Raw genomic sequence first — 71,356 nt, 5'->3', positions numbered from 1 at the left:
GTAGGCCACATATAAGAACTGTCTGTCCATAGACTGTTCCAATAACAGCCATGAAAATAAATTAAACAATAGCTCAGACTCAGAGAAACAGACCGTGGGGAGTGAAGACACTTAAAAAGTCACTGTCATATGTCTCCTGACTATTAATAATTATTAGTGGGGTGACGACCCAGCAATGCAATTAAGAAGGCTTATGAAGCTCACATTGTTGCCAAAATATAAAGCAGACAGAGTTAGAGGCCCACTTCAAATCCTTTATTCCACACAGTTTCAAAGGTTTCACATGGATTTTATGAAATACAAGAATTGTTTGTCAGGAAGGCTGTGCTAACATGAAATTGAATAAATCTTGATATCAAGGAGAAAATTAGTTTTATATCGCTTTTTTCTGTGTTGCTGACAGTCCATGACTTTCATACGTCTCTGCCCAAGTTATTTAGCTGTAACTGAAAAGGGAAGAAGGAGGAGGAGGAGGGGTTATACAGAGAGGAAAGTAATTTAATGGAAAGAAACAGGCACACAAAAGAGTGCAAATCTGTCAGGGTTAAAAAACTAAAAAAGGGAATGGGAGTATTTTATCAATCAAAAACTCTATCTGAAGTTATGTTCATGATGCCTGGCCAGGAAGGAAAACAGGGCTATGACCCACTTCTTACCACTGTTGGTATCTTCTTCCTCTAATCCAATACTATCTATGATATTCTTTTAAATTATTTCCAGCTAAGTAATTCTCAGTAAGAGACATGAGAAGAAACATTGCCCATTCATACCAAGGCACATTACCCCAGATATGAAACCAAAAGCCAACTTTTGTCTTTATCCAGTGTTTGGAAACAATACATGCCAAGTACTTTATGTTCTTTGGTGCACTGAAAACTGCCCACATCCATCCATCCATACATCCATGTCTACATCGATAACATGTGGGAATTCCACAGTGCCTCCGTTATAAGCTAAAACCATATTCAGTAAACAGGCTGTTCTGACAGATTTAAGTGCAACCTGTTGAGAAACATCCAAGTGGTGTCTAGTCAGGCATAGGTGGACTTTTGTTTGGAATATTATTTGTTGCTTCTTTTGTTGATTCTGAAAAGCAGCAGATGTGAGCCATTACTGGTATAATGGCCCTTTCCATCTCAGATGAACCAATATGGTTGGTCAAGTAGGGCAGCTTCACAGATTGGTACACACTTGATAAAATAAAACTGCTCCTCTGAAATGTAGAGGTTACAAATATGATTTGCAAAATAAAATCCAAATTTCCAATCTACAAAACAAAAACAACTAGCGTACAGACTGCAACCATTGAATGTGAAGGCACATTTGCATGCATGAAGTTTTACTCCCACAGATGATCCCTTCATCTTTTCCACTCAATAGCCCTGCAAGTCCCCAAACCCTTCAGCAGTGTTTAGTTTCGATTTGTTGGGATAGAAAAAAGGAGCGGCTTGGCTTGTTCTGAGGAAACACTGTAAACCTTGTACCTTCACAACACACTGGTGACCCCTCCATGTTCGCTGGAATGTCTTTGATATGTTGTATTTCCATGAAAGAGACTAGGCCTCTCATACTCAGAACCACCACCCAAGAGGAAATTAGACTCCACAAGACAGGAAAGAGAGGGAAAGAAGGAAAGAGAGGTAGAGAAGGAAAAGAAAAGATGGAAAATTAAGGAGGTGATAGCTGATGGATGAGCTGTAATGTTGCTTTTCCTGGTCATACTCCTTAACTGCAGACGATGCTGAGTATGGACACTTGTGTGAATCTCACAGCAACAGTAGAAAGCCAGTCATAGTTTGGAAGAGAAGACACACTTGAGAACTGATACTGCTGATGCTGCTGTTAAAGTCATCAGCAGCTCTTACTGAGGTCAGCAAGGATACAGTACCTGGTTATGCCGTCAGACACAACGGCTGCTGGAAAAACACACGACCACGAAAATGGATAATGTCTCTGGATAATCATGCACACCCAGTATTCAATCATACAGATGGACACACAAGCTTATGAATACCAGCAAAGGTGAACATACACCCTACAGTTCGGCAGTACTAGCTGTAATCCTGTCCCTTCTCCACATTGTTCCAAGTGATAGAATTGCCAGAATTTCTGAGGCGCTACAATGGCGTCATGTGGGAGACATACAGCGACTGAGGTTCAGGTTGGAGGTAGGACTTAATGATGTGGCACTGAGAAAAGACTGACTGTGAAGAGTGATGGAGTGGATCAGGAGGACTACACAATCCTGGCCTTGTGCAGGCCCTAGCAGAGGTTTTAAACAGAGCAGTGTGTACATCTGTGTGAGTTTTTTTGTGCTGGTGCAGTGATGAGAAACAGAACTAGAATCAGCAGGGATAAGAAAGGTGAGGGAGTGCCAAGAGTCTCCCCTCAAATTAGACAAGGCTGAAGACAACTCTGCACACACGGTTTTCTTGACTTTGTCTCACACCCCTGTAGTGACTATATGTGCGTCTTGGTGTTTGTAAAGTCTTTCAAGTGAAACATAAATACTACCTCCTACTAAACATTCCTTTTGGATCTATGGAGCCATGTGGAGCTTTGAACACACAGCAGTAAGCACTTTCAACCTGTGTCACAAGAAATGGCATTGGAATTAGGGGTCAATGTGTTTTACTGAGGAGGGCACTGTCCAAGTATGTATACTGTATAAGTAACACTCTTGTATGGAACAGTAAGGTCAGATCCCTCAGCAGGAAGGGAGGTCTTGAACCCTCTCAGAGGCCATTTTGACAAAATACTTAGAACTAAGGAGCCCCAGAACCTAAACTCAGGAAATAAATCAGAAGCTTAAAGTTCCTTAAGCAATTTCAGTTTGCATTTTCATTGCATCCAAAAAGGTGTGAAGATTAGGCATATCACAAATTAAACAGTAGTGACGGCTCATTATGTAATTTTGCATGCTGATAGAATCAATGTGGGAAAGAAGATGAAGAGGTGTAAAGGGAGACTAAAAACAATACACAATACAATTGTGGCAGAAACAATACGCCCATTTCAAAAATACTGGAGAGAGTGTATTTGGTTTTAGTATGTAATTCCACTAAAACGGAGTGATAAAGTTTCTCTCTTTTAATCAGACTCATTTTAGACCCCTCACTTAATTTTAATGCTAGTAAAAAAACTGCTGTTTGAACGGCTAAACAGTGCATCAATAGCTCAGCTTGTGTCTGCTCAATCAGCTATTTAGCGCTGCAAATCACTTACTGGGTGATTAGTGATGACCAACTCAAGAGCAGTGACTGTTGAGGGGATGGGAACTACAGTATGATCTAAAAACCAAAACTAGAACTAGTTTCCTGTAGTCAACGGTCAGAAAAGTTCCTGGATTCATAAACAGCGTTTTAGGAATATTTCCTCAAGAAAGGCCATTAGGGCGCATACTATACATGACAGGAGGGTGGGAGTTTGATAGAGAATAAAACCGTCATTCTTAGACTAAAAAAAGATACCAAAGATAAAGCACAGCCAGCCGCCACGTATTAGACCTCTTAAAGAGGGGAAACCAGCACGGCCTCAGAAAAAAGGGATGTCAGTCAGTGGGGGAACTAACTGAGATGAAAAGCAGACCTCGTGCTTCTGGCTGGTCAGAAAATGTGTTCTCTCTTGCAGTCTTTCCACAAAAACATTATGTGGAACAATGCCCTGACATCTCTGCTACTGCACACTGAGTGAACGCTTCTCTAAACAATTACTGACTATCTTTGGATATTTGCAAAAGTGTCAAATACCTTTTCATTAAAATTGTATGGCAGTATTTCCTCTGCTCTTGAAAAGTATACAATCAACACCGTTGCTATTTATATTCTCTTTGTTAGCCTTTGTAGACAAAGAAGCGGCTGTTTCCAACTCTTAACTCCTAAGGTCTTGTATTCTTGCAGGAAGGCCTGGAGGGACTTGGAGGGAGCACCAGTAGCTGTCCATCTATCCATCTAATCAGCCAGCAACAATGCAGGGGCTGATGTGGAGCCTGTGCGCCATGCTCTGCCTCTCCCTTTGGGAGGAAAGTTACTGCAGGAGTTCCAGGGAAGCCCGGAGGACCAAAGAGGCCTCTCTCCACAGGAGTAAAAGAGCTACCCAGGATCCTGATGCCAAAAAATGTTCCTACACCTTCCTTGTTCCTGAGCAGAAAATCACAGGTTCATATGATAACTTATTTTAGCAATAAACCTTCAGTTATTCACCACACAGTTGTATTCAACCCCCCCCCCAACCATTTTGGTAATAAATAATAAAAATAATTAAAATCTGTCAACAGGTCCAATCTGTGCCACTACCTCAGGCCCCGAACAAGACAAGGACAGAGTGACCCGTATGGACATTGTAGATGTGCGGGAGGTGCTCAACAAACAGCGACGTGAGATTGACACACTGCAGCTGGTGGTTGATGTGGATGGTAACTTGGTGAATGAAATGAAGCTGCTGCGGAAAGAGAGCAGGAACATGAACTCCAGGGTAACCCAACTCTATATGCAGCTGTTGCATGAGATCATCAGGAAAAGAGACAACTCTCTGGAGCTGGTCCAGCTGGAGAATCGCGTCCTCAATGTGACCTCTGAGATGATGCGACTGGCTTCCAGGTACAAGGAGCTGGAGGCCCGGTTCGCCATAATGGCTGGGGTGGTCAACAACCAGTCCATTCTCATCTCTGCACTGGAAGAACAGTGTCTGAGGACGCTGGGACGCAGTGAGCTGCCTGCAGTTCCTCCACTGGTACAGGTGGTACCACAGAATATACCAGTTAATAATCGTTTCACCAATGAGATACAGAGGGACAATAACAACCAGGCCTTTCCTCGAGGATCACACATGGACTCCCCAACTGCAAGCCCCTTTGGGATCGACCCTCCACCACCACAGGGAACACTTACATCAGATGGTATGTACCATCCAGGGGATGATGGAGGAATATGTGAAAGAACACTGTAAAATAATCAGGGACCCAATGAGTTTTTAGGAGAAGGAAGCTGAGCAAAAATATATGTACTTTAAAGCAGTAGTCAATTACAATGGCAATTGTCCTAATTAACTGTACATCACAATTACCTATGGAGTGCAATTCAAAACGTAATTTCTCACAACAGTTGGTATTGCTGAGGCACAGTTGGCTCATCCTTGGCAAGCTACAGAGGTAATGAAATCATACATTCCATGAATCCTACTTGGCCGCCTGTTGTGGCTGTAATGCACTGACCATATGCCATAAATTAGTAGGATGTGGATTAGGCTTTCTTTGAAAAGCATAAAAACATTTCAATTGAACGAGAATATATATCTACTGCAAGGCTTGAGGTCAGATCTATATATAATTCTACCTATTCTATGCAAGAAATAAAGGGGCGAGTTGTACTGAAAACAAAGCACAGATTTAATGAACTGGTCCATCAAGTCAAGACCCCTACACAAAACCATCAAGTCAGTCCTCTAAGATAGATAAGTCTCCTATTTATGTTTATCACAGAGACTGACTAATTCTGACATCTGAGAGAGATCATTTTTCAAAAATGAAACCAATTAGCAAGTTTAGAACGCTACTTGGAAGTAGCTCCTAAAAATTGGTCAAGGCTGCTGTATTTTGACTAGTGATTAGAGTATGGCAGTTAATGCTGAAAGGGGTTATAGAACCAGATGGCGAAATGGATGAAATCATCTATAACATCCCTGAGACAAAAAGGGAATAAAAGAAGGTCTGTTTGAATACCGACAGGGGAGTCACATAGTAAAGTGACATAATATGATTCACAGAAGACTGTTGAGGCAAAGAATATTTTCTTTGTTATCTGATTAAATCAGATACTAAAATTTTACTGAATACATAGTAATGGGAAGTGTGAATTTAATCCAAAGTGTCCAAAGACAAGTGTTCTGTCATGAGGTTGTCCAGAGTCAATTCTTGATCCTCCTGAAACTAGTCTGAGTAGAAAACCTCTCTTCTCAGAACACCAATCTTATAACACCTTCAGGGCCCATTTACAGCACCAGTAATGATAGGCCTATTTCAAGCTCAATAAGCAGAGAATCAAATGGGCCATATTTAAAAAGCCTCCATGGAGGAAAAACCTTAAGAAACACAAAGAGGAGAAGAGAAGAGAAGAAAGAGAGTTGAGGAAGTGGTTGGGGAGGTAAAGTGGCAGGGACTATATTATACTAATTCTAGATGACAAAAAGGACTGTACTTTATTGTGGCTATGTCTAGCTGTGCATAATAATACTCCACTTACCTTGCCAAGTCCTTGCTGAACTGTAATTACAGTGTTGTATTAGTTAATTATGGCTCATTAGAACTGAGTGCTGTAATGCAATAATCCTCCAATAGCAAAGGCCTCATCCATACTATGGACGAAATGTTCAGTGTTAAGCTGCTGTTCTTACAAAGTGCCAAAATCTATTTTTTGTCTATCACTGAAACAAAGCTTTCAATCTGGAGACCCCGAGTTTATTTACAACAAAGAAAAATAACAGAAAGCCAGGGATGGATCATTTTTGCTGGGACAGCCAACACATCATCCTTCACCACTTAATTTTCACGAAAAGAAAAACATGGTGTATATTGCCATACTTCTGACTCTTGTATCCATAAAACCATTTAAACCATTCCTTTAATAAGGATGGGTACTTAATTTCACTAATTTCCTTTTATTATCCATTTGATTGCCACTGTTAATTATCCATAGATGAACGTACCCTTTTCAACAGACAGCGTGTATCTAAATCAGGAAGCATAATAGGTAGAACTTCAAACCCAAAGCTAAGTTGCCAAAGAGTACTAATGGGCTCTCTTCCATACAGGTTCACTAATACCGTAAACAGACATTGCCTGACCCCCTTTACTGACAGGTCTGATAGAGACATATCATTACTAGATAAACATAAGCTTGTTCTAGGGCGTTTTAGGTATATTTACCAGGGCATTACACTGGGCCCCTATGCGCTTCCACACTCAGCTGAGAAAACCATCTTCCATAGGCTTTTAGGCCCTGGAGGCCCCCACACAATGCCTGTGTTCATACTGGTTTAATACATATTCGCACAGGGGGAAAAAAGAGGAAATATGCTGGGGTTAGGTTCAGCTGCTTCAGCTTTGGGTGCAGTGCTACCACATGGCTTCATGTAAAGATAAACTCTAGGTGAATATTGATATAAAAATTTAAGTGAGCATATGCATGTTTGTGAAATTTCAGACTGCAGGATGTTTGGAGCAAAAGAAGATATTTTCCAAAAAATGTGGCCACGATACATCCCCTCGAATCATGGGGTCTATCAAACGTATCCTCCCAACTGTCTCCCTTTTTTCTCGTCTGCTCTCTACAGCCCCCAGAGTGATGATGATGACTTTTGCATATGCAATAAAAAAAGAAGACGTCTTGTACACTTCAAGGCACTCAGTATGGTTTTTTTGCTCGGGAGGATTAAACTGTCTGTGATTCAGGCATTGGATGGTTTTAGTAGGAATCAAGATTCATCTACAAAAGATATATATATAGAATCTATAATGTCTTTAAGTTACATGTTAATTTGGATTTATGGCTTTTTTATAAAAAAATAAAAATAAAAACAAAAAAAACCCCAATTTCAACATTTTATTGCAGCAAGGGCCAATATAGGAGCTTTTGTTTTGGTCAGGTGAAGTGATAAGCATGATCAACCACTAAACCCATGCACGTGGGATATTAATAATATTATTGATATGCAAATTACAATATTGTAACGGTTAATAATCGTGGCCCATGGTGATGCTGTATTAGGGATCTCTTTAGATAAACAATTTAAATCTGAGCCACTAGCACAATTTCTATTCAACCAATCTTTTTGTCTTCCACTTTTTCTACAACCATCTTTCCAACCCCAGGTCCCTTCAGGGACTGTTACCAGGTGCGAAAGGCAGGCCACAGCACCAGTGGGATGTACCTGCTTAAGACAGACGGCAGCGACCGGTTGATCCAAGCCTGGTGTGAACATGGCCTCGACAATGGAGGATGGACCGTGTTGCAAAGGAGGAGAGATGGCTCTGTTAATTTCTTTCGGAATTGGGAGAACTACAAGGTAGGTTTATTGAAAAAGGAACATTAGGTTTAAGAGGTTTAAAGGCAGGGTTTATTTATCTCATCAAGAATTTAAATCTGATTCTTTCCTCCTCTCTCCTACTCTCTGTGCTCACATATATAGTAATTTAATACAGTCGAATTCCCAATAAAACTGTTTTCATTTACATGTTTTTCTTTTTCTGCTGTCTGACAACGGAACAAGTATGAAATGGTGACTGAAACATGGCCCATTAAGACTGCATGTTAACCAGCAGTCACTTCCAAGCCATTTCCAAACTCATGCTCTGCTCTGCTCAATTCCTGATTTTATAACCACTACAAAATCACAATACACATTAATTAAGATAATGTCTGTACTGTGATTTCAGCTATATTTAAAATGATCAATAAACGAGAAAGTTAGAAGCTCATTCATGTCTATGTCAGCTGCTGTGAGAGAGGTGTGCCTGTGGAGAGAAAGCCCAACCTCATGCTGGCGGGCTAATAATGGTGATTCTCCTCTATGGAAAGTAGCTAAGGTTTGTCCAAAAAGTCACTAGATTTGTCGCTAGGTGCGTTTTTGAAGAAAAGTTTGTAAAGGGGTGTTTAAAGTTGGTAAATTAAGCGACAAAGGTGCTAAGTTGACATAACTGCCTGTAAACGCCCTCCTGATGACGTATACAAAACTGTTTGCGCCAATTCATTTTGAAAGAGCAATGGCCAATTGGGAAACTCCAACACTCAGCCAGCCGACCAATTGGCTGACCAGTGGTGTAATTTCATCACTCAGTCAGTCAGTCAGAGTTAGACATCTGCATTTAAAGGGCTGACCTCTTTTTTTGGCTGGACAGGCAACAGTTTTCCCATCAGTCACAAAATTAGATTTAAAAATCAATACTTAAATACTGTTTGGATGAGGGACAGAAATGTGTCTATGCATCTCTGCATTTGCTGTATTCAACTCTCCATCCATCTGAAGCTAAATCACCACTGCCCCTGCCATTCATCCAATTTGTCTCAAGTGAGAAACCACAGATCACAACCTGAACATATTATCGGCTCAACAGGATGAAAATTTGATTTCATTTTACTTGATTGCAGAGGCCAGACTCCTTAAAACTCAGCAATCGGCAAAGAAATCTTATTAACCTCACTCTGCTCTACTGTTTGTGTTTTTTGGACATGATTTCACTAACCACAGAATAAAAAGAGATAAATTCTTTCAACAGTTGGCTAACCCACAGTGTCGAGTAACTCAATGTAATACTTCACTTTGTTGGTGTGCTAAACATTGCAATGAGTTTTAACACAGACCACATCTGAAAATGGGTAACTCAGAGCATTCTGCGGTGCTTGTCCCCCCACAGAGAGGCTTTGGCAACATAGACGGTGAACACTGGCTTGGACTGGACAATATCTACAACCTGGGGAAACAGGGTGACTATAAGCTGATGATAGAGTTGGAGGACTGGACAGGGAAGAAGGTGTATGCCGAGTACAGCAGCTTCCACCTGGAGTCAGAGAGCGAGGGTTATAGGCTGAGGCTCGGTACCTACCAGGGCAACGCCGGGGATTCCTTCAGCAGTCACAACGGCAAACAGTTCACCACACTCGATCGTGACAAGGATGCATTTCCTGGTAGGGTGGATGCTACAGGAGTTCCAAATGCTTTTGATTTCTTATTAGTTGAAGTGTAAAGAAACAACAGAGGGTAAGCTCCTTCTTTGTCGGTCCATCACACTCATCTTGTTTTCTGATGTTCTGTCCCTGTCCACTAGGCAACTGCGCCCACTTTCATAAGGGTGGCTGGTGGTACAACACCTGTGGGCAGACCAACTTGAATGGTGTATGGTACAGCGGGGGAGTTTACCGCAGCAAATTTCAGGATGGTATCTTCTGGGCAGACTATGGAGGAGGTTTCTACTCCCTCAAGTCAGTACGCCTCATGATCCGACCGATAGACTGATACCTAAGACTTGGGTTCCCTTCAAATGCACCTCAGTTTCCTTCCTTTTCTCTATCTACCCATACAAAATACTGTAAAAGCAGGACCAGGAATTCCTGCTGACGTTCTGTGCCTTGTAAAAGACAGTGGAGGAAAAGACAGTGGCATGTGTTTATAGCCAGACGATAATGACTCCAACAGTCTGTGCAGTGGCTAACTCCAAAGTTGACTCTAACACAGAGATGAAGAGCGATGCCATTGCCTTCTATAAGTAACTGCTCTCATCCACCTTTCAGTCTGGAAAGTAATGGTCCATCAAACTCCCTGGGATCATTCAGTATTACTCTCAAATGTCCTATTTTACTCACTCTTGTTGAAACTCAGTCTGTAATAAAGGGAAATGGTCATGTACTAAAGACATGGGATTTCTTCTGAGCAGCTAATGGTGACTTATTGAAGTTAGTGTTGCCCATACCAAGGGCTACTGGATGTTCTGGAATGTTAAACCTTAGTAGCACGAATAATAACGCAATATAAGTTGTGTTGCCAGTTAGAATACCTGACAAACAAATGGTTAGAGGACAGGCCTTGATGAACCTACTGTCTACTCATTTCTGTGATCTGTCTGGACTTGTGGGGTTTCTTTTGACCTCTTTATGAAAAAAAAACAACAACAAAAAAAAACTCATGCAGCAATGTGCTTGTTCAATGTGCATATGGCTGAGCTGGCTTTGGTATGTAAATATCTTTGGCTTTATTTGTGAAAGTTAATTTAAGAGGTATGATTCTACTCAGGCCTAATGTTCACAATTTTGTCACTCTGCCAGTCTTTGTTATTTATCAGTGTATTTATAGTAAGTATAGCCATGGCCACTTTATATCTAGCCCTGTAACAATGCAATTCTTAATATTTTTTTATCCCATGTAGAAATACATTATTAACAGCTGAACAGAAGCACGCATGCCTGCAAACAAACACACACACACACACACACACACAACACACACACACACACACACACACACGAGACACAAACACACACACACACACACACACAAACACACACACACACACACACACACACACACACACGAGACACAAACACACACACAAGACACAACAAATCAAAAGTGGATGTTTAGTTGACTTGAGGATGGAGAATATGTGACATGCACTGCCAGTTTTCATCCAAGTCATATTAAATTCCTTTGTAAACATTGAACTGTCTTTCAGTCTTCCCTCAGCTTCATCTTAACGAATAGCATAGCATAGTAAGTGTGACCCTTTCCTTTACATAATAATCAGCCCCAGCATAAATGTTAAAACTTGAAATATTATAGTTTTAAAATATCAGCTAAGCCTCTATCTGTATAAAAAAATGATGATACAACCATCTGAAATGAACCACTTCAAATTTCTTTGATCTGATTTAAGTGCATTCCAGGCTGTCAAGGCACTGAAGAAGGTCAGGGGGATTTAATAATTTAAGAATATGGGAAGATAAAAAATGAACAGTGACCTTAGTGACAGACTGCATTGAAAATCACGTTATTCTTGTTCTGAAAGGAAGAAGGTGAAAGCAAAGGAAAGAAATATGTGAGGGGAAAAGACAGCTTCGCAGAGGCAGATTGGACTATATCAAGGTAAGAACATAATAAATAACAGGAAGGATATTGAATGATGCTGATATAAAAGAATTTAGACTAAAATGAAAGAACCAGAGAGACAGTAAGAGTGATAAACGGCAAGAGGCAGATAGCTGGGGAAGAGAAGGAGGAACATTCCTTCCATATTAAACTGTTGAGCTTTCCTTTGCCTTAAATACAAATGTATATCATGCAATTATGGCTCCCCTCCCGATCTTTCCCTCTGAGGAGCTGTAAGTCAGACTGGATAGGAGGTGTCTGACGCAAACACATGCAGAGAGGAGAGGCTAATGTATGCATAAAGTCAATGCATCTTAGCTCTCAAAACCAGCAGGTAGGTTTGCTGTCAGAGATCTAAAATACTGTATATCCATGCAGCCCAAGAGTCCAGGGCAGACCAGGCCTTGCCTGGCTGTACAAGCTCCTGACACATAGGACTGTATATACTATCATAGGAACCAGCAGAGATATAAATGTCAAATAAACTCAGTCAGTTGGCAGGCTTTTCTGGTATGACTTCTTACTGTGCTTTCCCTCGGGTTAGTCAACAATGTTTTGCTTGTGGCCCATAGCTACCCCAACAACTACAGCACGAGTATGCTGGAGGAAAAGAAAGTCAAGCACCCTTGTTCCTTTTTCTGGCCCTCTGTAGACTCTTTCTCCACTGACAGAGACCACATAGCAAATGGCTACTACATGATCCTGTTAATAATTATAACATAATTAAGCTGTTATTGTCATTAACATTAACAAGTCCTACCTCAATAACACACTATTCAGAGAAGCGTAATGGTAAACCCCCCGTCTACACAGGAAATGTTTTAGTTGTGTTTTCTCTCATCTGTCTAACACAAGGGTTTTTAAACTATGGGTAGAAGGGGGTGTAGAGGGAGAGAGGAAAAAATACTGCATTAGGTGAGAGGGACAGGTGGATGTTAGTGTTCTAGAAATCAACAGGAGGTTAGTTATTGGGGTTTGGCTTGCTGTGACACACGGCTCATGGAGGCAATTAAGCTAACCTTTAAAAGGGCCAGTATACTGTACTCTAAATGGCTTGTCAGATGGTCAGATAGTTTAGGAAAGCCCCTCTCCCACACCTTTTAAGCATCAGATTGGAAGACTGTGTCCAACCGTTCTTGTAACCTTCCAGTCATCCAGCAGTCACACCCACTTCACACTGATTGGCCAGCTACGTGGAGGCAAGAAAGTACATTGGATTTAAACTTCTCTCTCTAGCTCTCCATTTTAAGTTGTTACACAACCATTTGTTGCACTTCTCATGTGTACAATTGAGTGCAACACGATTAAAATCTTCCAGCAGAAACTGTCAGAGAATGTGTGCCAACATTACCATTTTCCCTATCCCAATACCCCCCCCGCAACTGCCTAGAACGGCTATGTAACAGCTTGTACAATTTTGACCTAAATCCCCTATTGGGATTCAAATAAAAACGTTTCTCCACTTATACTTGTCTGCGACACAACACTTGAGTACACAGTGGTGCAGGGCGGAGCCAACTCAGTATACACACAGAAGTAGGACTTGAGCTACTGCTTGTGCTACATGGCCGGCGTAGACAAGGTGAAAGGATAACGAGTTGGGGAAATGTTTTAAAGTGTGTGTGTTTTGTCACAGTGGAGCCATACAGTTCTGTGGGCTCTTTGTCCTTGCATGATTGGCTAGAGAACAGGAACGAGTTCATCTGAGCATTTAACAGGCTGGCCCTGTGGTGAGCACAGACAGGAGGGAACTGTGTCTGCCGAGCCAAATAGCAGGTCAGAGTTCACACACATGCCCTAGCACACGCACGCACACACACAGAGTTTGGCACAAATGTATCACTGTGCAAAAACCAAGGCTCAGTGACTTTATAGTAGACACAGGGTTCTTTCTTTAGCCTTGTTATCACCAGAGATAAGCATCACACCTACATAGATGCAAACGGAGCAAAGATAGAAATGTATGTGGAAGTCACAAAAGTGGCACATACACACGAACACACATTGTAGAAGTTAACCCGCCCATGGCGTATTTAGCACATAGAAAGACATACTGTGATTTTAGCCCTCTGCTGTGGGTTGGGACTTTAAGATTCAACAGGTACCCTCTTTAGTGACCAGAGAGGTAAATACATGCTCAAACATAGCAGGAAAAACCCCAACTCAAGTTTACCCATTACACAAACACACACACACACACACCCAACACTAATGTTGGGATTGATGCTTTGGAACCAGCACTGTGGCATTCAGACTCCCGCTCATTCATTCCCATTTTCTCTCAGAGGGATCTGGTGGATTTTGAGGGGAATGTCCAAGAACAAGAGAGTGGTGATTTCCATGCTATGTGCCAACTTGGCTCAGCCCAGCTGTGAGCAAAGCCAGCTGGTCACACATCACAAATCGAAACTCATCACTGACAAGCTCAGACTATAAGGAAACACCATCCCACTCACACATACTCATGCAAAGACTTAGAATACAAAGACTCAAACCTAAGAACAACCAACTACTCACACATCACTGAAACACTTACCAAACGGAAAGTCATTCCTTCTTATTCACATACCCACACAATGAGGACATACAGTTAAGCTGGCGAATGCGAGCCGTCTCACAGCATTAGGTTTGCATTCGTCTCGTGGTCTGTTATTACTTCCAGGCTTCCATGATGAAGTACGGTGAGAAAATGGGTGGTTAAAAGTTTTGTTAACGACAAACAGACTCGAGTTCTCTGTGTTTGTGCTTGTGTTTGTTTGTATATACTTGAGTGTCTAAGTTTGGATCGCACAGCAGCAGCTATGATACAAGCCTAATGGTAATAGAAAAAAATTGTGGCAGTAAAGAACATCAAAGTCATCCAGTCACCCTCAAGTCAAAACAAGAACAAACAGTACAGCAATAAAACCGCACACATGGGCATGAGCGTTTTCCATGACAACTCGTAAGGGATTCCTGTATGATGTCATACTGTGGAGCCAAAGAAAGAGGGGATATAAATATTTAAGGAAAGGAAAAAGACATTTATTATTATTTTTTAGCTCTCCTCACTGATTCATGTGTTTGTTCCAGCCTAAAGGAACTTTGGGATGTTTCACAACAGAGCAGCAAAAATATGTTCAATGTTCTCCTTTATTCAGAGAAACAAAGCAGAATGAAAAGAGCAGAGGCACAGCAGAAGATAAACGTTACTGACTGATTACTCTGGCAGTGAATAATACATGAGATAATGATGAGAAAAAAAAAAAAACAAAAAAAAAAAAAACACATCTCATTTCCTGTTTTATACCAGACACATGCGCGGAGGCAGCTGTTTCTTAAACCCAGACACTTGTCCTTATATTAACTTTTAGCCAGTAAACAGCCCATAAAGATAAGAAGCTGACCGTAAAGAACATCAGTGCATCCATCAAAGTTCCAACCTTGCAGTGGTCTGTGAGTTCACATGTGTGCGTGTGCGTGTCTGTTTGTGTCTGTTACCTAGGTATGGTATACAAGACACCATGCTCTGGCTGCTAATGTAGTCTCTCAGACGTTTATAGTTGTCTTCTTTGGACATCAGGAAGTCGAGTCGATCAAACGTTGCCTTGTCCTTCCGACTAAGTAACTGTGAGGTAAAGAAGGACAGAATAGTGGGAGCAAAGACAAAGAGACCATTAAACATAAATATACAGCTATGAAATATTAGCAACAGGAGGAGCAAAGAGAAATACAATGGAAAAGAGGTTTTCTAATAAAATGACTTCATTTAAGTCGCTTTTATTCAGAGTGAGGAGTGAAATCCAACATACACCAACGTGCAATAGCAGAAGTATCAGTATAAACAGAAAAAAAGTCTGAGAATCAGAAATGGAGGAGAGAAGACAGAGGAAAGACAGAAGTAGCTAACACAGTAAGCACTGGCTGCAAGTAATTTGATGTGTGGTGCCAAACTATGAGCCGGCTATAAATTTGCTCCTTCTCTTCAGTGTTCTGAATCTTTACTCACTCTTCGAAAAATATAAAGGAAAAAAACACCAATTTCAAAATGGCAAGTGGCAATAGTTAATCCTTAGCCGTTAACTGTTTTTTATTTGTTGTTTGTTTGGAAAATAAGTCAAATACTTGCTAATATTCTGCAGTCATTTGGAGTTGTCTGTGTCAGAATAAAATGCAGTTATGTTGCACAGAATAAAACAATTACAGGTCTGTAAGAAAGCATAAATTGGACATCTGTGCCAAAACAAAGCAAGCTTCTGAAACTCCCCTATCAGGGTATTTGTCTTAATGGAGTGGCTACTCTAAAACTTACACTTAAACAGGACACCAGGCCAGTGTCAGAACAAAGACATATGCTGCTTTCCGGGTAAAGACAGACTTTTGTTTGCATGCTTGTGTGTGTCTGCTTGTCCATTTGTGACAGCTACAGATGCTAAACTTCAGAGTTGTTAACTTATGGACCATGGCAGCGGTAGTGAAGTATCAGCCCACAGTCAAGCTGATCTGCTGTCCTAACAATTTACAGGCTTGTGACAATGAGAAAGTACTAATGATAGCTGCAGAGATCAAGTGTGTGTCTTTTCTCAGAGGCAGGTGTGCTTTTTCCTGGCCAGCAACAGCATTCACTGACCGGCCAAAAGAATCTCCTGTGGTTTTGTGGACCCGAGTAGAAGAAACTTCCATCATTACATCAGAGCATCATTATGTCATTATGTAAGATCGACATCTTCAGCGAGAACACTGACACAGACTGGTTTTCCCTCACAAATTCATAAAATGGATACAAAATTTCCTTTATAAAAATTGTCCATGATTGAATTATGTGTTCAAAATGTCCCCGCTGTGCCAAGATCTCCTAAAATCTGCAAGAGGAGACAGATGTGCAGCACTAAAGACACTGCCATCTCTTTAAAATCTCAAGGAGAATATGGTCCAGTGATGGAATCTGTTTATTAAATACTCAATTTATCTCATGAAATGGGGTGAATTTAAGGTTTTCTGAATGTCTTAGTCCTTCTTCTTTATTTTTCCTGCCATTCATCTTGTCATGTCATTTATGTGCTAGTTTTTATTAGCCTGTTCATGTGTCCAGGATTTTGGTACAGATCTGTATGACGTCCCCATTTACTGACAGCACTCTACTAATAAGCCAGACTTGCTTTCAAAGTAGGGTAAATATACTCACCGCCCATGTTTTGGTAAGCCTGAAGATGGGAGCACTTTGTAATCCTGACACCACAGCCATGACTGCATGGAGGTTGTTCATGTCACACAGTTTCTATGTAAAGTTAAAGTAAATAGAGCATACGTTAAGTTGAGTTTACACTGCAGACATTCATAAAGATAGAACAACAATGTCATGTTGTGCGTGTGTACCTTGGCAGTTCGAATGTAAAGACTCAGCACCTCCGCTCTGATCTTCAACGTCTGTGCATGAAGGATCTCTCTTACCACCCAAAAACTCGTCTAGATTAAACAAACACACAAAGAGATTACGGCACCAAGTGACACACTGCCAAAAGCAGACCCAGGATACGGCAGAACTGATGACAGAAAACCCCTATCTTTCATCTGTTACATTCTTCAAAGCACAATGAGGATTTCAGGTATGTATAAAGAAAGACAGGGAGTTCTGCCTTGTTAAATCTCCCGACTTTGAGACAAGAGCCAAGGCCTGCAGACAGACATGACAACTCTAGGCTGAAACCAGTATAAGGCAGAGCAGGAGAGCACCGGAAAGACTGCTAACGAGAACGCTTCATTAGAATCAATTACAAATTAGCAACTGAGAAAAACCAAGACCTTTACAGGAAAGTCCAACTGATTCTAAGTGATTACACAACAGGTACACACCATAACTCCTCATATGTCAACCGAGAAAGGAAGAGGACCGTGTGGTGCATATACATGTGTGTTCAGACTACTTGGTCAGACTGAGAGTGATGTCGGAAATCTGTCTTTCTAGGGAGAATGCTGCTAAGCCAGAATTCTGGTTACACGTACACACACGAACAAATCAGTGAATCAATCAATGTTTAAGCTCAGGGGAGAAAGGGAATGGAAAGAGGAATAGGGAGGGACAAGAGTGAGGGAAGAGAGGAGGTAATGGGAGGGGAAGGGGTGCATCAACACCACTGGCCTCCGGGGGCTTTCAAAGCCCACAGCTGTCTGCACATTGTGTTCTGATAAGACAGGCAGACTGACCATCTCCACTTTTTCTTCTAACACAGACATACTTATACCTCATTCAGCTTCTGAATTCTTCTCTGCTGTTAGACTTTTAATATATGCTTGATTAATTGACTTTGTCTATGTGGTCAACATTCCTCCATTAAAGCCACAGACCAGTAGGTGTGCCTCACGTGGGTCTATAAATTAGGTGAGTGTGCTTCTCCATCTACATTCTCGATGTGCACAAATTCTAACCTACTGCGGGGTTTTCCTACTTTTTCCTGGAAACAGCCCCAAAACTTCTTTTTGTTTCAGAGAAAAGGTGAGGCACTGAGGAGTGAAGAGATCAATTCATCCAGCCTCTCTGTCTCTCTCTTCTCTTATAACCACGTGATACACACGTCAAACCAAGTTCAATCTATTCAGGTAGTGTATCTCCATGAAACAGCGCCACATGTGTTTAATTTTCACTTTTTCACTTGGAGGGGTCTGTAGTGAAGAAGAGGGAGTGATGAAAACAGACAGAAGATACATAAATGGTTAATTTGCATCTATTTCTTCTAGACAGCGACCTGAAGATAAAAAAAAAACATTTGAATCTACCTTCCACCTCCAGTGTACAGTAGACTGGATTTTCCATTGACTGTAAATTTCCAATCTGGGAGCAAAAACATGCTGCAGCTTAACATTTAAGTTTCCTCTTTGTTTTAACTTCATATCTTAGGTCAGTGTGGACAAAGCATGTGTCGGAAATTCACTATACTGTGGGGATTCATCGAAGAGCATGTGTCCTTGTTTGCCCTGGCCTCTAAAACTGCACAACAATGAGATCACTCATGGCGGCAGTGCTCCACATAGGTGCATTCACAAATGTGTATGTGTGACTGAGTGAGGGTGTGGGGATATAGGTGGTGTACAGACAGAGTCCTGTCTTTATTGATGTTATATTATGTCCTGAAGCAAAGATCCTGTCTTTGGGGCTGTGTTTATAAGCATATAAAGGCCTCCAGAATGGAGCTTTGAGTCCTCAGCGCTCCAATAATCAGAAATAAGCGGAAGCAGACGGATCCAGCCACAAGCTGATAGCTGCGGATAGCCATTTAATGGCCTGAGGGGAAGAAGGGATGGGATGGAGCTGAGGATCTGGCCAAAGATGGGGATAACAAATGGATGACAGACTTGAGGTGATGATGGGTTTGATTCCCGATTGGCCAACAGCTGTTCAGTGGTAGAAAGTGAATTTATATACCTAGCAGACATGTTTAGAATTACCCTTGTACCGTCAATGGTCAATGAGCTGGAATAATTTGATGATGCGGCTTTTCCTTGCATTTGCAATTGCACTGTAGATTTTAAACTGATGCTCATTTGAGAATTAGATATATCAGTCCTTTACTGTTGCATAACTTACAGAGTAGCCATATGTTTATCATTTGTTTGTAATATGTTGTGTAGAACTATTCCTTGCACATGCTTCTATATATAGGCAAAATATAGTGGCATGATTTTTTTCGAAGGTCGAAGGTTTGACAGCATCATGCATTTTTCTGTTGATTTCTTTTTTAGTTTGTTGCTTCCGGTGAAAATATATTTTTTTTCTCATTTGGTTATCATGCCAAAAACGTTTTATTATTCCTCTTATGATTTCTGCCTAAAAACATTTGCTTCTTTAATACTAAGCAACTTGCTGATTTGTTTCTGCATAGAACCCAGTAAGACAGATTAGTGGGCATTGATCATATACAATATATGATCAATGCACATTATTATTCTGAATTATTCTCTCGGCCTGCTGAACACACTGGCCAGTTTTGTTCTGCTACACTCGATCCCTTAGCGTGGTGCCAGCAAAACAGCCACTGAAGGAAGGGGAATATGGCTTCAGCTCATGCTAAGGAGCTTTCTGGGACTCTCAGCTCTCCCAGTCCAAGTCCTATTATCCAAAAAGCTAATTTTCCTTGGCTCCCAGCAGCTGAAATGTGTGCAGCTAACATCTTGAATCACCGTTTGGGATCTGCTATACATGAATAAGTTTCCACAGCAACACATTTTTGTTAGATCATCTCATATTTATACTGGAGGGCAGTAAAGTGGTTCTTAGAGGAGCCAGTCAAAAACACTGGAAGGGGATTAAAGGTCAGGGCAACCCCTTACATCATTACCCACAACTTCCTGTTGATGACTTCACAGGACACTGAGGGAGCATGCCATACACTCTCCTGCATACATTTGGAGATCATCCTACAGATCCTACACCAACATATAAAAGCACATTAATAACTTCATGAAGGCCAGAACCAAATACCAGCTAAGGAAAAAATTACCTGCTTTTCTTCAGACCTGTTTCACTTCGGGACTACCTGTGATGTATATGACTAGTAGGGAGGAGATGTGGATGTTATTAGTCGTTGCCATGACAAGCAGGGATTTAAAAAGAACCATCTCTGGGAAAGTTTGGGTGATGATTTGTTACTTGGAAGATAAAAGAAGAGGACATGATGGAAAGAGGAGTTGTAATCTCTCTATTCTTTGATGGCCAAGGTTCATATATCTTTAACACTGCAAGAGGAACTGTTTTCTCTCTCCCTACTCTCCTTTTAGGTGAGACATGAGGTAGTACTGAAGTGCAAACTGTGTATGTGTCTCACCTGGTTGAACCTGCGAGTGAAGGCCACGACATTTGGAGCAGAGCTGTGTTTCTCCTTCTTGTTCCAGCCACAGCTTGACAGCTCCTGAAAACATACAAACAGTCAGGGAAATTATGCACAGATCCACAGAAACCTTTTGTATACATTGGCTTTTTACTGAATGCACTAAACAGTCTCGTCAGAGGAGAGGAGTCAGAGAGCTGGATATGATATGAGAAAAAAAAAGAGAGCATAGAGAAGATAAGAGAGAGTGGGGGAGAGAGAGGCTGAGGACAGGATCCAGTCAAAGGCTTAGATTAATGAATGACTGCAAAAAAAGCCAAAAAAAAACAAACAGGTAAAGCAATACAGAATACAGGAACATGTTCTGCCTCATATGAAACCACTAGACTGATTCCTGCAGCAAAAATCTGAAAATTTGTCTTTATAACAAAGTTACAGTACTGATTGATTGATTCATTTATTTATTGAGGAACTGATCGTTTTAACGGTACTCGTTGAAGCACTTCCTGCTGTGGTCTGTATCACTTGATCGCCATGGATATTCAGTGGTCATAGCAGGAAAAGCACCGGTGAAACCAGTTACATAAAAGGATAGCTAAATTCCAATTTATCCTAACAGTAAGTCATGTAAGTGAGCAAGCATGGACATTGCCAGGCTCTGAAACACCCACACCTACATGTAATGTAGAAAAGTCAAACTCTCCACCATGAGAAAGCCTTACTGTGTACGAAGACAAGTATGCATCCCATGAGCACAGGCATGATATGATACACATTTCAGGCGATAATACAATATAAAACGTAGCCATGCCCCGTTAAAAGAGAAGGAGACACAAACCGCAAATACATTTAAACAATGATGATATAAAAACATTTTAAAACAGGCTTTGCAAATGCTTTATGATTTAAGATGCATTCATGTAAAATTCATGTAGAATTAAGGCTGAACCGCAAAAAGCTGAAGCTATTCAATTTACAATGACATAAAGTGGAGTAAAGCAGCAACTCTTCATATTTGGCAAGTTGTAATTAGTGAATGTTCGATTTACTGAAATTGTAATTTTTTTATTTTTTTGTTAATACGCTAATAAATATTTAATATCTTTACTTCTCCTTATGCTAGTCTTCAAAGTAGCAGCATCTTTGGAAGCAGCAACACTCAAAGTAATTTCAGTGCACTTTATTAAAAGAAGGGTGGTGATTTTGGAACTTAAACACAGAATATTCCAACAACACACATATAGTCAGTCAGTACCAGGCTGGACTCAGCTTAGCCTCACTGTCCTCAGTGATGTGGTAAAGACAGGAGACCACACAGACACTGCAAGGGGAACCCAGACCCTCCTTTGACCCCCGCAGGCTGTCCAAAGGCCAGGGTCACTGACGTAAGAGAGGGAAAAATGCTGTGCAAGATCTCCTTCTAATCCCTGCCAGCCTGGCCGACTTGGGCTATAGTATGAATAGCTGAATCAGGCTCCCCCACGCAATATCCCCTGTGAGACAGTCTGGAAGCAACAACCTCCACCTAACTGCTCACAACTCTGAACCGCATGAGGACATCTACTTGCAAAGAGAAGTCATGCTCATTCAAGGGTGAGTCTCGGAGTCATTAGAGACAGCAGGCAGGGTAGAGGCAACATATCAAATACAGATGTTAAAAGCAGACGTTCCTGCGTGGGCGAGGCAATGCCTTGGGGCCTATATTGCCTGAATCAGGATGAGGATACGAGAAGCGAAAAAAAGCGGGTTGTGGAGGGAAAATGATGGGATAGTGTTAAGACCATAAAAGAAAAAACTGTAGAAGACCCAACAGCATCTTCCTACAGGGTTTACAAGCCTGTGTGAAGACTCCCCAGAGTTTGAGTGTGTTGGCCTTGTCTCAGGATGTAGCGAAACCAGTGTTTAGGAGACCTCGGGCCTGTCTCACCAAGGAGAACTCATCGTTTATTTAAAATCTGTCCTTTTTAAATAAGCGTTTGCCTCCTTCCTGCCATAGTATCAATCATACTTTTTTCCAACTTCCACACAACTTTGGTGATGATTCTTAAACACAGACGTTCCACAGTTACTTGGAGGTGGGTGTGTTTTTGTGTCACCACCTGACCACCCAGCTGGGCGGTACACCCAAGAGGAGACACACAGATGCTCCTGCCCCCCCCTTGCTGAACAAGACCACAACATTTCAACAACTGTCACTGACCCTCCAAAGTGGACCACCTAGGCCTGTCTTCTGATCTAATCATTCATCCCTCTGTCCCTCTAGCTTAGGCTTAAGTTGAAGTCATTTAATTCTTCTGAAGTTTTTGGGTAATGACAAGTTGCCTCATGTGTATTTAGGCAGCAGGGAATTGATCCACGGTCTCTCCAGAAAATATAGGAATTTGATTTCCTTTATTTTTCTTGTGCCTTTATATTTTAATTTCACATTCAGGCATTAAAAACAGCAGGAAACAGTTTTCAAAAAGCTGTTTATAAAAACAGTTGAGTCGTTGGAGCCAGGCTTTGATGAGGCAACTCTGGTAAGGAGAGGGTTTTAAATGCTGCAGTAAAAGAGCGCAGTTAAAAAAAAAAGAGATGGCCTGCTCTGCCAAACCACCAACAGCCTGTCATTTCCGCATGCTGGTTTGGCTGCGCAGCTCTTTTTCATTAAAGCACAGTCCCATGGGACTGCTAGAGGCTGGCTGTATCTACACTGTCGGGAATGTATGGTTAACATGAGGGTTGTCAAGGAAAACGGACATCGCCTTTGGTTACAAGTTGCAATTGTCAACAAATAATAACTGATGGGGTAAAAGGGTCTTCTAATGGATCCATTCAAAGATATCAACAGAGATCAGATTCTTAGCCAACACGACATATAAACCAAACACTTAATATTGCTTTACAAATACACTGTAAGAAGCATTATATCAACAGAGGTACAGACTGAATAAGAAAACCATCTGCACCTAAGTCACAAATTGTGATGACCTCATGTGAGATACCACAGCAATTCTCTCTGTTTTTGTGTACACTGTAAAGGAAAACCTCAAGTTTTGGGGTCCGGGAGACTATTAAAGAGAGGCCACAGGCCAAAACGGGAGGAACTGACAAAGACGAGGAACAGGATGGAAAAAGAAGGAAGATGAAGATAATTTAGAAAGGTTTTCTGCAAGAAGAGAGGAGATTGTGGAGATAGATTTGCTAAGGATGACGGGAAAGAATGCGATGGGAAATCTCCACAGTTCTGTCTGTTGCTGTCCTTCAGCTTGTAGTGAGACAGAAGAACCCTAAACTGACTGCCCAGTTACACTGCTGGTCTACAAATGTACCTATTCTCTTCTGTTCTGATAAAGCAGAAAAAAGAGACCAAGGAGAAACAGAAAACAAAAGACATGAAAAGGGAAGGAAAAATTAAAAAAAAAAAAAAAAAAGAGGGGTCATAAAATGCATTGTTGTCTCAGTCAGATATTTCTAACTACAGACCTGGCTTAGACCTACAAGCAGCCAGCAGCCCCCTCCATTACCTTGCAGTGCACACCATGGAAATAATTACTTTTCCAGGAGCTCTTTTAGTACATGTACTCTATGTGATTCTTATGGTAGTACAGGCCATCTGTCATTGCTAGTAAAACCAGATTAAGTGTGTCTATATGAAGATTTAATAGTGTATTTGCTTAAGAGGATATTATCATAGTAATTATTGTTATATGCTTAAAAGCAAATACAGTGACCTGGTTTCCAAAAGGCATAAAGTTAAAAATGACACATTTCCTTAATATTTTAAGTAAGATTACTTTTTTTATTTCTATCTTTTACATTTTCAAAATGACAAAAAAGGCATTCTGCTTACACCTCATAAGGTAGTCCATTGTAGATTTTGAGGTATGTTTAGGATCATTATCCTGTTGTAGAAGTCATCTTCTTTTCATCTTCAGCTTTTGTTTTGTTTTTTTTTGTTTTTTTTAAGTGTGATGTTTGCTCCCAGAATTTACTGGTATTTAACTGAATCAATTCTTCCCTCTACCAGTGAAATGTTCCCTGCGCCACTGGCTGCAACTCAAGCCCAGAGCATGATCAATCCAACCCTGTGCTTAATAGTTGGAGAGGTGTTCTTTTCATTAAATTCTACACCCTTCTTTTTCCAAACATACCTTCGCTAACTGTGGCCAGAGAATTCTTTTTTAACTTCATCAGTCCACAGGACTTGTTTCCAAAATCCATCAGACTTGTTTAGATGTTCTTTTGCAAACTTCTGACGCTGAATTTTGTGGAGATGGACGCAGGAAATTTTTTCTTCTGATGACTCTTCCAATGAAGTTCATATTTGTGCAGGTGTCGCTGAACAGTAGCACATTGCACCACCACTCCAGAGTCTGCTAAATCTTCCTAAGGTCTTTTACAGTCAAACAGGGGTTTTGATTTGCCTTTCATACACTCCAACAACCAGTTCTCTCAGAAAGTTTTCATGGTCTTCCATTTCTCAATTACATTACGAATCGAGGAAACAGCTACCTGAAAATACTTTTCTATCTTCTTAGAGCCTTCTCCTGCTTTGTGGGAATCAATTGTTAAAATTTTCAGAGTGTTAGGCAGCTGCTTAGAAGAGCCAATGGCTGCTGATTGTTGGAACACAGTTTGAGGATTCAGAGTATTTACAAAGATTTGAAATTTGCATCACTTTAACTTTCCTCACGATGACTGAGAACAAGCCATAGCCCCATCAAGTTAATTCAGGTCTGAGACCTTGGTAAAATTTATGTGAGAGCTCAAATCTCTTGGTGTGCCCAAACTTTTTGAATGGTGCTCCTTTCCCTTTTTTCACTCTAAACTTAAAACAAAAAAATAATACACTAATTATGTTTAAAATGTTGAACAGAATGTTTAATCTTTAACTTTGTCCCTTTAAATATTCACAGTAACAGAAATTTTGACCCGGAGTGTCCAAACCTTTTGATGCCCCTGTATTAAACAATTTGTTTTGATGCAATCTTTCACTACTTCTCAGAGTATTCCATTGGCACCTTTTTTGAATCTGAATCTCAAACTCTGGACCAAATCGTCTTTGACGAAGGAAAACTTGTCATTGTGTTTTTTCTGTCTCCACTGCGAAAACATTAGTTTTTCCACCTTTCACCACGATTAATGTGTACTGACCATCATGTTGACAGGCTGTAGTGTAGTTGGGATTCCCTCCTGTTTTTGTTGTGTTGCAGTTATTGTCCAATCCCTACAGCAGAAAAACAATGGTCCCTACAGAGAGCTGTATGCAATATCAGTCACAGCTGTGACTGTATGACAGAAAACACAATATCCGAGTTAATATTTTTGTATTTCACAATCAATGCTGGAAGACATTAAGCCTTCAGGCGAGACGGGGCTGAAAATATGAAACATTACCTGCCTCCAACTACAAGTCACCATTTCCTCCATGACTCAGATGAGACTTTCAATCTGTTCAGAGGATTTCTGGGTTCTCGGAGATGTGAGGAATTGACATACTTCTCAGCAGTACATAAAACAAATCCAACAGCTAGTCCTTGAGAGCTGAAGCAAACCTTGTCAGCCAAAGCCACTAAATTACTTACTTGACTGTTGTCATGACTATGTGTTAAAAACAAATGCAACCCTCTCCACTTTCAAGTCCCTTTACATCATTCATTTTTTTCCTTTCAGCGTCTATTTCATAAACATCCAGCTGCCGATCAGCCGCATGTCTGATTATGGAATTAGAAATGGCCTACTGGGACTGGAAGAAAAAGAGATGAAAGGAGAAAAATGTCCTCCGTCTTTTATTTCATCACGATTCCTCTACACGTGCCTTTTTTCACTTACACATCATTTTACTTTATACATTTCTCTTGTCAGTTGATCATCCTAACTATAGTGAACTATCCAATCCAGTTCCCTCTTGATAAACAGAGCCAGTATCTGCTAAAAAGCACTAGGAATCACTGCGTCGTAAATTTAGATGAGCAAAAAAGATTTAGCTACAGCCCGCCCCCCCCCCCCAGTCTGCTCTGCACTATACATTATTTTACCATTTTTTAAAAAAAAAAGGAAGATATGTAGATTCTGTATTTGTCTCTGGAGTCTGCTGTGTCAGAGTGGCAAGTATTCAGCTCTGAGCCATGCCCCCTGCCGAGAAGGTTTGGCCAGATGTAACACCATCTCCTCATACTGCTTTTGGTGTCTCAATCCACAGTTCTCATGTAATCTTTCATTGCTATTGTGACAGACTTTATCTTATCTTTTCTTCCTTATCCAGAAGGTTTGGCTGGATCTTTCAGGCACCTCTCCATACATCTGCTCCATGTCAGCCTTGGAAAACTTGAGTAAATGAGATCCTCTGTTCTACTGAAATCTCGTCAGGGGCAATTTTCCCAGCTCATGCCAGAATGTCTGTTTATGTGTCATATACACATGTAAAATGTTGTAAACACAAGCATGCATAATAGTGTCTTGACTCTCAGTATCTTTCTATGGTGGTCTCTTTCTCACACACGCACTTGTTCACACTCATATTCATATTATATTAAGACAGTTATGATGTTTTTATGGAGAGAGGAAAAATAAAACCTTACACAGAGACACCAACTGGCCAAGTCATAGCTAGTTTATGGTCATTTCAACTATTTCAAGTAGTCAGAACAGTTATTTTGGAAATTGCCAAAGCCTTGGAAGACCAGCAACAACAGTAACATTAGAGCAGAACATTTAAGTCATGCAGAGGTTGACATTTTCATTATGTAGTCATAAGTCTAAAGGGCAAGTTTAGTTTACCTGCAGTAACTATGCTGTAAGTGTGCAGAAAAAACATTTTAGTCAGTATAACAACAGACCAGGGAGACTTGGAATCAATTTGACGGAAAATTTGATTCGCCTATTGTTTGTTATTATGCAAAAAGACAAAATATGTCAAGCTGAAACCCCCTGAAGAACATCTGGTTATGTCAGTTAAGTAATGCAAAAGACTCTACTGGAGATATCATATCCAATCGAAGGTAAACTCCCTCACAACTATTTTAACAAATGAGAATTACAACACATCACGTCATGGAAACTAACACACTCTTTGCCTTCTTTCCACTCTTCCTCATCTCAACAAAATATTTTCTCTATATCACTATGTTTTTTAACCATAATTAAAAGGAATAATTAAAAGGAATAATCGCAACTTTTTCTGTTCTCTCTGAAAAGCATTCGTCTCTCCATCACAGCTTAAGTAAAAGCTGTGAACACTCGTCACTGTTGTCATTCTGTTCTATTTCTAACCCTAATTATGTCAATAATTGATTCCCATTTATCAGTAAGCCCTACTTCAGTTTCCATGTGTGCGGATTTCAGTGTAACACAGCATTTAATGGTTGCTTAAAAAGGTAAAAATGGGCTGTATAGCAGTAAAAACACTATTGCACAACTCAAGGTTTTAACAAGTTATTTAATTTTTCCTATTCAGGCAGTTAAAGCAGTGAAACAGCAGACGCACGCGCACACACAAGCGCACACACACACCTGCTTTTCCAATCCTGTGTCTACAAGACTGACAGCAGTGGAAACTCTCATTGAGTTCAGTTCAGTCATAGCAGTGTTGTTTGTTTTTTTTTCCGGCCAGTGTTGTGAGACAAAAGTGAGTGCAGGAAAAGCCATGCTAGTGCACTGTCCCTGCCAGGATGCTGCTGGGCCCAGCTGCATACTGTACACTCTGCTCCTTCTCTCCCTCCAGACTGCAGCCTTCATCTCCTTGTCAGCCCTCCCCATTAATCAGGCCACTGTGAGCACAAAAGTCCTTTCCAAATGCCCCCACTTGCTCACTTTCCCCTGCATCATTCTTCATTCCCACTTCTACTTCCTCCACATGGGACTCTGCAACAAGTGAAAACACATCCCTACACACCTGAACCTTAAATCTTAATCCTGACCCATTATTTTCCAAATTGCTACAACGGACTGAAAAAACAGGGACACATTTTCATTAGACTTGTAAATCCCACTGAGTCAGTCAATCGGTCAAACCAGACTGAACATGGGAGCATGTTTGAATTTATGAAAAACTTAAGTAGCCTCTGTGTCATCTTGGCCCGGTGGAGTTAAGACGATTGGGCTTGAGTCCAGGAGACATCAGTGACTTCCCTCTTAGTGAAGAAAAAGCAATACTCCAAAGAAAACCCCTGACAGCTACTTAGGGACTTTAATCTTTAGTTTTTCCCATTACTCAGACCCAACAAACAATTTACATGACTCAAAAAGGTCAAGCTATACTATGAAACTGTTGGTCTTGGAATGATATCATGCCAGAGAAGTGTGTGCGTTGTTAGCTGAGAATCGACAAGTGTTGCACATGGTTTGGTACAGTCAGACTGTACCTCACCATGTTGGGCTGTGGTCCGTGTCATGCTTTTATAAGGCCACAGTGACCAACCTTAAACACAGGTTATCCATGCCTGCTGTAAGGAAGGGCCTGACAATCCAAATGAGTAAAAGCACAAGATTGCACTTGCTCTCACTGAGGCTACAGACAAGGTGTGCAAGACGGGGGAGGCACAGATACCCTTTTTCTGTATAACTGTGATATGTGGCTCCGTGTAGGAGCTCTGATCACAGCTGCTGCTGAGATAGAGAGAAAAAAAAAGAGAAAAGCGAAAGAGAGAAAAACACCGCAGATGGAGAGAGTAAAATCTTAAATATACATTAATGAAATTACATATATTATCCTTTTGATTTATTTTGCTTATTGATCAATAGTTGTTGTTGCATAATTTGAGATGAGAGGGTTTGATTTTTGACATGTCACTATCCAACCCAAAAACAATAAAACCAATGTGTTTGAAAGGAATAGCTAACTCAAAAGTCCCACTTGATTTCTCACACTAGATATCAAAAATGACATTCAAATAAAGCTGTCAACTGCTCTCTTCTCTCTAAAGATTTGACAGCAGCTCACCTCTGGCTGGATGGCTTTGAACACAGGAGCATCCATGAGAGTGATCTGGCCCTGGAGGAGATGAAACACAACAGGTGTTAGACTAATTTCCATTTATTTGCCACGATGACAAAGTTTGCATTTCCCCAACTCTCACAATGCTATTCAAGACCTACTTTACTTTGTATTGAACAAATCGTAAATTGTCAAATCTAAGGTCAATAAAATAACAGTTCAACAATTAAAATGCTGTTTTTGCTGGAGAGGCTGTGTCATCTCAAGCAAGACGGTGTGACAGTGCACAACCCATTATTACCAGGACTCTGTCTTTTACCGACAGCACCTTTAAAAGCCTTCTTGATATACCTGGGAAGATGTGACATGAAGATAAGACAAAGAAGATAAAGAGTGCCCTCTTGTGGTTGAACATGGTAGAACAATAGATAAACATCAAAGCATTAAATTCAGTTTACAGACATGAAGAGGAATTTTTTTTTTTTTTTTTTTTGGTTTGTTATGGGAAAACCTTAGCAACATTATTCCTCACAACAAGGTAAGCCTCATTCACCAGCAATGTGATTTCTCTTTGTTCATAGTTGCCATGGAAACTTTGTGCAGAGGCAGCCAGTGGAAATCCATCAGTGCCTGCTTGGCACTGCCAAACATTATCAATTATTACTGATCCAAACTCTGACTCCATTTCCTCCTCTATCATCCCATCTCCTCCTACCTCAAGTCAGCACATCACATTTGTGCTTACTGAACATTTCATTTTTAAACACTCAACAAACCAGATAAGCAGAGATAAACATCCGTTACCAAAAAAAAAACAAACATAAACTTCACTTACTGCATATTCTTCAGGAGTGACCTTCAGCACATCGAACACAACAGCATCAAAACTCTTCTTCAGCTCTGAAGAACCCTTATCACTGAGAGATTCTGAGCTGCTGCTCCTCTGGAGGAGGACATACACACAAACACATAGTTGCATTATAAGATAACATTTGAGATAAGGTGTCAGAGAAACAAGAATGATGGCTGTGCTGTAAAGAACAAGGTTATAATAGAGGGGAGAGGTGAGGTATGAAAGGTCTGAAAGAGTTAAACAGCTAATGTGGTGTCGTAACAGAGCCGAAGAATCCCTGAAAAATGTGTTGACTTAATATTTCAGTCAGGATAAACACTTAGCCAATAATCATACGCTAAAGCTTTCTGTGTTAAAAGATGCTAGAAGAATGCACGAGAAGTACTTTTCAAAAATACTTTTGAAGTCATCTAGTGAGTGGGCATGGCCTCACCTCAGAGACTGTTGCAGCGTTGGTGGTGATGCTTGATTGGCCATTTGGGAGGTCCATCATTCCCACACCATCTAGCTTCAGCGCAGGAGACCATTCATCATCCTCAGCTGCAGCAAAGTCCGCCTGGCTCTCTGGAGACAAACAGACAGACACACACACACACAAAATATGGACAGTGGGTAAATTTTGCACCATATTGACCATTATTACCTGCATACATACTAGACTTCCAACTCAGCTTGTAGCAGCAGCACCACCTACTGGTTGAAATAAGTTCATTTAAGTATTCCCAGGTTCACTGTATCATCATAGGCTCCTGACTTGACTACTAGGCTAATTTCACCCTCAGAAAATTAGTTACGGTTGAACTTGAGATGGTGGTAAAGGTGTTTGTCCGAGTATAGCATCGTCATAGCAGGCCTGAGATTGCCATATGGACGCACACTTTCACAGCCTGTCATTTACTACGCACAAGAGAGGACAGGACAGAAGGAGCTTAGGCTGAGCATTAAGAAGAGATCTTCCGTGAAAGGGGTTTGGTGAAGCACGCTGTCTGTTAGAGCCACAACACTAAACAGCTTACACCCAACACTACAGTGTGATCTACTGCCACTCAATGACGCTCCAGACCAGACTAAACTACTAAACACAGGAATATTTAAAAAAAAAAAAAATTTTTTTTAGGTTTTTAGGTTTTTTTTTTAAAGTCAAGTGGCTAGCAGCGCAAGAATATGTACACCCTGAAACTTTCCAGGTATTCTCACAGGATTTCAACAGCTTTTTATAAGAATGCTAACTGGTTGGTATTTTGAGTTAACAGACGAAACAGAGTTTATTCACATGCTTTTTTTCCCTCAAAACCCGTGTACCAAGTGTTTCGTTAATGCCAACTATCTCAGGACTCATGCCACAATAATATACACTACTGCTGTACAAAAAAAATAAATAAAAAAATTCAGGCTTACCAAAAACGGAGAAGTCATGTAACATTAAAAGAAAACAAGCCTTTTTCAGGGATGCAGAAAATTAGTTAACTTACAGCTTCCCTGCAAGAATGGAAGTAAATGAAGACTTGAAATTTAAGGCAAAAAGTTCCTAAAGGTTTATGACTTACAAACCCTCTGTTTGTACAAAGACAGAGTTGTTACTACACCCTCTAATGCATTACTAGGACAATACTGTGCTGTAGGGAAGGTGTACTGTATGTTGCTATCAGAATGGTGAGAAAGATACAAGTAACAAAGGCAGACAGACTGGTTGGTCAGGGTTGGTGGGTACACAGGATGGAAGACCTGCACAGTCTTCAGACTTAAACCTCATTGAGCTGGTTTGAGATGAACTGGACAATAGGTGAAGGCAAAGCAAACTGCAAGTGCAACACATTTGTGGGAACTACTGTGACAGTGTTGGGACAAACTTTCCATGATTCCTTGTTTTTAAACTGAGACATTGAATTACGTAAATTTAAGAAAAAAGCTGGAAAAACTGAGGCGCTCCAAAACTTTTAACCAGGGGTATATGTCGATCATAGTATGTCAATCATCATATAAATCTATAAATGTGTATGGCAAATACACAACATAAGATACCACAGCCCAAAGTGCAATTCTAAAATTGCCGAGTTTCTCTTACCAAATGTCAAAACAAAAAAGGTATTCAAAGCTGTATCAGGACGTGTGTTTCTTTTCTTGATAAATGACCTATATGACTAAATAAATTCACAACACTGCCACTATTCTTTGGTGAATCAAATAATCAATAAATAGTTTCAGCATGAGCATCAATTACTGAATGTTTCACAAGCTGCATTTTCATTGTCTTCTTGAAATGACTGTAAATGATCCTAACTCCTCTGCTCATGAAGCACTATTCATTCAGAAATCACTGATACTACTCACAATGCATCCGTCATGTTATCTGGAAAAACACAAACTGAATGTCCACATATCTATTTTAATATCCCAGTCTGAACATAGACATGACTATGTGGACAGAAACACAACAAAAAAGTATTCTAAGTGCTTAATGATCTTATGAACATTAGATTGGAGGGACAATTCTTGTACAGACAGACTAAAATTTCTACTGTGAATGACTTCTTATTAGGATGATATTTTAATATTCCACAACATTCTTCTCTACCACGGACTGAAAACACCTCAGAGACTTTTCTTTGCCAAAATCACACTGAGAGACAGTAATGAAAAAAAAAAAGCTGCTTACAATACTTATGGCTAGCAAAGGGTCCTTTGTGTACTTGACAATGCAGGCCTCCCTGTGTGTGTGTGTGTGTGTGTGTGTGTGTGTGTGTGTGTGTGTGTGTGTGTGTGTGTGTGTGTGTGTGTGTGTGTGTGTGTGTCTTTTTGGCTGGCTCAATGCTCAAGCTGAAATTGCTTGTGCTTTGAGAACCATTAGCTGCCTTCCATAGTTGCATTCTGCTCAGCCAAGAACAAACAGCACTACATCATGTCAACTTCCCTTACACTGTTTGACAGAAGCGTATAATTGCACAGTAAGCAATAGCCAATCTGTGTTTACAAGTTAAAGTCTGTCTGTTGTTTATAAAGTCCGCCATCTCTAATTACCTTACATCCTGGTCTAATACCTATGCATGTCTTGTCCTTTAGTCTGAAGTACCCGTGGAAAATTATGTAAAATATCCCTTGAAAGTGTTGCTTATAGTTACCACACACTAACACAGCCCAGGGTCTTTAAACATTAGAGCAAATGCTATATTGCTATCATAAATATGAACATAACACATGCAAGTGTCCCACATAACCACTGATTATCTATTCATTAAAAAATAAACTCTCTAGATACATCTACAACTCAACACATCATCTACATCTAAAATTTACTACCAAAGTCACAAAGGTTGTTGAGTTTGAGACACATTCCTTTATATCGTTTGTTGGACTCCATCTACACTCCTGGGTGTCTAACACAATAAATAATGTACACTCATGTCTGCTCCTACAAATAGGGATGTGTCCAACTGTAATCATATGCTAATGTGATTAAAAAACAGTTAGCACTGTGTCTGTGTGCCTGCAGGGTTGTAGGCTGTCATCACACCTCCAAAAACAAGCAGGCCTTGCAAAAGGCCATACTTACCAGTTGTGTGTCAGATGGGCATGGTGCTGGAAGTGAGGTTAGCTTGTTGTTCTTTGTTGTTGTCTTTGTCTATCAAGTGCTGTCTTTCTGTGAGGCTGGCTCCTGTTGTCTGTGTGAAAATGAAAAGAACAAAAGAGAGAGACAGTGAGGAAGGCAACATGATTCTTCTGAACACTAGGAAAGCCCACGCAGCCATCAGTAACAAACACAACCAAAAAATCCAGTAGCTGATCCGATTTGTGTAATTGCTAAACAAACCACCAGCCATTGCAACAAACCATTGGTTCAGCAAAATATTGGGGGGGGGGGCTTCATATACTATTATAACTCAATACTACAGAATTACTTGGTCTTATTGCTCACCTGAATCCAAAAATGTAGTAATCATAATATAATGTGTACATGTATAATGTCGTTATCGGTCTGACACTGACCTTCATAAGCAGATCAGGTGTAATGATCAGCCATGACATGACCAAGCCACAGTTTCTTTATCATTATCAGTACAAAGTTCATTGTTTCTGAAACCTGTACCTTTCAAACTTTGGGTTTACTGCACTAATGTCTCAGTTTTTAAACAAACTTTACTTGTGTTGTCAGACAGAAAAGGTTGAACAGGAAAACAGCATGCTAGTCTTTGTGTTGTACCACACATTTATTCTCCTTATTAGTTTGTTCTTAGAAAACAATGGCTCACTCAAGATTTTGCAGTACATTATTCCAATATGCTCCAGACTGTTTGCAGCCAACCTGATGCGTGAAGCGTAAATTCTATCTTGCTCTTTGCCTCCACATCTGAAACATGACATTACATGACTAGCGTTAGCCAGTAGGTGGCTCACTACTATAAGAGATAAAGCCTGTGTGTTGGACTGTATGGGACTCAGGTAGGCTGTGGACAAATGTTGCATGCTGGCAGACAGTAGCTGGCCTTTAGCCATGAGGTAGGGGCTAAGATCTCCTCCAAGTTGTTATCATAATGGATAGGGGTACAAAGCTCACCAGCAAAACAAACAGCAGATTAGGACTTCCACTAACCAAAGTTAACTTTAAACCCTTTGCTGACATAAGCCTATACATTCTTTCAAAGATCACACATGGTCAAGAAAAGACCGTCCAAGAGCTTCGGTTCAGTTTCAAAACAGTCCTGATGAGCAACACATTTTTGTGCCAGGAAAACAGACAAACTTAACAGAGGCTATGCTCACACCTACAGTCTGTGTGTCATTGTCACATAGCAGTGTAAACAACCACTGGCAACAGCCTGTTTCTGCTTGTCTGCTGTCAGTCAGTTTCCTCTGTGTCTGAGCTTCCTTGTCAGTCATGATCCAAACCATCCCAGACCAACTGACATCTAACTTTAAAGCTCCTTATGACACCCACAGATCCAGCTATGCTACTTCAAAAACATCCTCCACATCCAATCCTAACTGGTCAGAGTCCACATTATCTGCTCTTGGCCACATGCATGCATCCCTTACATTGATCTGTGCTCAAATGCGTTGCGTTTGGTGACATAATTCCACATGGATGAGTCATCATGCTTCGCTTCAAGTCAGGGAGAGTGTTTAGCTGAAGGAATATCATGTGAGTAGTGATAAGGTATGTGTGTATTTGGGAATGCTGGGAATGTTAGGAGGGGTTGCCAATGTTTCGGCTTCACCAGTATAATACTTCAAGAGGACATAACAGGGATTAGAGGAGGAAGCGGAGAATAACAGAGGAAGAGTGACAGAGATTGGAAAGAGTCATGTTGGAGCTTGTAGCAGAGGATGTGTCGTTAAGATAAATGTGACTCATTACACAGCATAGCAGGTGCCGTTGAATTAGGCCTCTCTCAACCTGCTGCTTCTCCCTCCCTCTAGTCGTGTTTCCTGCTTTTTGACATTCACATGCTGCAGTTCAAACACAAAGGCGCTGGCAGATTAACAGGCCCCGTTACTGAAGGGCACAATGCGTACTAGCAAGTGTTTCTGTGTGTTGTCATTCATGTGCCGGCATATTTGCGCATGTGATAACACATTCCACATCCTGCACTGACCCTTTACATTCCTGTCTCCAGTGGCCTGAAAACAGGTCTCCACCAACTCCATTTGGCATGTCGTCTGTCCTCCTCACGCTGCTCATCTCCTGTCCTTTTCCTCTTCAACTCAACCTCATTTACAACAGTATCCATCTGAAAGTGAAAGTCTGTTTGGATTAATGGACAATAAGGATATTTTCCGTCAGGTAAAAAGCTCATGCACTGCATATATGACATTGTTTGTGGCAGTGGAGAGAGCAATAATACTAGAGGCTGCAACAATTAGTCGTTAAATATTTAGTAAAATGGCAGAAAATTAAGCGGCAACTATCAATTTATCAAAATCAATGAATTGTTTAAGTGAATTTAAAAGAAAAAACACGATCTTATCTCAGTCTCTCATTTGTAATGATTTGCTGCTTCTCTGTGATATATGAAGTCATTTTTCAGGAAACAGCTACCTAAAAGGGAATTTCTGCTGTTTTTCCTTGTTTTAAACAGCATATTGTAGGTGTATACATGTTTTCTCACTACTCCATCTTTGTCCCAAAATGAGGCACAAGCTACCATAGGCATACACAAACACAAAGGATTAGTGTGTTGAATATGTGTGTGTCTATGATGGAGGGACCAAGTTTGTGTACCCCTTTACAGAACTGTACAGAACTGTACCTCAAGTGTGACCGGGGAAAGGTCACATGCTGCGAGACTGTAATAAAGGATTAGATGTGAGATTCCTGTAGCGTTCAGCATTGAGAGAGCGGTGTGTGATTTCCACAGCTTTGACAACTCTGCCAGTCCCTGCCTGCAGCTCTGAAAGGCCTGTCTTTGACACCTCTCAGCCCTGCAAGCATCACTTCTGAATCTGCTCCAAATGTGTGTGAGCACCATAAATGTCTTTCTCCTGCCAACAGCTAGACTCATAGACGTTATAATTATGAACAGATAATGGAGTCCTGGCCTTTTCACTGTATAATCTTTTGAAAAAGGAGTAAGTAGAGAAGTACTGCTTTATCATAAAACTTACAGTACCTGCTCTTCGTTAGTGTCGGTATAATACTCATACGGTACAGACACATGCTTTCTGTTTTACCTAGCAGCAGCAGGGCTTGATCTATTTGAAAAGCATGCCGCAGATGCACCAAAGTCCGGGAGCCAAAGTGGGTCAGTGTGTTGAGCTAAGCAGTCAGGGATGTGACAGCCCATTAAGCAGTGCCCTCTTCTTCTACTCTTGAGTACACACGCACACCACACACACACAGACACACACACAGACACACACACACACACACACACACACACACACACACACACACACACACACACACACACACACTAAGAGCATTCACACTGTTTGGGGCTGTAGACCTACAAAGTCAAAGTTGCTATCTTTTAGGTAAATTATCTTTCCACTGTGAAAGTACTGTAGTAGGACTCATTGTCAGATTATGGGGAGAGACTGTACTGGGCTAAACCTGTAAACAAGCTGGGACATAACCCCCATTACCATCTTGTATTTACAAAATTTTAAAGCAGGATTAGGTTTCAAGATATGAAATGTGATATGCTTCTTTACCTTTTGCTTTTGTTTTACAAGAACAAAGAGTCTTACTTATAACTTTCTTTGGTCATATCTTTTGTGAAGCCTTTTAATCACCAAAGAGCTACTTCTAGTCAGTGGTGATTCAGTAATACTATGCCAGCAAAGGCTAGATTTAGGTTCTCACTTTCCCTGAGCTCTAGTCAAAAGAACAGTATTGATCAGCAGCTAAGAGAGGCTCTAATAACCTGCACATACACACAGTAACATAGCATGTGGCTGCATGTCACAGCAGTTCGATATACACTGCTTTCTCTCAGCAGGCTGGCTGTTCAAGCAGAGATTGGTGGCACAGCCTGTGGAGGGACAATGGTGCATGTATCTGTATGTATCTGTGTGTGTGCACGTGTGTGTGTGTGTGTGTTGCTGTCGAGGGAACATGCCTAACAGCCCCTTCACACCATCACTTAACATGCCGCTGATGTTCAGATCCTTCTGAAGGTCAATAAGTGGACAGAGGCAGCTCCATGATAGTTTAGATCAGTAGGAGTGAAAAAGAGAGAATGCCTACGAGTGTAGGAAGGGCAGGGGGTAAGCAGGATACTGCCACAACTCTACATGTACAGCCTCTTACATCTGTGCAAAAAGCCATGTGCTCCATTTGCTCAAATTTTGAATACTAGTCTTTACCCTAGGCTACCCAACTGTCCTTCTTGGAACAAGGTTTCTTAGTTTTAATCCTCTCCGCAGAACAGGTTCATAATTTTAAGGAATCCCATTGTTTGCCAACACAGCTTACACCACATGTTGGGGTCCTTGTTGCTTAGTGAATCAGGCTCTATTAACACAGAAAACACAGGCTACAGGCAGTGAGAAAATACCTCTATGTCCCGAATATACTCATCCTTCCAGACAAGAAGCCTGCATATATGTGATTTGTCAGAGCAAAAAGATGCAAAAGAAGAAGAAAGGAGTTTAATGGTGCCACATCATTTCACAGTAAAAGCACTGAACCAACCATGCTCTACCCTCTAACATATTGAGCCATCAGTTCATGAATATTTAGTCCTGTCTGCGGCTGGACATAAGCCTGATCTAGTGAGAAAGCAGAGCACCCAATGGCATAGTAAGTCTTAAAAACAAGAGATGAAGACATTATCTAATTTTGCACATTAAAATATAGTTAAACTTTATAAAATTGTAGTATTTCTCAGTATCAGAGTACTAGCATCTTGGCTTTATCCATACCATCTTACTTTTATTATGGTCCTTATTTTGAAAATGAGCATAATGACTAGTTTATCATTTCGATGCATAGCTGACACCCTTGGTATCTAAATTGACAATGCAACCCATTTATATAAATTAAAATTAACGCTGGGCCAAGTCTTTCTTTTCCACTTTGATCATCATCAGTGCTTGAATAAGAATAAAAAAAGTGTCTGTGCTTATAACCAGAAGTGATGCAAAATGGGTTTTATCTTACATAACATACACTTGTATTATCCACCATACATCCTGTGTGAAATCTATTTCCGTATGAAAATACATTGAAATTCATGAGGAGCATATATGCAAGAAATTATTTTTTGAAATACTGAAATACAGTAATTTCCTTCACAGTTGGAACAGGATTTTTACTTAGTTGTTCAGTATATACAAGTACAGATTTGCATGTGTGTCTCAACAAAATCAACTGAAAATGTGGCATTATTTAGCATAAAGAGTAATTAGAGAAAGCCATAATGCTTGAGAGTTGTTTCCAACAGTGAAAGCAAATAAAATATCATCTTGAAATATAGTGTGTGACCATGAAGGGGATGGGATTAGTTAGGAGTTAAGTTTAAAGGATGAGCTTGATTGACTCAGCTTCTGAGAGTAACTGAAAATATGCACTCATATGATTATTAATGGTATAAACATATGCAGTTTACATTTTACATTTATTATTAACTGTACGTCTTTCAACTAATAGAGCCACTGCCACAAGGTCTGAGAGAATGTGATAAAATGAAATGTAATGTCTTTATTGAGTTGCCTTTTCTTCTACAACCATGTTGGTTTTCTATGTAGATGATTTCCTCAGTAGTGAAAACTACATTTTATCTGTGTTGACAAATCAAAGGTGTTGAGAATGCCAACAGCTTGTTTGTGAACAATGCCACATTTTAGTAATTAGTCCTGATATATAATGAAAGCTTTATTTTCTATTTTAAAAAGCAAATAACTCAAATTTACATGCACAATTAAATACAGTCACCAGATCTGTCAACATTGTGGTGAAGTGCAGTCAGCTGACTTATATTCTGCTCAGCTGATAAAAAAATACAGAAGACATGATGCATGTAAAGTAGACACATTATTAAAACATACACACACACACACACACACACACACACACACACACACACACACACACACACACACACACACACACACACACACACACACACGAACCTAGTTTAGTTATATCTCTCTACCCTCTTTGTGAAATTCAGGCAGTTCTAAATCAGTGTCGTAGAAGCAGCTTGCACTGTGGGGTGTGATTATGCTTTTTTTAGATACACTTGCACACTCTCTCTCTTTCTCCTCTTCTCCCTCGGTCCCTACAGCTCTTTGGGTTGATAATTAGAGCTCAGGCTTTACAGACAGGCTGTTCAGGCCTGTTCCGCTTCTGTCTTTTCTCCTGGCACATCCCCCAGTGACACAGACACACTTGGTATGTTCAACTCTTACAGACCTACACCTACAGTCAAAACTGTCCTGTAGCACAGCCCCAGCTAGAAGCAGTAGCAGCCTTTGAAATAAATAAATACTACGGGGGAAAAAAAAAAACTACTTCAAGAACCAAGACACAGGCCCGAGTGGTCTTGATAACAGTATCTGGTTTTCCATCAAATGAACCGAGGAGGGGCTACAGTGCCAAGCTTGTGAGTAGAGGCATGTGGCAGCGGCCCAGAGCAGCAGGCTGTCACGTGTGGGTAAAGCACTGGCCTACAGTTGTGTGTATGTCTATGTCTGTGTGTGTGCTGGCTACAGCCTGATTTGTGGTCCAAATGGGAGCAGGCAGGCAGCCGAACCCAAGTTCAACTCTGCTGCTGCTGAAGCCTGAGTGACCTGAGCATTGTGACAGATGACTGGGGGGAAAAAGGGAAAGGGGGGCAGAGGAAGTGCGGAGCTGGCAGCAGCGCGGATGTCTGTGGTCATTCCCTGCATGGACTATTAACAAGGAAAGGGCCAGCTAACAATACAGGGCAATAGAGCAGTCAGTCAGAGCAGTACTGTTTAGAGGAAACTGATATGATCTCTATTTCTTCCTCTATGAGTCTCTGAGGATTGGCACAAGTCAAACCTACAGCAGTACGGCCTCCTCACGGAGGCTTAGCAAACACCAGTTCCAGCTAAAAGCGACACTGCATGTCAGATATACAGGAAAAATCATTATTAACTGTGCACCTCTTGCATGTCTCAAAGTCTGTTTTCTGTCCAAACTGCTTTGAGTCAGCGCTGTAAATACATTATCTGAAGTTTTGGTTACAGCAGATTAGTACCGGATTTTTCCTGTCTCTTTTGGAAAGACGCATGCTGTAAGGCAGACTGATTATAGCCAGTTGTTTTTTCAAACAGCTTAGAAAGTTTTGTTAAAACAAAAAAACAAAACTGCAAAAGTGTCAGTGAGGTGTTGAAACCACAGAGAATAAATGACGAACCATGCTGCTAATGCAAGGGCAACACTTCCTGTAGCTGCTTACAGTAAAAGCCTTTCAGTGAATGGAATTATGTGTCTCTTTTATTGTGGTAAAAGACACATAAAACTTTGGTAGGGTTTTAACTGAGGTTGGAAGTTGGTATACAAGCTTACATTGGACATTTTTGTCTCTTTGTCTATTGGTGACTTAGTTTTATACAATGAACTGTTAATGAAGAGCTGCAGCCATTTAGAATTGTTTGGATAAACATTAAACTACCAACACAGCTGCCGCTGCTGCCCCTGCAAAGTTTTTTAAGAATTTAATCAGAATCAGGTCTAAATCTGATTATGACCCTAAAACTCCTCCCCATAATTTTCATTCAACAACTGATGCCCAATATTCAGTTTTTTAGGTTGTTTTTTCAACTAATTTCCATCCAGTTATATGGGTTTGTGAGTCACACCAAGAAAGCAAAACTTTATAATTTATTGTGCATATCAGCTGTAGTTAACATGTACAAGACAATATAGGTGTATGCGTACATGTCCTTTGTCTCTATTAGAGCATCATCATGAACAAATCTTCCCTCTTTTGGAGTTAAAGTCGATGCATATCAACAGGACTTTACCAAACAGATGGTGTGTGAGCAAACATCTATATCTACATCTCTGTCTGCCACTCAAAATACGGTTCTTCCACCTTCACACTGATAGTACCACAAAAAGAGACAGGCAGCATTTTCCAGAACTGGGACCCTCAGGGCTTTTGAGTTAAGACACAGACTTAAGAGACATGGCATGCTGCAACCTGACAAACCGTACAATTATTTGACAGCAAACACGCACACGCACACACACACACACACACACACACACACACACACACACACACACACACACACACACACACACACACACACACACACAGACACTCCAGATACATTACCTTCTTTCTAGAAATTACAAACTCTGTATATAAAAAAGGTACAGGAAACTTAGTTTAGTAAAAATTAGATTAGATTAGATTAGATTAGATTAGATTAGTAAAAAACTAATCAACAAACCCTCAACTGTAAACAAACTTTCCTTTTTTGATCTCATATCTTGCTGGAGGCTTGTTTTCTTGTGGGCTTTGCCGATGTCTATGAAATCCCAGAGTTCAATATTAAATTTTAAAGGCTGTGTTTTTCTACATCATAAGGGCATTTTTTCCAAATGACTTTTTTTCATTTCTCATTTTATTTCATAATGACACTTTTCATTACTGTTTCAAAATAAATTCATAAATAATTTCACAAAATTACTGATTCATTTATATAGTTTACATTATTTATTTGATTATGTATTCTATACTTATTTATTTATCTACTATTTAACACATTGAGGCTCCATAAAACGTTAATATGTAGTCAAACTTGGACATACATACAATACTTTAAGAGGCAGTTTTATGAGGTAGAACTGTACTTCTGTCTTTCGGTTTCTTAAAAGTACAACCTTTCAAAACATCCTTCTCCCACATACAACATGAAAATCTACAGAGCCCCTCCCGTCTCTGTAACAATGAGCTCATCCTCCTCCAACAAGTTTTTATGTCCTCTTTTAGATTGGCCTACTCTGCTCAGATACTTGACCCAAAAGAGCAATGTACAAGCTAACACTGAAACACAGACTCCATAGTGTCTTTAAAAAAATAAACAAGCTCTAGGCTAGCTTATGTTAGCCTTATATCCTGTGTGTGAATATGTTGTGTGTAGAGCTAAGTTTTTTGTAAGAGGAAGAGTGTTCCAGATTTGAACATAGCCCAATGTTGCTGTTTTAATTTTTACACACACACACACACACACACACACACACACACACACACACACACACACACACACACACACACACACACACACACACACACACACACACACACACACACACACACACACAAAAACACACACAACTTCCCCTAATATGGCATTGCCCCGTCTCCAGGGCCTGATAAAATGGCCAATTACAACTTAAAACACGAAGGGAGCACTACCGAGAGGGAAAAGCAGAGGGAGAACTTACTGGTAAAGGACATGAGGAAGAACAAGTGTGTGAGCAAAGTGTGTCCAACACTTGTGTTCAGTATAAGAGCGAGAATGAGAGCCAAAGATACATGTATACTGACACCCAAAGTTAGTTAAACACAAACACACAAACACAAACACACACACACACACACACACACACACACACACACACACACACACAGTTGTTTGGTCTAAGAGTTCCTGAGGTCATATGGGAGAATAAAACATGACACCCACACACTCAGAAGAAGTCAAGGGGGAAAAAAGATACAGGAGGAGAAAAAGCAAAAAGTTGTTGAATTCTTTAAGAAAATAAAAAATGGACTAACTAACTTAATGACCAAGAAAGAAACAACAAGAAACAGAAAAAACAACGATAGATGAAATGACAAAAAAAGAACATAGGAGCAATCAGCAACAAAATGTGATGAAAACAGTGACAGATCTTGCATAATCTGGCCAAGGTTGCCTATCTTACTAATATGGCGAGTACTTACTATTCCCATCTGATAGCAGCTATGAAAGATTGATTCTTTCATCGTTCTCTCACAAGGCAGAACAATGTTACACTGTGTGCTTCTTCCAGTTAGTGTGTCTGTTTGAGAGAGAGAGAGGGAGGGAAACCGGGCCCACATCTCATGGAAGAGGAGCAACAGCTGAGACTGGAGAAACAGCTGTATCTCTTCAAGGCCTGCACTGCTCCCCTCCCCCTCTCCCTCTTCCCCTCTGTCCCTGAATGAGCCCCTAACACCCCTTTTCTGATCCTCCTCTCCCATAGAGCATAGCCCCAGGCCATGCTGCTCCGTGCGCACAGAGACACACAAATTACAATATGTGACCAAGTTACACAGATACTACTGGTTTGAGCCTCTGTTCTCCTCTCAGTGGACAAGTACAGACAGGATGCATGTGCTACTAAACATTCATCTATTGACTAAAAATAGGAAAGATATTGTTTCCAGCGGCAGTGTCGCCTTCCCTCTTCTCTTCCCAAATCTTTCCAACCCTCCCAGCTTTATCAGATTCTAACTATGAGACAAAAGGAAGCCAGATAAACATTCATGTTATCCTTTCACATACAAAGCAGAATCAAACATTACCTGTCCATCAAGTCTTTCTAGGGACTTGTCATTCTGTGAGTTGCTCGTCTTTAACACGCACTGAGCTTGGTCGATGAGGTAATAACAGTCACATCTCTGAGTTAGTTTCCTTCAACTCTTTTTTACAGAACGGACATGTTGAATTTTCCCAAACAAGATCTAAACAGAAATGCCAGGTATTAAAAATATTAAAAATTACTGCAAATATCCTTTGTCACCAAAATTAAATACCTTTGCTTTAGCAGAAAGCCTCAAAAACTCCAACTGTACTGTGTGGTAGGAAGAAACAAATTCATTCATAAAAGTTGCTTGCATGCCATATTATGAGGGAAGATGTAACGCAATGCCATAAAGTTATAACTACTAAGTTACACCTTCTTCAAATAGTGATGATTAAAAAAGGAAATACACACTCATTTTTACTTTCTTTGCAAATGTTTAGAAATTTACATTAAAGATTTGTGCAACCTTTGGGTGCAAATATACTTTCCTATTATTATTGCAGCTGAATTGTGTTAAGTACAGATATTGCTACTTCTGTAACTGCATTGTCTAGAATAAGCAAAGATTTGGGTTTGTTTTTCTTTTAAATTTTACTCTTATGTAAGGTCAGATGACATTTACATTGAAAAACTGTGTGAATGAAATGAATGAATACCTAATTTGACAGTTGGCAAAGTAATGTGTAGAACTGCAGGCATGTGAGTGCAAGTCTCTGTCTGCATGTAGCGACCTGACCTGTGGGAAACCTGACAGAGGCGACAGAAAACAGGTTGTCTCAGTCACTTACAAATCTAAATGATTCTTTAAGATGACGCAGAAAAATACATCTGCTTAATAAGTGAACCACCACTTTCATTCATCACAGAGGTGCAGGACAGTCAAAAGGAAGGCAAAGAGCAGAGCTGGTGGTGAGGATAAAGCCTTAAATTAATAGTGTTTTTGGGGCCAAAAAGCCCACTGTCTACCTGACACTGCAGTGGAGGCCATACGAAAGAAAATGTTAGGAGAAGACGGGGGGAAAAAAAGGGAGAGAGCAAAAGAGGAGAGAGAGGTGGAATCACATTTGTCTCTATCTGATCTATTGTCTTTTGGCAGGGTTCAGGACCAGGTTCACAAGTTTCCATGATATATCCAAGGTTCAGCTCTCAGTTTAGTTCCCAAGCCAAAACACTCAGAGGTTTAGACAGATAGATGAGGCTGTGTTGTGAGACCACAGAGACTGATACAGACTGGTGGATGAGGACAATATGCAAGAGAAGTTGTAGGGTGCGGCATCTGTCTGTTTACATTCAGCTGGGCCACGGGGGGGGTTGCTAGTTACTCATGTGGTAGACCAAGTTAAAACAATCCAACCTAATCTACAGTCTAATACAACAGCCTTGCATAAAACCTAATATTTTAGGTTAATATTTTTTGGGGGGCGGGCTGGTTGCTAGTTACTTATGTGGTACACCAAGTTAAAACAATCTAATCTAATCTACAGTCTAATAAAAAAGCCTTGCATAAAATTTAATATGTTGCCCACCACAATTTTATCAATGAGTGAAAACCAGGGCTTTCATTCCCTATCTAAAGCACACCTACACATTTTGTCAGCACTTACATTCAGATTAATGATTTTAAATGTTCATGTTACTAATATATAACCTAATTGGAAAATCATAAAATCTCCAAGAAATTGCCTATCTTGCCATATAAGCAGACCATCGTTGCATTGCTTTGTACTCTGCATTTGGTCCTCAAATGAAATTTCCTCTAGTGAAAATATTCAGAATATGCAGAGAAAAATGCCACATGACACAGGCAAAGGGCCAGCCTGAAAGTGTCAGGTGGAACAAGACTGTCCTGGCTGGCATCCTGGATGCCTTAAAGGCTGGGCCCTGTTACTAAAAATGTGTCCCTGAACTCATTTTGACCCTTGACCTTATGACCCCAGACACCTACAACCTGACACACTGACCCCATCTAACACCCATCAGTTGGGTGAGCTGAGCAGATGCTGACCTTGAAATACACAGATTCAAAGGGGAAAAAAACAAAAACAAAAAGCAAAAAAAACAACACACATACATGGACACGGATGCACACAGATGAAAAGACATGCAAGATAACCATCCAGGTGGTGGACAAGCAGGAATTAGAGTAAAGCCAGTTGGCTGAGACATTTCCACTTTGTCTTGAGCCAGCATAACAAACAGGCAAGAAACCTACTAGGTACACAGCCATGTTTCCACTTTGATACGATCTGTTTAGAGTCAGAGGGAGCGAATGGTGGATTTCAGGGACAAAGCTTCACAAGGAGAAGAGCTAAGTTAACTGTAGTATTGAAAGCCTCTCTCACACTGATTTATCCAACAGCTTCTACTGTCATTTTGCAGAAGGGCACTACGTTTGTAATCCATTTTCTTTTCATCTGGTCCTACCTGATAATTTTACAACTGATGAAAGATAACTGGAGTATAATGAGGCAATATTTTGCAGATGAAGAAAGCCAAATCAGCAAAAATTAGACTGATACTTCAGCACTAGCTGCAACTACATAACACCACAAACACACACATGCATGCAGGCGCGCACACACACACACACACACACACACACACACACACACACACACACACACATTCCTAAAATTTGTGACAGGTCAACCTAATGCTGAATTCAAACCTCAACATACAATAAGAGTAGCCCTACTGTAGAGCATGTTAAGAGAAAGATAAAAGTATCATCAAATACCAGAACAAAAATAACATTGTGCCAATACATTGTTATTACAATAGTCTGGTTAGACTTCCACTGCCTATCTCCAGAAATCTTGTGATATTTAAATATACAATAAGGAGAAACATCAACTTTTTTTAATAAACACCAGCTAAAGTTATTCTGCTGTGTGGATGGCAGTTGCAGTGAAAGAGCAATTATGACTGATAAGGTCAGAAGAGATCTGCCACTTGAGATCAGTTACGGCTCAGTGCAGCTCCACACAACCATGACCTGTTTACAAGTACGGCTTGATATCAAACCTGAATACTATTTGAGTAATACACCGATTGGTTATCTGTGTCCCTCGCACCAAGAAACCAACATGTTTTGTTTTGTTTACTTATTCACTGTTTACATTTTTCCTGATTTAAATCATAATATTCTTGAATAAAATACACTATGGAGTAAAAATTTTCACGTATAGCTTGTGTATGCTAAGACAAAATCATACTGATATATATGGAGACATTTGGCTCATTTAAATTGGGGGGAAAAAAAAAAAGTTTAGAGTGTAGATCACTTTAAGTGATACGGTACCTGAAAATCAAGTATTGTATTGGCACCAGTGATCTTGAATGATAGCCAGACATGTTCACAAAAAAGACTGAAGACAAGAAAAAAAAGGGAGAAGGAAGCAGGAAGTGGGAGCTTGGGGGTTGGTGAATGTAGTATATGTCAACCCATCGTGAGGGATAGTGACTAATAATTAGACAAAATGAAATTTAGGCGTACATGACAGGCCTAAAATAGCATTATGTTCCACTCACAACAAAGAAACGGAGAGCAAAGTAACGAAAAGGAGAGGATAGGAACTAGAGAGGCGAGAGGAGTAAGGGAGACAAAGTTGTGCAGCAGTCCACTCACTGTGTAGCCCTTCACGTGTGAGCCACTCCCATCAGTGGTTAAAGTCAGGTTAAATGTACTCAAAGCTCCAGGCCTCCTGCCGCCACTCGGCCTAATGTGGCATGTGTTTAGCGGGGTTCGTGTCTCTGTGTGAGAGGGAGATTCCGCCATCAGTCACGAGTGACCCTCTATGTACAGTTTCCATTTCAACACTGTTTGTATCCGACTGCTCATGGTGGCATATACTTCCCCTACACAAGAGCTGTGATTACAACACAGCAGGAACCACGTGGCAAATACACTTATAACAATAACAAGGCGCAGTTTTGTACTACTTCCTCAAATGTTCTTCTGTGTGCGACAAAAAAGGCACGTTGCTCAATGTATGCAGTGAAGTAGTGCTTGCCACTGAGATTTCTGAAGTTAACATTAGGACGTGTATCATCCTTGTCTTTTATTTCCCACTCACATACAGCAAATATCTGAGCAGAAAATAAACACAGATAACCAACTTTGTATTTGTTCTTGTACTGACAGAGCCATGGATGGGAAGGCATCAGAGGAAGAGTGTGACGACATGTGACTTTGCAGTTCCATCTGTGCTGCATGGATGTGCCAGACACATGCATAGTTACCCCGGCAACTGAGCAACAGTACTGATTGGAGGTCACAGAGAAAAAAAAGCTTGATGCAGATCAAAATGCCTCTAGAATATGTATAAGACCCAGAAGGAGGCTACAAGATGACTGCTTCTGGGAACATTTTACATAAAATGTTAGGTGAACATGACCTGAGAAACACTAGGAGCTGAACCTGATGACACAAAAGCCTTACAGTGCTTTATTCCTTTATTCCTTCTCTTATAAATACACAGATCTGACTCTGAGAAGGCAGTTTCATTTCACACACACAGATGTAATCTCTAACTAATCACATTTGCAGGCCTTGGACAGAGCAGCTACACCATAGTGCTGAACAGATGGGCCCACGTACATGAGGCATCTCAGGGATTAGCCTGGCCCAGAAGGTGGAGGTGGTATGTAGAGTTACCAAGAGATGGTTTCTAAAAAGTCGCTGGTGCTCAAATGACTTTGAGGAGAATCTTATCCAAGCAGGTGTAGTCATTTAGAGATGGAAAAACTGGAATTACATCTGTAAAAAAATATCATCTGAATGATTTTCTCACTCTAAATACAATGTGATCAGATGTTTCAATTAAGGACTGTTGTCTTATATCCTCGAAAAGACAAAGCATTTAGCTGTACATGATTATGTGGTATACACAAAGTGGTGGGATCAGCACTCTAACCAAGTGAGCTTCAGCAAAACCTCCAGGCACTCACAGTTTCTGTTGGCAACAGTTATGCAACATGATGTTTTTGTTTACAGTCAAGCAGAGAAACAAAAAACAGGATACATCGGAAAATACAATGATAATTCAATGTAGCATTTGTAAATAGGCAGATGGAACTTGTGTTGCTTAAGACCCACAGTGCAAATCTGCATGCTGGATAGAATACTTAATCAACCATATTTTATTGGATTAAAACCTAAGCCCCAGTATGAAGACTACTTGGGTAAACATTTCAGATATACCCTTTACATCCACTGACCACTGTCCTGCAGACCAAACTTTCACTGATAATTTACAACAACTTGCAGCATTTTCCTTGGTTCAGCCTGAATCAGATAAAGCAAAAACCAAAAGGAATTCCAAACAGATTCCTTCTCTGACATATGGAGTACTGAGGATCTCCAGCATTTGGAAAGAATTAGGTTTCATCTCCTATTTTGGGCTAAACTCTTACTGTAGTATTATCTAACCACTCAATCAAACAATGTTCAGAAATGGTATGACGGCAACTGTGAACACTATCTAATAAATAAATACATTCTGTGTCTATTTAACTATCAAAGAAGACTGCCAAGACTGCAGAAGCCAAATGAGATTGTTTCACCCTTTTCTGTGTAACAACAGAAAAGGCACGCTAGTCATGAGTGTGAACCAGTGACCTCTGGGTCATATGCTAAGTGTTGAGAACAGCAGCCATACTAAATATCCATACTGAACATTCCTTAGAGCCCTTTAAAATAAGTTGAAAGGGGTGAGCAACCGCAACGTCACACAGGACAGTGACAAAGAGTGTTAGATGGGAGGTTTGAGCAGAGGGAGGTTTTGTTTAAGAAAAAAGGCGGACTAACAGTGAAGAGGGCATGAATTCAGCTTAAAAAGTATTCTGCTTGACAACTAATAGAATTAGCCCACTCACTCATGTGTGAGCAGGCTAGTTCTGTTCACAAATTAACATGTAAGTTTTCCACTGTTATCATACCATTGTCACAGATTAATTCATGTGTCAGGAAAAGGTCAACACTGCTTAATTTAAGTTCTGATAGAAAAGCTAAGATACGTCCTACGGATTGATGAATGTTAGGTCTGTATATTCTTTTTGAACTATGGCACGTATCTGGCATAGAGCGAGAAGACATAGATGCCTAATTGAAGACTATTATTCATTTAAAATAGATATTACTGTTCCACAGATTGGATTACATTCATGAAGGTAGATAGTTATCAGACACATGTAGAATAGCTTGCTGAGTGTTGTTAGTGAGATGTGAACGTCTTATTTAAGAAACACCTACCAGCTGAACTTGGGAGGATCCTCTCTTGCTCATGCTCTGAAAGTTTCCCTCATTTATTTGATTTCAGGACACAAGGGTCGAAAACTGCTGGTCACCAGACTCAAAAATACACCGACGACTCGTATTTTGTGCCTGTTCTACAACCAAGAAATGCTACTGCTGGGACAAGATAGGCTATGACTGTACACAGTATTGTTCGTGGGTGAACCCACGCCACACCCAAAGCACTCCCCGGAGGGTAACTGTGCAGGGGGTTCACCGCCAATGAGCTGTCCAGAGCAGTGCGCCTGCAGTGGTTATGACTGCTAAATGAGCTCTGCTGGGCTAGCAGCAAAAATGGGTCGATATAAAGTCTCCCGTCTCCCTAAACCGAAGCAAACTGTGCAGTGACTAAAGTAAACAAAGTGAGACTGCACCGGAGGAATCACAAAATGCTAACTCCGACTCTCCTTACTCTTTTCTCCATATTAGCATGTGTACCTCTCGCTAGCTTGAATTGTTAGCTTGGTAAGGGAGCGCATGATTTATTACTAGAATTATATCAAAGTCCTCGGTGCTGCTTCTTGGTGTGTGGTTGGGCGACCGTATCTTCACGTGGGTGGAGGCGAAAATAAAATAATGGCTAAAGCAAACTACTGCACCCAGCTACAGATATTCTGCATTACAAAATCCCGGACCAGTCGCTGCGTTCAGTTTATGGTCTCTCTCACATCTCCTCGTCCCCTCCCCTTGATGGATGCCGATTTACTTAGATATGGGTGCATCCTGCATCTAAAAACAAACACACCCAAACCGTTCGTGGGGCTTAACGTTACGTTAGCTAGCTACATCGACGGCTGGGGAGGGATTTTCTAAACCACGTCGCAAACGATAACAAACTTTGCCTCATATTCTTCAGTAACTCACCGAAGTGCCCGGTTGTCTTTTTTGCTCCTGGTATTCCAGCGGGTACATCAGAAGACAGCAGACAGCCACCAGTTTTTAGGCTAACGCTGAGGACACGACGATGCGACTCGCAACAGCTGTCCTCTGTTTTGAATGAGGGCTGAGGAGACGCACCGCTAACGGGCGGAGCTTCCAGCGAGCAAGTGGACCAGTCCGCCTACCATCCCCATCAGCCCGGCTTAATTTAGTTCATTGTATACAGACACCTTTTGCCTGTGTCAACGTTGTGTACAGGTTTCTAATACAGCGTCGGTTCGAATATGGATAGATGGGACTCGCATACCCCCTGCCTATTACAGCGATTTAAGGGCAGTGCGCCCTGTGAGATTTGAAACGGGCGCAAAGTTGATTTCTTTGATTCTGACCCCCTCTTGTGGTCCAACCACCGTGGTGCCCACAACAGCTCCTGTGGATTGTGAAACTAACCGGTATCACGTACAGGTGGTTTCCAGGACAAAATCCCACTGCTACTCACTATTCTGATGTCAAAACGATGTTCGCCTTTTTTAATCACATTTTGCTTATCCCTGATAGAGTCGAGTTTTCCCGAGCTTTACAACGTGAGGCTGCACATTTGCAATGTTTCGCAATTTTGTCAATTTCTGCAAAGTTTTATTGAAAGGAAATAATATGAAATTCTGTTTTCTAACAGAGGCATACCCTATACTTATAACACACGCAAAGGATATCACACACAATTCTGTATGAAGGCTGATTCACATGATTATCTGATGAGATTTCAAACTGCCCTATATATTTGAGCTTGTGCCAAAACATTTCTAAACCAAAAATCACAGACAAAAGCGTAATTAACCAAATGCTGTATTTAAATCAGTATTTGTTTGATTGCTTTTATATTTCTTATACACATTTGACTAAAATCTACTAATACAAACAGTCGAGTTAACACTGCTCCCTGAATTTTACTGTCTACAGACTGTAAATGAGCCACACACATCCATTCTGCTTTTAAACTAACAACAGATCACCTTCAACCGTTGAACCCCCATACCAGGTTTTGTCTGTGCAAACATGTCCTGTATACTTGTTCACTCAAACAACCTGACTGAACACCAAATGTGCAGGCAGACCAAAACATTGATAATATAGTCGAGCGTGGCACATTCACACCCCAAATTTGAGCTGCCTTTCCTTCTCTAAACCATGCAGCTCCCTCGCTCGATTCTTCAGCTCCTCTGCTTTCTTCTCATCCTTCTCTGTACCATCCCCCAGTCTGTACATGCGACTTGCATTGGCGCAGCCCCACACGTGTCCCAGCTCACAAGCCCTGTCAGCGAACTTCAAAGCTAGAGTCATATCTGGTGCCAGGCCCTTGGAATTGCCCTCAATGAACAAAGCACTGAGGTTAAAGCACGAAGGAGCAAAGCCACCGGCGCAGGCCTTCTCATAGTACCGCCGAGCTGCCGTAAGGTCAGGTCCGCCTTCCATAGCTCGTCCATCATGGGCTAACAGACCAACATTATGACAGGCATCTACAGACTTCTTGCCTCCGGCGTTGCAGGAGCGCATAAAGCAGGAGTAGGCTGTTTTCAGACACTCAGTCACTCCACCTAGTGGAAAGATTTAGGAGATTGACAAAGGACTTTATGCAGAGATCTTTATGCATCTTATGCAGAGACATAAGGTAAAAAGTATTCAATTCCCTCCCTTCTCTAGAAGTGCTGTAGTCAAGGTTTTATGTAAGTAAAAGTACACTAAAATGTACGCAAGTATCAAAATTAAAAGCACTCATTTTAAGAATTAAATTCAATTATTGATGTATTCACATGTAAACAATTCAAAGATTTTTGGTAAATTATTATTAGCATTATTAATATTAAACAGCAAATATTTGTATTTTGCTTGTGCAACTTTAACCTGCACTGTAACCAGTAACTTCATTATATCCATAGAGTAGTGGAATAAAACGAACTTTGTACCTTGTGCTGCAAAGTATCATTACTTTCCATTTCTCGCTCAAGTATCACATCAACATTTTATGTTGTTTCAACCTTTGATGACTTTATGAAATTATCCTTTAAACTTGTGACGTTTCAGAATTTTGTCCCAGACACCAGAGAGGGTAAATAAGGAAAGCAACAAGCCAAACTGCTGGTATACCTTTTCCCGTGACATGATAAGCCCCCAGTTTATAGCAGCTTTCTCCATGTCCATTTGTTTCACAGTTATGTTTGAGCACCTGTGCTGCAGATTCATAGCTCTTCTTCACTCCATCCAAGTAGTCTGCCAGCCTTTGGCACCCTACAAAAAACACATCACAGGGTTTTAACCAGGAGGCAAACCTAACTAATAACAAATCACACATTCTTTTTCCTTCTCTAGGTGAGCTTCAGCACCACTGATCTCTGAACAGCGCAGGCATGTTACCTTCAGGATCCTTCTCTTTGTAGCACTGGAAGCTGAACTCCACTCCCAGGTTGTCCAAAAACTGCTTCACTTCATTCTCATCCTCAAAGTTCACAAGTCCAGCCATATTTCAGCTTGCTCCTCTGCGTTTTAACTTTACAACGAGCACATGTGTTCAAGCCTTAGCTTCCAACACATCCACTGCCACTTGTGACCTTGGTGAACGAGTTAGTGAGCGATGTTACAAAAGTGTTTTCTTAAAACGATTGTTTAAATAAAATCGCGATAGAGATGACTGCTGTTAATCGTAAAGTTTTTACAAAAGGTCGGTACAATTAGTCATAGAATAGGTTTCCCTCGAAAACCGAAGAAGAGCACGACCATGTGTGATCCGGGTTTCATAACCCTCCTTACCAGCCTTCCGTAGTCCAGCCCCCTCGCAATGTACTTCCAGTGCTGTGACCTTTGTTTATGGTCTGCCTAGTCAAAAATAGACCCAACTGCTCGCCGTGAAAACGATATCCCCCACCCGGTTCCCCGAGTCCGAGCTCCGGTCGCTGCATTGATTTTTGTCGACACCTTTAAATCATGAAATCCGCCACAGCAGACTGCTGTCGACATGTTTGCGCGGAGAGCATGCTGCCTAAATGGAGGCGACAACCAGTGAGCTAGCTAGCTGGTTCGCTGCAAGCGCAGGTCCCCTGACAGAATAGCGTACCGCCAGGCTCCCAGGCAGGTGTACACCGCAAACCGAATCGGCTTAAAACGGAACCGCTCGGCGGCTAGCAGGCCAAGCGGTAGCGTTTCGTGGAGAAAACGGCACCAGTCTCGGTCCCATAAGCTAAAACTAGATTGAGGGGTTCCCCCCCCCCATTTTTTTTTAAAGCCATGACCATGGTCAGTAGTTTCCTAAACACGGTAAGTTTAGGTTTTGTCTTCAGGTGACGTGTGTGACGTCTTTTTATGCGCTCATGTTATTATTTGAAAAAAACAAAAAACTGCATATCAAAATATTATATTATCTAAATGCATCCACATCAGCAAACATCCTCTTTTTGTCTTCAGGATGTGGCATCTCCACCGGCTCTGACAGACCTGTGCCTGACTTATGTGAGCCAGAATCTGGAGTGTTTCTGTGTGAAGCGTCCTGACGGCTCCCTGTGCTTCAGAGAGGCTGTACTCTTCCCACAGGAGCTAGCAGATCAGCTGCTGGCCAAGATGGCCACTGAAGGTAAACCTGGACCTCAAAAGACACTCCTGAGTGGACTAGAAGTGGTCCTTGCGGAGCCTACATAACCACAGCAGCGAAGATCTATAATCTAGTTTTTATGCGTTTAATTTTTACTTACTGAACTGCCAAATACCAACCTGAACCATCGTCTTGATGAAAATAAAAATTCTTAACTTGCGTACAGCTCCTGAGTGACTTTTGACAGCCTCTGCCCCCTGCTAAAAAAAAAAAAAAAGGAAAAAAATGTGTGAAATCTGGGCCACTTAATCTGATGGTATGTTGTCATTTAAACCAAACCCTTATCCTAGGTAAACAGAAGCACTATTGCGGAAAGATTAGTCCTGTTCAGTCCTGCATAGATCAAAAGATTAACTTCAACCCACGTCCTTTACGCTACAGGTCTGTTGAATGACAGCACAGTGGGTGTATTTCGGAACTGCGAATACCTGCGACTGAGACGAGCCTGCATCCGTACGGCGCGTATCTCTGCGGAGGCCTTCCAGAAAGCTCTCTGTCCTCACAGACTGTTGGAGCTGGATGCAGCCAGGGTCAATGCAGACCTCACTATTCATGATATTCTGCAGGGATTGGCCACCAATAAATACTGTCAGGTAAAGTGAGAATATTATTAAGTTGTGTTAGTAAACCCTCCTTTCCACGCTTAATATTAAAATAATGGCTGGGGTTTTTTTTGTTTTTGTTTTTTTCCCTCACACACCCTGCAGGAGTCCCTCCAGCGACTTGGCTTAACAGGTCTCACCATGTCCTCTCTGGAGGAACCAATCCGCTATCGCTTCAGCTCCCTCCAGGGTCTCCGCTCACTCTCTCTAGCCAATGTAGACTTCTATGACTCTGGGCTAATCGACGTGTGCTCCCTGCCTCGACTGGAGAGCCTTGATCTCTCCAACACCTCAGTCACCAACCTCAGTCCACTGCTGGGCCTGAAAGAGCGGCTGCGCTCACTAACACTGCACCAGCTGAAGAGGCTGGAGATGAGCACTGCTCAGCTGCTGGGAGTCATACACCAGTTGGATGTATTGCAGGTTAGCGGAAGGTTGGAGCTGAGTGTGGCACTGTGTGGCTAGTGTTAAAGTTGTTTCTATTTGTATATTATGCTTTGTGAAGAACGCTATCAATGTGATCTCACAAGCCATGCTTTTTTGTGTGTGTTTGGCCTGTTGTGATGTTTGTGAAACCCTGACCATGCAGCACCTGGACATCAGTGATGATAAACAGTTTACCTCTGATGTGGCTCGTCAGCTACTTGGACAGCCAGGGATCTTGCCCGCACTTGTTTCCCTGGATGTGTCGGGGCGGAAACAGGTGTGTGTGTTTTGTATTTGTGTGAGCACTTAAGGTAGATTGCAAAGAAAGCATACAGAATATCTAGTCAACTTGTCATTTCTTACATGTGTGAATGTTGCAGGTTACAGATGCAGCTGTTAAAGCATTTGTTAAGGAGAGACCAGGGATGACCTTTGTGGGACTTTTAGCGACAGATGCTGGTTTTTCTGACTTCCTCTCCGGAGAAGGAACTCTAAAGGTAGTATAGATATGTACATTAACATCGATAACTGTGTAGTAATTTAGGTAATCTAAACTTTCTTTTGCACGTGGACAGGTAACAGGCGAAGCCAACGAGACCCAGATCTGTGAGGCACTGCGTCGCTACAGTGAGAGGGAAGGTTTTGTGAGAGAAGCTCTGTTTCATTTGTTCAGCCTTACCCATGTCATGGAGAAACCACGGCCTGACATCCTTAAGGTGAACTGACATAATTGTACTTGGAGTTTTTTTTTTTGGTTTTTTGTGTTTCATCTCTGAGAAGATAATGTGGACTAATAAAGGTGTCAGATCTGAACCATATATTTATCTGATTAGCGATGGAGTGTCAGCCAGATTTCCTCTTCCAAAGTATTATGTCAAAGCCCTACAACCCCACTCCAAATCTGCACACTTCAAGTTCCTCATCATTGTCACTTAACACAGTATTACTTAATTTTCTGTTTTGTTTTTTTCTAGCTGGTAGTTTTGGGTATGAAGAATCACCCTGCTACTCTGAATGTCCAGCTGGCGGCAAGTGCCTGTGTGTTCAACCTGACGAAGCAGGACCTGGCAGCGGGGATGCCAGTCCGATTGTTGAGTACCGTCACTCAGCTCTTACTGGAGGCCATGAGGACTTTCCCCAACCACCAGCAGGTTGTTTCATGCCTGCACTGCTGTCTTGGATACATCCTTCATGCCATGTCAGTTACGATAAACAAAAACAGTATTAGCAAGTTTGTTGTTTTTTTTGTTTTGTTTTTTTTTTGTTTTGTTTTTTTCAAGGCACAGATAACTGTAGAAAGCAGTGTCTGCTGAGACACAACAAGAGTCAATAACAGTTCCTTCTTCTCTCTTCACTGATTGTTGTTAATATTAAACCTGCAATGTGCTTCAGAATATACCAAACAAGATACAGAATAAAATATACAAATGAGGAAATTATAATGAAACAGAAATAAAATAATAATGATAAAATTAATACTATAATTCCCCAGAGCAGCACAGAGCACCATATAAATAAAATATTTCAGTTTTGAAAGTATTAAGATTGTGCTTGCATTACAGATTATTTTTTTAGCCAGTTCAGAATTCTTCCTGACATATTTTTCTGCCACCTGTGTATATATTCTTCTTTCACACTCTGAACCTGTTTGTTTACATAAATACATTTCAGACTCAACTACAATCTACCCAACTATATTGGCAGCGTCAGTTAGTCAAAAACAAGGCAGAGGTAGTAATTCAAGCTGGAGGGTGAGCTGGGGTAGGAGGCCTTGTCTGGGTCTTGTGGGTTGGCAGCGCTAGTGACGAGTATGTAGCTCATGGTGAGACACACTTTTAGTTGGGAAACATCCGAGAGATGACTAAATTGTGTGCAATCTACGTGAATTGTGACAACCTAAAAATTCTGATGTGTTGGGGAACTGCCCATAACCCAAAAAGCAGCTTCCCTATTTTTTGTTTTGGAGATATAGTTGTCAGAATAGCCAATATAAAATGTAGTGCAATGCAAGACCATTTAGTGCTATTTTACCCACTACTAAACATTAAACTCGGTTTGGCCTTCACTCAAACCAAATGCAGGGATTGGGTCAGAGATGCATTTTGTATTAGTCATTATGGAAAGTGACACATACAATTATATGGCATAGTCATAATTATAATACTTCACATTGTTGTTATTATTGTTTTTAAATATTTTGTCGAAGCAATCGTATAAAAGGGAGCACAAGGAGAACAGCACACGTGATGTTAACTTTTACATTGTGAGATGTGAGAAATTTTTGAGCCATATAGGCTCCAACTCAGATATGAGAGAATATTTCTGTGTACACATTTTACTGAGCCTGTAGAACAGACAGACAAACTCTTAAAGCATTGTTCATGTTCTGCACTAATTTCCTCTTTGGTTCCTGTGTCTGCAGCTGCAGAAGAACTGCCTGCTGTCCCTGTGCAGTGACCGCATTTTGCAGGAGGTTCCATTCAACAGGTGGGATATACACATTTTTAGTAGTATTGTTAATATCATTTTAACATGTAGATAAAGTGTACCCTTCAAATGGTTACAAATTCATTTAAAAATGACTAAATATATAAAAGATTTAGGCAGTAAACATGCGTCAGTGGAAGCAAAGCAGGAGACCAAAACATAAAAATGATTTACCGGTCATAATGTAAAAGCTTTTCTACAAAAGGAATAGTGTGTTTACAGTAGACATATTTGCTCCGTCTTTCTGTTTTTTAAAGGTTTGAAGCTGCCAAACTAGTGATGCAGTGGCTCTGCAACCATGAAGACCAGAACATGCAGAGGATGGCTGTGGCTATCATTTCCATTCTGGCTGCTAAGGTTTGCTATATGTTGTGTTAATATCCAGTATGCTGTTATTTCTGCATTCTCTTCAAATCTGTAAGGCTTAAACTTTTCAATGTCTGCTTTTTCAAGTTGTCTACAGAACAAACGGCTCAACTGGGAGCAGAACTGTTCATAGTGAAGGTACGATTCTCATCTCAGCTCTATTCTCTTCCACCGTTATCAGTTTGCCAAAAAAGGCAAATGTGCATTGCCAATCTTCTCTCTGTACCTCACAGCAACTGCTCCACATTGTGCGTCAGAAGGCTACTCAGGGCGTGGTGGATGCCACCCTCAAATTTACACTGAGCGCACTCTGGAACCTCACTGATGAATCACCTACAACCTGCCGCCATTTTATTGAGAACCAGGGGCTGGACCTGTTTATTAAAGTTCTAGAGGTATGCAGAAATGTCAACATGTACATGCAGATAAACAAAACGGCTTAGAGCAGATTACCATACTAGGTAATCATCATACTTAACCATGTGTTCTGTATAAGTACATATGCCTTTGGGGTGGGCTGACTCACTGTTGTTTTGTTTCCTACCCACCACGCTCTCTGCAGTCCTTCCCCAATGAGTCCTCTATTCAGCAGAAGGTTCTCGGTCTGCTGGTGAGTTTACTGCTCTGTTATTACCCTTTAGAAAAATGGAATGTTTTAATACATTTACAATGTAAATTTACGATGTAATTATTATTCCCCCCTCACCTTTTGTTGAGTAGAACAACATAGCAGAGGTTGGGGAGCTGCACGGAGAGCTCATGGTGCAGGGGTTCCTGGACCACATTAGCACACTGCTCCACAGCCCAGAGGTGGAGGTCAGCTACTTTGCCGCAGGCATCCTTGCACATCTGACGTCACGAGGAGAGGGGGCCTGGACGCTCAGCCCCGATCTTCGATCCTCGCTGCTGGAGCAATTGGTAGGAATGAGCACGACTACTCATAACTCATGCACATAAATGCTGTACACGGTTGTTTAGAAAAAAATGGTTTGAGTTTTATACATTTGTGTGTCTGTCTAGCACACTGTCATTATGAAGTGGCCCCCGCCGGAGTGTGAAATGGTGGCCTACAGGTGAGCTGCAGTTTTTCTGTAATAATAAAAAAGAAAGAACACAATTACATAAAGGCAAGAAGGCCCATACTTGACTCAGAATTGTTATCACTACAAGCTGATACAGCAGATGCAAAGATTTGAACATTCATTACCTGCAAAGTTATGGAAGGATGCATTACGTAAATCAAGTCTCTAGGATTCATTTTCATAAAGTATTGAAAAAAATGTAAATTTGTTTCTGAATAAAACGACTCATCAGTCTCAAAACAAACGGTCTACTTTGGAAAATGGGCAGTACAGGTTGTTATTAGAGTGTTCAAAGTGCATCCAAACTTTTATCTTGCTGGCAGAAACTTCACCAGACCTATTAAACTTTATAGCTCAAGTGATAGAAGGACAATTTTAGGGTATCTCTGACAATTGACTTGTTTTCCAAGAGAGAACCTTGAAAAACAAGTCCACAAAAAGTTATTTATATTTCTCACATTTGTGTGAGTTAGTTACTTAAATCCTATGTACAGTCAAATCATCCAAACCTTAGCATACAAATGCGACATATCATATTCTCTCATTCTAGGTCATTTAACCCCTTCTTTCCCCTACTGGAGTGCTTTCACACCCCAGGTGTCCAGCTGTGGGCAGCGTGGGCCATGCAGCATGTCTGCAGCAAGAACGGTGAGACACAGATAGGTGTACATACAAAACCAGTCTATGGCTCACCGACCCAAACCGCTCACAGATTTGATATTGTGTTAACCCTTGTGCCTGCAGCCGCTCGCTACTGCAGCATGTTGTTGGAGGAGGGCGGCCTGCAGCAGCTGGAGCATGTTCATACACACCCACAGACCCACAGAGATGTTAAACTCCTTGCTGAGAGCATTCTGGAGAGCCTGCAGCGCCACAGAGCCCGCACCGGCCAGCCTGCACACACACACACAAGTCGCCGCCCACCACCACAATAACCTCAGCAAAGGTAAAGACACACACTACTGGTCATTTTGCATCTCAGTCTCACACTGGATGGAGTTTTTTCATTCTTTTATGTTTTGTCTTTCAGGAAATAAGAGTCCCTGACCAAGAGGAGGACATTAAAATGGGTCACACCACCAATAGGGGGATTTTGTATGTGTGCGTGCGTGTCTGTGGTATGCATATCTCACGCACAAACACACTTTATCAAGAATCCCTAGAAAGTCTACATTAAAGGACAGAGACTACGCAATTCTTTGCACACACACTAACCTTATTTATTTCTTTGTGTTTGTTTCAAAACAAGAATATTTCTGTGTGCCAATGTTGTGATAAAAAAAATTTTTAAATTATGATAAACTGCTCAAATCTCAAGATGAGGTTTGGGTTTGTGCTCGCTCTTGTTAGTGTGACTTTGGCATCATGGTGATTTTCGTACCAAAAACATGTCAGTGCACACATACAAATCTCAGTCAGGGATTGAACCCTCAGAAGTTCCCCTGAGAGTCGCCACTCTCCAGCCCCTGTAGGTTACTGAGGGCTCCGGTTGTCTGCATTGGTTGATTAGCTCATTAAATATACGCATGACGCTGCTGTGAGCTCAAGCATGCTGGAGTTTGCCTGAATGCTTGTACTGTTCATTTTAGGAATGCCTGCTTGTTTTCTTATAGCAGTGTTCTGTTCACTGAAACCCACACCTCTGGGTCTGCAATACTACTGTTGCTCTCCTCAACATTCAGTGTTTTTCAGCTAATGCCTTTGATTTGATGTGACAGGACACTTGCCAAGGGTCTGTTCAGTGGGTTCAAATGTCCCAGACATATGTCTGTCTACAAGTGTGGAGAAGTTGTATCTCTTTAAGATGCTCCAGTGTTATTTCTTTTCTAAACATTTGGCAGCCCTGGGGCAGTCATATCAGTGTTAAAGCCAGCAGTGCTGTAGATCAGACAACCCAGAGTAGTATTCACATGATTAGTTGAAATTATAGAGTACTACAGGCAGTTATGTCTGATTAAGTGCAAATGTCCTTTCTGGAGAAAAATGGCAATACTGTCAGTATAGTCAAAATTGATGTACAATTGCGTATTAAGTTACAATTGTTTTCCCTATGAGAAACTTGTGTATATGTTGGTATGTCTGCTGTGCTTCCCAACACTTCCAGGTGGCTTAAAGACAGGGACAGCACTTCGCTGTGAGCATGTTTGTATGTACATGTGTACAAGTATCAGCATCTTAGAGAGTGTACGTAAATTGTACCTAACAGAAAATAAGAGAGAAATAGTCATTATTTGGAACTGGTTGAATTGGTTGCATGGACATTGTTCTATTGTATGTTCCATTGTTTTTTTGTCTTCTTCAGTTTATCGGATAAAGAAATGCTTGTAGAAAAATTGAGGGGAAAATGGAGAAACATTGTGAGTAAGGGGTGTTATTTGAAATATTCAAGGGTATTTCTCTTTTCTGAAACCACTAATGTGACATTAGTGACATTAGTATCCTCAAGGATGCCATTTTACCAAGTACACGTCTGTTGTCCAGAGAAGTCCCCATGTGCTTAAACAGCTGACCCTGATGCCCACATTCTCCTCGCTCAGCTCTCATTAAGGCACCTGCCACCATTCTCTATGCAATCAAAAGTAAAGTTTCCGTTGCAACCTGCTGTCAAACCCCTGATAAAACCATGATGACACTTTAAAAAGCTTCAGCAGGAATCGCAGTGACAGGTCCCAAGACTTGTACAGAAAATGTGTCTGTTAATGGAAATAAATATAAAATATTGGGCTACAAATGGTACATGAAAATAGCTGTTAGCAAAACACACATAACCACATCTGCTCAGTGAATTATGGCCTTGTTTTCTGTAAATTAGTTGTTGTATGAGCTTGCAAATTCCGCACGTGTCCCAGGCAAATCTCATGAGTTTCAACACGGGCGAAGAGCAGCAGATGACACAGAACTTGCTTTTGTTCTTTTCTGTTGTTCCTTCTGATGTGTTCAATTGTTTAGTTGAGCCCCTGGACATCTCCCTGGATGAAAGCCAGTTTGTTTTTAGCAAGAATTTAATTCAGATGGAAAATGCAAAAAGTAAAGATATTGTATGTCTGCTGTGACTGCGCCATGTTGCTGCTGAGTCACGTTTTCAAGTTTGGAGAAATAAAGAATGTACATTCCTATAAACTGGAGATGACGCTTGTGGGAGTAAACAAAGTATAAGCAGGTAATAGAAAAATCTTTATTGTCATATTACAGTGTTGTGATTTGTAAGAAAATCAAAAATCATCTCTTGTCAGTCTAAGCCTGAATGTCACTACTCAAGCTGACCTTAACTAATACACTGACACTGCCTCAGATGCACACAGACAATCAATGGGTGTTAATTGTCTATCAGACATGAGGTCATAAGAGAGCGGTGGGCATATGTATGTGCACGTCTGTGTGAGAGAGAAATTCAATAACTCGGAAGAGTCTATTCCCCAGTGTACCGCGGAGGTCTCTTCTCTATGAAGGCAGCCATACCCTCTTGTCTGTCCCGCGTGGGGATGACCTGAAAAGACGGGGCAAGGGTTACAGCAGGGCAACAGCGGGCAGATGATGATGTGACTGCAGACAGCCTCATAGGGTTTAGACTGAGTGTCAAAGTTGAACCCCAAATGAATTCCATTCACTGGTTACGCTGAATTTTTTATGGGTATCAATGCATGGGAATGAGCCAAGTCGTGTTTTAGAATTTAAGTTGGGGAAAAAAAAAAAAAAAAGTTTGACTTTGTCCAGAATTTTGGTAAACAATGGAAGTCTTACCCGAGCATAGCACATCCTCTCTATGGCCATTGCTGAAGTGATGTCCACCTGGAAGAGACTGATTTCAGTCACTATGGTCATTGACGGAAAATAATGAGAAAACCTGATTCATGAGTCATTGTGTACCTCGACGCCTCTGTTCATTGCTTCTTTCGCCATCCGCACAGCGATAGGAGCCTGGGCAACAGAAATAAAACACATGAGTTGGAGGGTGAAAGGTTTGATATGAGACCCTTGTTTAGACTCATATACTGCCACCATAAAAGTAAAAGAAATATGTAGAGGAGTGACCAAAATAAAATAACAGATCCCAACAGCCTTTTTTTCTAATGCAGCACACAATGTAGTTGGAAATAAACATCGACTGTAGATAACAATGTAAATACAAGGCTCTTGCAAAGCCCAATGAATATGAACCCATGCCATCTAATGCTCCTATATGAACGACACATGCATGGTGCTGAAAGGAAGACTAATACACCACATACCAGATGAATAACACAAATAAGTTATATAAACTGCTTCACTGAAATGAACAGTTTTAATTCTACTGCTTTAGATTGTTTCACCATGACCACAGCTTTGTGTCTCACAAACACAAATAAGTTGCAGTCAAACAAAAATGGCGAGCTGATAGCATTTCTTCTAAGGCAACAACATCCAACTTTCTATCGTGTGGATTACCTATTGATTATTTATATATTCTGCAATGTAAAACTTTTGCATATGTGAGTTATGTTTTGGAAAATGAGTACCTATCTACGCTGCTGTTAGCCCTCATCTACGAGTGGAAAAATGACATCTGTTGTTGGATTCAATCCCAAAACAAAAAAGTTTTCTAATTCAATTTTATTCTGAATCTAAATAAAAGATGAAGTAACAAAACATAGTGAAACATCACCTGTAAAACACCGGCCTTCCAGTGAGCAATGTTGGCAAAACTGGTCCCAGTTCAACCTAAGTCCGAACCCCTGATTTAAGGGCTCACACAGCTTATCTCCTACATCCTATTTCCCTTTCATTCAATGCAAACTCCTGTCTGTCATTCAACCCACACCAGCATGTGTGTGTGTGTGTGTCTGTGTGTGTGTGTGTGTGTGTGTGTGTGTGTTGTGTGCGTGCGTGCGCTGAGCTATTTGTGGTCTCTTTCTCCACTTGACTGCCACTCCGGCCCTGCCCAACTGCAGGTATCTGGACTGGAGTGAAAGAAATATGGAATGACAGAAGCCCGGAGAGAGGGGAAGATGGGAAGAAAACACCAGGAAGAGATGAGGTCAGAATATAAAGGGGCGGACGAGAAGCAGAAGAGAGAGGCTGTTGAGGGGAAGAAGAGGTAAGAGAGCTGGTCACAGCCTGGAGGAGGAGAGCTGCATCGGTATCTGAGCTGTGGCATAATGAAAAAGTGTGTGTTTGTATTCTAACCTGGGGCAGTATCTCTCTGGCCAGGCTGAGTGCCTCTCTGTAGGCAGCGTCCCCTGTTTGGTTCTGTTCGACCGCTCTGTTTACGAGCCCCATCTCCAGAGCTGTCTGCCCTCCCACACGCCTACCTGATGACAGAAAGAAAGGGAGTGCGATACACGAAACCCTCGCTGAACGATAAGCATCCTGCACCTATAGCGACATGTCAGCGTTTGCGTAATAACACCTGTGAAGATGAGCTCTTTGGCCAGAGTGATGCCGACCATCCTCGGCAGCCGCTGACTGCCCCCTGCAGGACAAACCACTTCAAGGTCAACTTCTCATTGATGCTTTATCTCTCCGCTAAGACACTCAGCAAAGTACTAGCTCATTTTTATGACCTCTGTTCGTCTTACCCGCCCCTGGGAGCAGCCCCCGTGTCGTCTCAATCAGACCCATCTGTGCCGAAGTCGCTGAAACACACACATACAAGGGACAGTTGAAGGTCTGAGCTGCTGAGTACCATTAAGCTAGGGAGGGCATAAAGTCTGACTGATGCCTCTGTCAGAGCAATAGACACAAACACCTGCTCGCCTAGCTCATCATCCCTCAGCCAATAACCTAACTGCCGCGCCTAATATAACCAGTCATGTAGATTCAGCTGCATGAACAGCTGGGCAGATGTATCTGGCCTCACCAGCAATCATTAGTCCCTGAGCTCATCAACGGATCATTACGATGGGTGGAAAACACACATCTCCTAGTGTAAACGTTTTTTTTAGCCTGACCACTGTGTATTTCTATATACTGTATTTTAATTGTTTTGAAATACTTAAAAAAAAAACTTAACCCCTTCACATCCAGTATTGACTTCTGATAGCTACACCATATACCAAACGAAAACCATAAACTGAGGTTGGAGATTTTTACCTAAAATTGACAATTAGGTTTTCAATGACGATCATTGTCACTATCGATCTATCTGCCAATTATTTTTTTCCATTAATTAATTGTTTTGTCTATAAAATGGCAGAAAACAGCAAAAAAATGACGATTATAATTTCCCACAGACCAAGGTAACATCTTCAAATGTCTAGTTTTGTCTGACCAGCAGTCCAACATCCAAATATATTCATTGTACTATCATGTATGACAAAGAAAAGCACCAAATTCTCACATTGGAAAAGCTAAGACCAGAAAATATTTGGCATTTTTGGTTAAAAAATGATTTGAACGATCACTCGGTTATCAAAATAGATGTCGATTAATTTTTTGTCAATTGATTAATTGACAAATTATGACAACTCAAGAAACAATATTCTGAATGTGCCCATTTCTGCCCATGTTCATGTATGGACATACAAATTATATTCTTGTAAACAACTCTAATATTTTCAGATATAAAAAAGGAAGTACATACTACAAAAAGTATGGTTTTTCAAATTAAAAACGATAGGGTTTTGCCTGATCTTGAAAAACTAATGAAACAAAGAAGGAACCCTAACATTAGATGCTGTAACCAAGAACGAATAAAAGATTTCATGAATGGTTCTACAACCTGTCAAATGGGCTAAGATAGAAGCTTCTGTTTTGATCCCTTTATAACCTTTATAACCAAGTACTCGTGACCCATCATCACAGGTCACGCCTGTGTATCATCCCAGAATTATTGGAACAGGTTTTAGAGTCCTGAAGATGTACAACTCACCTCATAAAAAAGCAGATTTCAAGATTTGATTTTTTTAAAGTCAGAAAAACAAACATAATTTTGTGTAGCACACATGCTTTCTTCTTCAAACTTGTGTACCCACACCCAGGTTGAGAGCCACTGCCCTACTCTACACTTATAGGGATGACGGAGTTGACAGTCTAGAGAAATGGCCCTAATTGGACCGTCCTGTGTGGAGTCAACCACTGATCTAATATGTACAGATCTGTGACAGATGTGAAGTGAAACTGACTTCCCCTCTCCAACCCCATTAATGCCACCTGTCGGTATGAAGAAGAGGGGGAAACGTATCGAGGCGTGATGCAGACAGGGTTTACAGGTGAAAGTTCATCGGTCGCTCACCAGCAGTGCGGAGGTCACAGGCCAAGGCTAGCTCCAGTCCACCTCCCAGGGCAACGCCATCCATGGCTGCGATGGTTGGCACGGGCAACGATGCTGCAGAGGCATTACAACAAAGACAGGAAAGTGCGTATACACATTCAGGGTGCAACAAAGGTGAGAGTCTTTCTTACCTATCTGAGTCATGAGCGAACGCAGGCCGTGAACAAACAGATCGGACTCAGTGTTGTTCATCAAAGCTCTCTCTTTCAGGTCTGCACCTGTATATATATATCAAAACATACACCATCACACATGATTCAGACGGGCTTTGATTACAAATGTAGACACCCGGTAGGTTTAGGATGTTTCAGAGGACACTTACCTGCACAGAAAACCTTCGGTACTAAACTCCTGAAGACAACCACACGCACTGATGAGTCACTGGACAGAGTGGACACCAGCTCCCTCATCTGCACTCACAGGACAAAGTGTCTCAGTCAGTGGCTTGTGTGTGTGTGTGTGTGTGTGTGTGTGTGTGTGTGTGTGTGTGTGTGCCTGTGTGTGTGTGTGTGTGTGTGTGTGCCTGTGTGTGTGTGTGATGTAGAAGTCTGCCCACCTGTGACACAAACACATGGCCCAGAGCGTTTCTTGCCTTGTGCTGGCACATCAGCACCTCCACTATTCCTGAGAAAAACAGGAGAAATAAAAGGGCAACAACTAGCAATTCATTTTCATAGTTTTTCAATCGATTATTAACTTCAGCACCTCATGGTTCCTACTGTGTTCCTGACGTGCACAGCTGTTGTAAGAAACTGTTTAAAATCACAGGTTATAAATCAGATTCTAGTAGATTTCCCCAGAGAATCTAACAAATTCCTTCCACACAAAACCCCATTTTAATAATATTCCAGAAATGCCATCACCTGCGAGATTATAGCCTGTTCTTCCTCAACAAGTGAGCAAGTACAGACATTTGACCTTTACTGGAGATCAAGGCTTTATAGCTGTAGTATAAGATGGATGGCAGAAAGGTGCCTGACAAACTGTGTTTGTGTGTTAACTGAATGGCGAGTTTGTCAGCGTGAATTTCAACAATGTTGGATGACGGGAAAGGGCGTCCCTACCGTCGTCTCCCCCTTCTAACCGCTTTAAATCCACCTCCAAAGGATCTGCCGCCGCTGTGTGCTGCCTGCGGCCCGCCAAGGGGCGACCGCCACCGGCCAGCACTCGCGCTCCGCCCCGGTGAATCAGGTGGGAGGCCGAACCGTGCGCTCCCCGGAGAGCAGCACCCAGGCACCGCCACGACGAGCTCCTCGGCCCCGCTAGTCTGCGAAGGAGCGTTGTCATACTGGCCGATCCTTTGACGTTCAGCTTCCAGAAGCAGGAAGATCGTCCAGCAAAGTTGTGGCAAATTTACAGGAAGTCCCGAGCAGCTTTGTTCCCGTGAGAGGAGGGACTTGGCTGCTCCTGGCCTCACCTTCAAATCAGCAACGAGAAAGCAAAGTAACGGACAGGTTCACGCAGGGTCGCTCACCACCGCGCTAAGGCATATTGAGACGTGACTAAAACCGAAATGCTGGTGTCATTTCGCTTTCCGATAAAAGGGAAGCTTCGAAGTAGCTGACACCAGTCGCAGTTTCACTCAGCAAGACTCAGAGGGAAAATTTTACAATTGTGAAAGTTTATTTTTACTTCCCCAGTCTATTCCTTCTTTTCAAACACACACACACACACACACACACACACACACACACACACACACACACACACACACACACACACTGTCCTCAAACCTGCTGTCCTGTCTCTTGAGTGTCCAGTCCAGTCTTTGGCCAGACAAAGCTGGTTGTTGAGGTAAGGTTTTCCGTCAGGCTGCCCATGTCTAGCCTGACCATGCATTATTGAACAGGTCTTTTCAGGTTATGCCATTACACAGTCATACAGTGGGTCTGATGGCACATACAGTGAGAGCTAAGTGTGTGTGTGTGTGTGTGTGTGTGTGTGTGTGTGTGTGTGTGTGTGTGTGTGTGTGTGTGTGTGTGTTTTTGCATATCCATGTGATCCAGACTTTGTGATAGAAATTGACCACTGATGAAACATTTCAAAGTTATTTTAATGTCCAGGCGCATCCTTTGTATTGATCAGATTCCTCTGCAAGCACATTTTTTTCCGCCATTTTATTGCTGACTGGCTTTGTTTACTTTTCCCTAATTAACGTGGGCACAAATGGCTCTGGGCAGTGAATCATATTCATTCGCAATTGAGATGTAAATAAATCATAGCTGAAGAGTGTGGGTGGCTGTGTGTGCTGCAGGGTGTCGGGTCAGGGCAGGATGAAGTGAAACTATAACCCTAACAGCATAGTTGCATATTAATCACACACATTTTACTAATGAAAATTTGACCACTGACCAGAGAGATGATAGATAAAACAGACAGAAAGAAGGAAAGAGAGAAAGACCCAACAGGTGTGTTAAATTTAAATGTCTCAGAAGGCATCGTTAGAGAGGTAAAGAGAGAGCTTTCAGATTTGTGTTGCATTGGAGTGAAATGTCACCTGGTGGATTTTGGACGGAACAGGTGGTTTAGATTTGATATCTGGCAGGTGTGTAGTCCTCGTCTCACATGTACAAGCCCTGAGATGGAAAAGTGATGGTAGATGGCACTCGCCGTTCGACTGTGAGTGGGTATGAGAGACAGAAACTGAGCCTCTTGGACTGTGACTGACGTAAGACGGTTTGTCCCTGGACTCGGGATACTCAGGTTGGTACCACATCACAGCTAGAACACAGACTCTCAGACACACACAGGCCAAGGTTGCCATTAATGCCATCACAAAGGACAAAGAAGACGAGAGGAGCTGTTTTGTCTAGTGTGTTTCAGTGAGCACCATTTTCTGGCTTTAACTGGACAGATTCACATCTTCCTCTGCCAACAAACATCCTTGTCATGGCACACAGCATTTCCCCTCCAATCCTGCAGGGGTCAGCCTTGTATCAGAGGGTTGACTGGAGGAGTGTGGGCCCCGTACTGTTGCTTTTCTGCTCCCTTTGCCCTCTAATGCAGTCACAACTTGTGTTTGCGATGTGTGGACCTTTGCTGATCAACTCGCTCCTGATGTGCTCACATACACAAGCTCTCCTCGCCATCCTTGTTCAAAAGATTCTCTTTCTTCTCCACCTCCTCCGTTTCCTTCCTCTTCCTTTCCTCCCACTAGAGGAGGGAGGTGACGGGACCTGTAGGCAGAGCAGTGTGTAGACTGCAACAGACGAACCCCAGTCTCATCAAAACCCAGGGTTGGGGTTGGGCAGGGAGGCCTGGTGATGGAGCAGAAGGCCAGACATGAGTCAGAGGGAGTCAGTGGCGTCCTCTTACTGTAGCTGTCTGTCATGAGCAAGACGGCATAGTGATCTGCACAGGACGTGTACAGTGTTTTTGACCTTTGTGTCAGATGTTTTACCACACAGATATACTTGTTACTAACACACATAGATCTCTTTCTTAAGATTAATCCACATTCGTGTGCTTTTGGTCCATATCGCACAGTCAAAAACATCCCTCTGGCTGTTTTTAACTCATGTAAGGAGTAAAATTACTTATGAAACCATAGAGGAAAACAACAATTGTGCGACACTGCCATATTTCTTCTAATGTATTTGTGTGTGTGTGTGTGTGTGTGTGTGTGTGTGTGTGTGTGTGTGTGTGTGTGTGTGTGTGTGTGTGTGTGTGTGTGTGTGTGTGTGTGTGTGTGTGTGTATGAAGGGGCAGGACCTGGGTGGCTTTGATTATTTTAGCACATTAACTCCATGAAAGTCCACAGAAGCAGGGAGCAGTGGATTAATACGCTCTTTAGATACTGCAGAACACTGAACATCTCATCAAAATGAGGATGGGGAATCCGTGACACTTGCTAATAGTGACATGCTCCTTTATTACAAAAAACGTGGGCACTGTAATTTATTTTTACTAAATGTTGCGTACACCGTCCTGCTGCAGTAAATACTCACTAGAGCTCCAAATGTGTATTCTTCCACAGCATAAAACAGTCCCTAGAAAATGCACTATTTACTCCTGTTTGAATAACATTTGTTAAAAACTACAGTGCCCAGTTGTTTAAGGAAAATATTTTGCTTTCTTCAAAAATGAAAGTGCATGTTCATGATTCCTTTATAAATATATCTATCTTCAGCAGTAAGGATTTGGCTTGAGGCTG

At 41.3% G+C, this 71,356-nt stretch overlaps 5 protein-coding genes across 7 annotated transcripts in view; 2 read left to right on the top strand and 3 right to left on the bottom strand.

The window, feature by feature from the left end:
* angptl1a (angiopoietin-like 1a) overlaps window positions 1–11,012 on the top strand; it is an 18,370-nt gene extending 7,358 nt beyond the window's left edge. The window contains exons 2-6 of the mRNA XM_040128180.1: window positions 3,900–4,157; window positions 4,277–4,897; window positions 7,868–8,061; window positions 9,410–9,680; window positions 9,821–11,012. Coding sequence (XP_039984114.1) covers window positions 3,968–4,157; window positions 4,277–4,897; window positions 7,868–8,061; window positions 9,410–9,680; window positions 9,821–10,008 — 1,464 coding nt within the window. The 5' untranslated portion in view covers window positions 3,900–3,967 and the 3' untranslated portion in view covers window positions 10,009–11,012. The remainder of the gene's footprint in view (window positions 1–3,899; window positions 4,158–4,276; window positions 4,898–7,867; window positions 8,062–9,409; window positions 9,681–9,820) is intronic.
* The window catches only part of ralgps2 (Ral GEF with PH domain and SH3 binding motif 2), a 50,884-nt gene extending 20,122 nt beyond the window's left edge, over window positions 1–30,762 (bottom strand). For both annotated transcript variants that reach the window (XM_040128178.1, XM_040128179.1), the window contains exons 1-7: window positions 30,639–30,762; window positions 30,188–30,295; window positions 29,359–29,409; window positions 20,433–20,516; window positions 16,990–17,079; window positions 16,799–16,891; window positions 15,115–15,241 (exon numbers count right to left, since the gene is read on the bottom strand). In XM_040128178.1, coding sequence (XP_039984112.1) covers window positions 15,115–15,241; window positions 16,799–16,891; window positions 16,990–17,079; window positions 20,433–20,516; window positions 29,359–29,409; window positions 30,188–30,295; window positions 30,639–30,698 — 613 coding nt within the window. In that variant the 5' untranslated portion in view covers window positions 30,699–30,762. The remainder of the gene's footprint in view (window positions 1–15,114; window positions 15,242–16,798; window positions 16,892–16,989; window positions 17,080–20,432; window positions 20,517–29,358; window positions 29,410–30,187; window positions 30,296–30,638) is intronic.
* A 21,708-nt stretch (window positions 30,763–52,470) lies between these two features.
* Window positions 52,471–54,271, bottom strand: LOC120790549 (cytochrome c oxidase assembly factor 7). Of its 2 annotated transcripts, XM_040128183.1 has the most exons (4): window positions 54,157–54,271; window positions 53,764–53,957; window positions 53,497–53,637; window positions 52,471–52,946 (listed from the first exon to the last, which is right to left on the bottom strand). In XM_040128183.1, the coding sequence occupies exons 2-4, from the start codon at window positions 53,867–53,869 to the stop codon at window positions 52,501–52,503; spliced, it is 693 nt and encodes a 230-aa protein (XP_039984117.1). In that variant the 5' UTR covers window positions 53,870–53,957; window positions 54,157–54,271; the 3' UTR covers window positions 52,471–52,500. The 2 variants fall into 2 exon arrangements, with proteins under 2 accessions (XP_039984117.1, XP_039984116.1); XM_040128182.1 differs by lacking the exon at window positions 54,157–54,271 and having other exon boundaries at window positions 53,764–54,150.
* A 278-nt stretch (window positions 54,272–54,549) lies between these two features.
* Window positions 54,550–63,104, top strand: zyg11 (zyg-11 homolog (C. elegans)). The gene is made up of 18 exons (XM_040128177.1): window positions 54,550–54,660; window positions 54,808–54,973; window positions 55,373–55,584; window positions 55,699–56,016; window positions 56,183–56,296; window positions 56,400–56,516; window positions 56,595–56,735; window positions 56,994–57,170; window positions 58,442–58,506; window positions 58,764–58,863; window positions 58,960–59,010; window positions 59,106–59,267; window positions 59,435–59,482; window positions 59,593–59,790; window positions 59,893–59,945; window positions 60,505–60,602; window positions 60,699–60,900; window positions 60,985–63,104. The coding sequence occupies exons 1-17, from the start codon at window positions 54,631–54,633 to the stop codon at window positions 60,887–60,889; spliced, it is 2,241 nt and encodes a 746-aa protein (XP_039984111.1). The 5' UTR covers window positions 54,550–54,630; the 3' UTR covers window positions 60,890–60,900; window positions 60,985–63,104.
* Window positions 63,105–63,115: 11 nt separating this feature from the next.
* On the bottom strand, window positions 63,116–68,685 carry echdc2 (enoyl CoA hydratase domain containing 2). Its single transcript, XM_040128181.1, has 11 exons — window positions 68,268–68,685; window positions 67,760–67,827; window positions 67,526–67,613; window positions 67,335–67,421; window positions 67,165–67,257; window positions 65,510–65,566; window positions 65,341–65,403; window positions 65,118–65,242; window positions 63,822–63,872; window positions 63,696–63,743; window positions 63,116–63,441 (listed from the first exon to the last, which is right to left on the bottom strand). The coding sequence occupies exons 1-11, from the start codon at window positions 68,488–68,490 to the stop codon at window positions 63,364–63,366; spliced, it is 981 nt and encodes a 326-aa protein (XP_039984115.1). The 5' UTR covers window positions 68,491–68,685; the 3' UTR covers window positions 63,116–63,363.
* Between the last annotated feature and the right edge of the window lie 2,671 nt (window positions 68,686–71,356).

This window comes from Xiphias gladius, chromosome 6, assembly GCF_016859285.1.
Source record: "Xiphias gladius isolate SHS-SW01 ecotype Sanya breed wild chromosome 6, ASM1685928v1, whole genome shotgun sequence".
Classification (NCBI taxonomy): Eukaryota; Metazoa; Chordata; class Actinopteri; order Istiophoriformes; family Xiphiidae; genus Xiphias; species Xiphias gladius.
The sequence above is the reverse complement of the archived record's forward strand: the minus strand, read 5'-3'. Positions and strand labels throughout refer to the sequence as shown.

Bases quoted from the DNA above. Each gene is read 5' to 3' on its own strand.
- LOC120790549 (XM_040128183.1), bottom strand. From the start codon at position 53,869: ATGGCTGGACTTGTGAACTTTGAGGATGAGAATGAAGTGAAGCAGTTT. The intron at 53,638-53,763 runs GTAACATGCCTG...TGTTTTTTGTAG, and splicing joins CAAAGAGAAGGATCCTGAAG to GGTGCCAAAGGCTGGCAGAC. The intron at 52,947-53,496 runs GTATACCAGCAG...TCTTTCCACTAG, and splicing joins TTATCATGTCACGGGAAAAG to GTGGAGTGACTGAGTGTCTG.
- zyg11 (XM_040128177.1), top strand. From the start codon at position 54,631: ATGACCATGGTCAGTAGTTTCCTAAACACG. The intron at 56,017-56,182 runs GTTAGCGGAAGG...CTGACCATGCAG, and splicing joins ACCAGTTGGATGTATTGCAG to CACCTGGACATCAGTGATGA. The intron at 58,864-58,959 runs GTTTGCTATATG...TGCTTTTTCAAG, and splicing joins TTTCCATTCTGGCTGCTAAG to TTGTCTACAGAACAAACGGC.
- echdc2 (XM_040128181.1), bottom strand. From the start codon at position 68,490: ATGACAACGCTCCTTCGCAGACTAGCGGGGCCGAGGAGCTCGTCGTGG. The intron at 67,828-68,267 runs GTAGGGACGCCC...TGTTTTTCTCAG, and splicing joins GTTAGAAGGGGGAGACGACG to GAATAGTGGAGGTGCTGATG. The intron at 65,243-65,340 runs GTGTTATTACGC...TTCTGTCATCAG, and splicing joins CAAAGAGCTCATCTTCACAG to GTAGGCGTGTGGGAGGGCAG.